This window comes from Physella acuta, unplaced genomic scaffold (genome assembly GCF_028476545.2).
Source record: "Physella acuta isolate Inbredline_101_S28 unplaced genomic scaffold, ASM2847654v3 ptg000260l, whole genome shotgun sequence".
Classification (NCBI taxonomy): domain Eukaryota; kingdom Metazoa; phylum Mollusca; class Gastropoda; family Physidae; genus Physella; species Physella acuta.
The window spans coordinates 300,960-373,048 of record NW_026731779.1 but is presented as its reverse complement, the minus strand read 5'-3'; the positions used below and the strand labels follow the sequence as shown (position 1 = coordinate 373,048).

Genomic DNA, 72,089 nt, shown 5'->3' with positions numbered 1-72,089 from the left:
TGAATAGAAAAAAGTTTGTTTGGAGCATTTTTACTTTAATTTATGTTATATTCAAGGTATATTTTTAACGAAAGGGATTACTTGTGACGAAGATCCGAATGGGGAGGGGGGTGGGTAGCAAATTGTGACTTTTCTTCTTACAACGGCAATTACTTTGAAACACTACGTTTCCTTTGTATGTTGTTGCTTTATCTGACTGCTGCTATTTGATGAATATGGGCTAGGTGGCCAAATTTTACCAAAATAGTGTGCGGTCACTAATAGACGACCCTTTATACAATATGAAAAATTACACTTTTCCTCCTTTATTTCTTTTTCATAGACAGAAAGACATCCTAAGTTTTCATTAACTTCAACCCCAGATTTCATTTTTACAGCCCCATTTTACATTAACTTACACCCCAAGGTCTCATAGGGTCAGCGTTAAGTTACACCCCAGATTACATTAACTTACACCCTCATGTTACATTAACTTACAGTACTTACACCTCCAGATTTCATTAAGTTACACCCATGTTACATTAACTTACACCCCCAGATTTCATTAACTTACACCCCCAGATTTCATTAACCTACATCCCCAGATTATATTAACTTACACTCCCAGATTATATTAACTTACACCCAAGATTCCATTAACTTACACCCCCAGGTCTCATTAAGTTACTCCCCCCAGATTTCATTAACTACACCCCCAGATTCCATTAACTTACACCCCCAGGTCTCATGGGGTCAGCATTCCTGGCCAGGAGGAGACGGACCGTATCGTCCCTCGAGAACTGTGCAGCGAAGTGGAGAGCCGTGCGTCCGTCCTAGGAATACAAAGGTTATTGTGTTAAGTCCCTGCACATCGTAGCCCACACATAAAACAACAACTCAAAGGCGATTGTGCTAGATCCATGATCATCATTCAGACAAAACAATAAACAGTTCCGTAACATTGTGTTAAATCTCTCCGCACAGTGTAAAGATAAAACAATAATCAAACACACGCTATTCTGTTGGGTCTATGTGAATGGTAGATAAAACAATAAACAAACACAAGCTTTTCTGCGGGGATCTATGCAAACATTACAGATAAAACAAACACGCACTGTTCTGTAGGGTCTATACACATCTAACAAATAAAACAATAAAAACACAAGATGCATTATATTAAGACTGCAATCCGTAAAGCCATTACAATGAACAAAAACTACATTCTGGACACGTTAATATTTAAAGGGTGTTTTGCTAAATGAGATTGGCTCACTGGGGTGGTTTCGTTGACGTCTGCGCCGTGTTCAATCAGGCTCTCACAGACGGTGACCCGGTTTTCTTGGACTGCCAGCATCAGAGGTGTTTGACCCGTCACCTGTAGGGGCAGTCACGTGACTGTGTTAAAACATTGTATCGTAATAAAAGCTTTTCTTGAATAAATTAATTTTAAAAAACTTAGCCAATATAAGCAGCCACACAGAGTCCAGTTGATTTTTTGAAAAAAGTTTAGATGAGGGTTTGGGGGTCGTGTTATTTTTTTTTAAACTCTACAACCAGTTTATGAAATAAGACTGTGCACCATGCCCAATCATTGCAAAGGGGGTCGTCCATAAACGATCTAACACTCCAAGGGGGTGGGAGGGGGGTCTGAATTTTGTGACGATGTGTAAGGAGGGGGACGGGAGTCACAAGGTATAACTGAAACACATGTATTTTGCAAAAGTAAAACTGAATTTTAGCCAATATTTCGCGTTTTTAAGAAGACTTTTTTTGTAAATTGTAATAGAAATTGATGAATAAACTTTATGTTGAACAAGCGTGGTGAATATTTTCGATAGAAATCAATGTTTTTAATACATAAAAACTGCAATTATGTTGGCTTTGAAATATTGGCTTTGAAATATTAGGTTTGAAATGTTGGCTTTGAAATATTGGGTTTTAAATGTTGGGTTTGAAATGTTGGGTTTGAAATGTTGGGTTTGAAATGTTGGGTTTGAAATGTTGGGTTTGAAGGATGGGTTTGAAATATAGGATTTGAAATATTGGATCAGGAATGTTAGGTATGCACGTTGGGTTTGGAATGTTGTGGATTTTATTTTTCGCCATATAAAGATTAGTGCATTATTTTTAAATTATTTACATAGTTTTTACCCGAAATTTAAAATTCACGGATGATTGTTTGCGTAGCAAAAACTACTACAGCCTTGGTCCCTTGAACCGTATTTTTCTAAACTGTTGACATTCTTATTTTTTCTCCAGTGGCGTATTGATTCCGGACTTCCCTCCCCTTTGAGGTTAAAATTTCTTCCACGCCAATCGATACGCCTCTATTAGTCTGCAAAGCTTTTCGCTTTTCTACTGCTGGGGGTTCGGGTTTTTTTTCCACCTGAGCTAACAAAATTACCATACCCGCCGTAATGGCCGGCCACTCTTACCGATACTAAATTAGGAGTGGTCGTTCTTGGTTGACTCGATCTTTGTACTGCGAGACAATAGGATTATCCTAACACGGCTTAAGTGGGTTTTAAGAGCGTATTCCGCAGTTTAATGGTATAATCGATGGTAAAAATCAATATAAGTGTTCTCACTAAAAAATGTTATTTCGATTATTGTATATCTTTTATGTTTTTAATTAACGCTAAGTCAACTTGCCCCTAATAATCTCCTCTACTTTATATTGAACAGTTGACAAACTTCATCGGGGTCATCTATTTAAGTCGTCCAGAAAAACGTTCAATGAAAGACCCCCCCCCCCCACCTTTCTTCCTCCACCCACCCCCACGTGTCCACTATGAATGATGAACGTGTTAATTGTTTGTTTTTTAAACAAACCCCCTCTTCATCAACCAAAAACTGCTGTAGGGTACAAAGCATGTATTTATTTTTTGAGGGAATAGAAGTTTTTACTGTATTTTCTGTAGTGGTTCACCGGACTAAAAAATAACATAAGTGGCAAGTCTATGGCGAGTTCATAGCCTTTGATACTGTTTTCATTTAGAAATTCATGCGAACAATGGACCTATTTACATAGTTACTTTCTAATTTGGGGTGGTCTAGTATGTGGGCTAAATTTCTTTGTGTTTGCTTTGAGATATGATTATTTTGTGGGTAAATGTAACGTGTGGACGTTCACATGGACTCGAATCCCACCCTCCCCCTTCCCGTCCATACATGTCAACTAAAGCTTTTTTAAAAAGTCTGACCCTTCCTCTTACCCTAAGTGTGGACGTCACAAATGGATAACACCACATCATATAGCTGTTTGTATTTTACTGTCTTGAGCACGAAAACAGAAAAACTCTACTTCACCTAAAACGTATATAGCTTGTTGACAAGATCAGCGTAATGTTCCACTAACCACGTTGTTCTCAAAAATGTGTTTACTGAGATATTTTCCACTAACCTCATCGTTCTCCATGATTTGTTTACTGAGAGATTTTCCGGACATAGTTTTTAACTTTTTCTCCACCGTAAGCCACTCCCCCTTTTTACACAGGCTGAGTAAGGAGATTTCCGACCCGTGATGGTTGGAGCCTTCTGAAGACGTGTCTGAAAATAAACTTTCATGAATGAGTTGTGGATGTACATGTAGGTGCTACGAGATATTTGATCACGTTTTTTTTTGTTTTTTTTTTAAGCCCGGCCAAAGAAAAAGTATTGGTTAATAAGGCTGTATCACACATCCTTCGTATGACTGCTAGCCCGAAGGATTCGAGTTCGGATCTCGGTTCGGACTCGTGACTTTAGGACGTCCCTGAGTCCACCCATCTCTGATGGGTACCTGGCTCACAGGCAGAGTTTCTTCCAGGCATCTCTTGGGGGGGGGGGGGGGGGGGGCGGAGCCCTCCCAAAGAAAGTCTACCGCTCCCCCCCCCCCCCCGAACGAGATGGAATTTATATAGTAAACATACTTTTACTAGTGTCCGCCCCCCCCCCGGAAAATGTTGACCGCCCCCCACCCCCCCCCCCCCCCCGAAAATATCAAGTCCCCCCCCCCCCCCCGGAGAAAAAAGTCTGGAAGAAACACTGCTCACAGGGTACACCCAGCTCTGATGGGTACATGACTCACATTAGGGAAACAAACAAGAAACATGTGAACTTTACTTCTTCTATCGCTGGGTCTAAAAAGGAATCTTTACTTTTTTTTTATACATGACAAAATGTGTACGATGTCTAAACTTTGGAACGGTGTGGTCGATTGGAAGAAAGTAGCTGTTTTTAACCCTAAATCAGATCCCAAATTCTAGCCAGTTCGCAAATTTCCGAAAGAAATTTTCTAAAGACATTATTACATGCACTATTTGGTAACATTTAATGAGAAGTGTTACAAAATATGTTTCAACATACGTATACATTTTCTTAATTCGGACTTAATTACAGAACAAAACCTGTATCTTACATTCGACTTTGGAACAAATATTAAACCTTTCATTAAACTTCGGAATATTTCCTGAACTCTAATTTTATTAGAACAATCCCTGAATGTTTTGTCAATTTTTCAACAACAATACAATCAACGTGTAGTAAATAGTACTTCGATGAACACCAGTTCAGAGACAATTTGGCCGGATAAAGGAAATACGACCGCATACCGAAAGGAAAGTCTTTAGTTCGGAAACAGGTGAACTCAAAATTTCACCTGTCCCATAGACCTTCAGGTTCGAAAAGTACATTTCTAAACACCAATGCTGCTTCTTCAAAAAAAAAGTGTTTATATAAAATACAAAATTAAAAAAAATTCACGTAAAACACATCCCATGTTAAACAGAAACTAAAAAAGACAATGAAGTTTATAAAGATCCCAATTAACTTTGGAACAACATACCTGATAGCGCAGAACTTTTGCTTCCGATGCCACTCGAAGACCCGCTTGTGATTCTTTGAATATCCGCCTTCCCGTTTCCGGTGGACTTTCCATCTTTCCGGACATGCACGTCCGAAACATCCGAATGGTTGTCCGATTGGTTCGTCTCCTCGATGGTGAACAGAGGCGTTTTAGTTCCGGACTCCGGAATACTTTCTTTCGTGGTCCGGACTTTGCCGCCATTGTCGGCTTTGTTTTCTGGTGCACTCATAGTGTCAGCGGCGAATTTTTGGCGAAATCAACATTTTTTTATCCGATAGCGACTTTTTCAACAAAAAGTTCCCTAAAGAATTAAGGTATGATTTTTTAAATATAATCCGATACGTATCCTGAAAGTTTTTAGATGTTAAGTCAGATTACGTGGATTAGGTTAGGTCAATCCAAAAACAGTTTAGCGCCAAGTTCCAGAGGCAGTAATCAGCCATTTTGTGAAACTCCATACCTAGGTTGGGGATAGATTTTGCTGGGTTTGGACGTTGGATGGGTAGTTTTCTGGATGATCTGTGGTAGAGAGAAGGAAAGACTTTAACGATAGGTTGATGGTGACTGTAGAGAGAATGTAAGACTTTAATGATAGGTTGATGGTGGCTGTAGAGAGAAGGTAAGACTTTAATGGTATCTTGATGGTAGCCATGAAGAGAAAGTAAGACTTTAATGATAAGTTGGCTGTAACTGTAGAGAGAAGGTAAGACTTTAATGATAGGTTGATGGTGGCTGTAGAGAGAAGGAAAGACTTTAACGATAGGTTGATGGTGACTGTAGAGAGAATGTAAGACTTTAATGGTATCTTGATGGTAGCCATGAAGAGAAAGTAAGACTTTAATGATAAGTTGGCTGTAACTGTAGAGAGAAGGTAAGACTTTAATGATAGTTTGATGTTGGCTATAGAGAGAAGGTAAGACTTTAATGATAGGTTGATGGTGGCTGTAGAGAGAAGGTAAGACTTTAATGATAGGTTGATGGTGGCTGTAGAGAGTAGGTAAGACTTTAATGATAGGTTGATGGTGGCTGTAGAGAGAAGGTAAGACTTTAATGGTATCTTGATGGTAGCCATGAAGAGAAAGTAAGACTTTAATGATAAGTTGGCTGTAACTGTAGAGAGAAGGTAAGACTTTAATGATAGGTTGATGGTGGCTGTAGAGAGAAGGTAAGACTTTAATGATAGGTTGATGGTGGCTGTAGAGAGAAGGTAAGACTTTAATGATAGGTTGATCTGTGGTAGAGAGAATGTAAGACTTTAATGATAAGTTGATGGTGGCTGTAAAGAGAATGTAATATTTTGGCATTTGTGATATAGATGCAGTTAGAGGTGAGACCAAAGAATTAGTCAAACAACGGGTTGAAAAGATGATTGGTGAAAAATAAATGTTTATTTACTAATGTATTACATTATTGGTGACTTTTGACAAAATGTGGAACGGCGTGGTCCGTTGGTAGAGCATGAGACTACTAACCCAATAGTATCGAGTTCGAATCGAATGTTAAATGCGGGGAAGGTCCTTGAGTCCACCCAGCTCTGATGGGTACCTGACACGTTAGGGAAAGTAAAGGCGGCTGGCCAGACCGCAATATCCCTCCATATGCCTTGATAACAGAAACAGGTGAACTCTATTTCACCTGCCCCATGGCCCGTAAGTTTCGAAAAGGTACTGTTTAGTGACTAGATCCATTCCTCAAAAAAGTTTTAAAAAGACTTCAATGTTAATCACAACAGTCTTGTTTATACGCACTAAAAAAGTTCAAAAAACTACATATGTCACGTGTTCAAACATGACACGTTTATCCACTGCCTAAAAATCTCATTTATTTCCAAATTCTAATTAGTGCTAAAAAAAACCTCTCATTCAAATCGATCGCTCTTGTTAACCAAGCGACAATCATCAAACAACTCGCCCAAGCGACCAATCCTTGATTGGGCTTTTCAGTTTCTCCTCACAATAAAGCGGCAATACTCTCGCACACAACGGCGTTGGTTACAGCTAACAGCTTGTACTCTCTACATCAAACAGCCTGTACTCTCTACATCATACAGCCTGTACGCTCTACAGCAAACAGCTCTTACGCCGTACAGTAAACAACTCTTATGCTGTACAGAAAACAGCATATACGTTATGCATCTATGCGCGTCAACCTCTTGTTGCTGTTAATGTGAAAACTTTTAAACTCCTCCCACAATAGAACAACGGCGGCTCTTGTTATGTAAATGATCCATTCACTTTAGCAGACGACAGGTTTTAACTTAGATAATCTCTACGCGACTGTAGCAGACGACATGTTTTAACTGAGATAATCTCTACATGGCTATAGCACACAACATATTTTAACTGAGATAATCTCTACACAGCTATAGCAGACGACATATTTTAACTGAGATTATCTCTACACAGCTATAGCAGACGACACATTTTAACTGCGATTATCTCTACACAGCTATAGCAGACGACACATTTTAATTGAGATTATCTCTACACAGCTATAGCAGACGACACATTTTAACTGAGATTATCTCTACACAGCTATAGCAGACGACACATTTTAACTGAGATTATCTCTACACAGCTATAGCAGACGACATATTTTAACTGAGATTATCTCAACACAGCTGTAGCAGACGACACATTTTAATTGAGATTATCTCTACACAGCTATAGCAGACGACACATTTTAACTGAGATTATCTCTACACAGCTATAGCAGACGACACATTTTAACTGAGATTATCTCTACACAGCTATAGCAGACGACATATTTTAACTGAGATTATCTCAACACAGCTGTAGCACACGACATATTTTAACTGAGATTATCTCTACACAGCTATAGCACACAACATATTTTAACCGAGATCATCTCTACAGAGCTATAGCAGACGACAGCTTATGGCTGAAATGCCCTCGTCACAGTTCTAAAGGCGACAAGTTCAAGCTGAGATACTCTCTACACTTGACTTAAATATTGTTGGCTTACGGTTATATACGGTGGACAACGAATGGTCACAGCCCTGAACGGACTACATAACAGCAGAAATAGGTAAAAGGTAGTAGCTTCAGTGAGGTTACAGTGGAAATAATAATAAAACGTGTAGTGTTAGTATCCTCGAAAAATGAAGAAAATTACAGGTACAGTGGGCGTTTCAACCAAAGGTTTCGTCAGCACACAACAGTGTGGTTAAAGACAAAACAAAAAGACAGAACGGAAACATAATTTTGGACTTTGATCGCGAGTAAAACAATGTCTTGTTTAACTGATTAAAGGCCTCGATATCTAAAGAGACACCTGTTTAGGGGTGTAGGTCAAAAGGCCGACATCCAAAAGGCCGACAAGACATAAGGCCGACATGGACAAAAGGCCGACAGCCAAAAGGCCGACAGGACATAAGGCCGACAAACCTTAAGGCTGAGAAACCATAAGACCGACAAGCAAAAAAGATACTAATATCGCAAAATATGTGTTACTGCATAGCTCATATCTTGACAACCATCGAAATAAGGCATGAAAAAAGTGAAACGTTCAAGAGAAGAGACGGTACTAGTTGCTATCCTTATAAGGTAAACCATAGGGTCAGGCGACTGGATATTACGGGTGTGTCTTAAATACAAAGGATAAACACCAAGATATTTCGAAATGCTGTCACTGCTGTCTTTCATAGCTCCTTCTATGTAATCAAGGTGAGATAATCATCAAAGAACCAAGTCAAAAGCCGCCGGCATCATCGCCCACGTGCAACAAGGTGGAGCGCCAAGAGACAATGCTAGTTGCGATCCTTATAAGGTGAACTATGGGGTCCATGCGACTGGAGTGTACAAAAAATAAACAGATAGGGCCTAGGTGGCGTTACCGCCATATTTCGCAAAGAAATCAAAGAAACCGAATGAAGTAGAACAATCGCGTGCCTTGACTAGACTACATGTTAAATACAGACAAATTTTGAATTATATTTTAGTTTCGTCCATTGCGAATTGCGTGAAAAAAAAGTTGTATACTATATTCGTTGGATTCATTAATAATGTTGTGATTGTGATACAAGTGTGCCGAAATTGGTACGTTTTTTTTTCGTTTTTTTTGTGATTTCCCTATATATGGACCAATATATCGGCAACAAATGATTGGTTACATCGTGTGTTTTATTTTATCCTATTGTATGTACCTAAGAATATTTATTAGAAACTTAAAAAGTCGTATATAATTACATATTTTAGATATTAAACATGCCTGTAATTGTAGTTTGTTATTTACAAAACTTGTCGGCCTTTTGCCTTGTCGGCCTTTTGGATGTCGGCCTTTTGTCTCGTCGACCTTTTGGATGTCGGCCTTTTGGATGTCGGCATTAAAATTTATTCCCTTTACAAAACCGATCAACGCTCCCATCAAAATCTTTTTCCCTTTACAAAATCAATCAACGCTCCTATGAAAAACTATTCCCTCTACAAAAGTTTCCAATGAAAATCCTGTACAAAACAAACTGACGCGCCCACAAAAAATCTACTCCCTCTTGAAAGACTTCTATTCACCAACACACGTCTGTTTCTTTTGTTTTTAATCCATTAATTAGTCACAGAGAGCCCTTAACAATTAATGACGTCACCAAGAATTGTCACTAGAACAAACTTTAGACAAAATACTTTATCAATTATTGGATACATTTGTTTAAAACCAAATCAATTCAGCAGCGAAGAATGGTCAGCTAGTTTTTGTAAACAGCATTTGAAATAAAAGCGATTGAAAACTAACAAAGTTAGAATCGGATCTCATTCTGTTTTGGTTACTACATTGATTTTATCCAGCCTGTATTTGTCTGAACAATATCAATATTGACTAACCTAAGAGTACGTTTTCTAATTCACGAGACTGTAGTTTGTGGCTTTCAATTGTTTTGTGGTAAAGGTTTTTTAAAAATGTTACATAGATCAAGATCTAGACTAAAACACTGAGATAATTTATTTTAATTATTGCATAAAAATCTCATTAGATTCTGGCATAATTTTAATAACAGAGCTCCTTGATCTAGATCTATGTTGTACAATTATTTTTTTAAAGGGTCATCCATAAATGACGTCATGCTTTTTTTTTTACCTCCCCCCCCTCCCCTCCGTCACACATAGTCACAAAAAGCAAGACCCCCTAAAATGACGTCACACCTCAGCATTGCAACCCCCCTTCAAAATTGCAGTTGAATTTTTCTTTATATTTTTCCAAAATCTTGTCTGAACTCTTTTAACAGAGAGTATTCTAATAAATTCCTGTTACAATTTATTAAAACAGTTTTCTAAAACGCGAAATAACGGCTAAAATTCGTTCTCTAGCATTGCTTTTTTATAATGAAAAAGTGTGACGTCACACCATCGGAATGCCCCAACCCCTCCCTCTCATCACACACCGTCACAAAATTACGGACCCCCTCCCCCCTACAAGTGTGACGTCATTTATGGACGACCCCTAAAATAAAGTTGCTGGAAATCACAAACGAATCTGAAATTGCACTATTTGGTGTTAAATAACGGTTTTATGGTTTTATCGGTAGCTAAACTACTGTCCCCGGATTTTTAAGGCAATGCAGCACATGTCCATACGCATAAATGGGGGGGGGGAGGGGCAAAGATGGTTCAATAATTTAAAATCGAGCACAGAAATAAGCGATATGCATAATATATATCAATGGGATGGTAATCGAAATTCTCAAGTGAGTCTTTCGGGTTAGCAGTCTAGCGCTCTTTTGCTAGGTCACGCCGTCCCCGATCAAAATGACGCCTATAAAATAATATTAAAACACTTGTGCTTCTAGTATAATAATCTCGTTTAAAGTTTTTAATTTGGCGATTTGAAAATAAAACATACGCATTGTCTTAAATGTTTAGAAATCAATTAAAGAATTGAGAAGGCAAGTGCATTATAAGAGGAGTTTCTTCCAGGCATCGCTTAGTCCCCCCCCCCCCCCCCCACCCATCCCCTCCCCCCGAAAAATGTCTACTCCACCCCCATCCCGGAACGTAATGGAATTTATCTAAAAAAAACATACTTTTACCAGCGCCCCCCCCCCCCCGAAAAATGATGTCGTCCCTTCCCCCCCCCCCCCCCACGAGAAAAAAATTCTGGAAGAAACACTTATTAAAAGTAAGAAGTGTCTATTTAACAACATTGTACCTTAATAGTCTTCAGTGGGGTGCCTGCATCAGTAAACATTTCGTTACTTCAACAAGATACAGAGAACATACTAGCTGCATAGCCCTACTTCGTCACAATAGAAATATTAAAAACGGTGGTTATTTTTTTAAGAATAAAAAGTATGGAACAAAAAATAGCTGATCACACAAAAAACAATGCAATGTGGCCTACAACAACACAAAACACAGCAGCACGCGACACGAAAATAGAAGAGAAAACTATTCTCTAAAATGAAGTTTTATTTCACTTAATTGTGATTTTAATATTTTAAGCTAGCAAATACTAGAAGGGGAGATAATAATGCAATTTAATATAATTAAATAAAATGCACATATTTTACTGTTGTTTATTCATTCAATTTCCATTATGTAAAAAATTGTTTTTATTTTAAAAGTAAATAATACAAGTGTTACAATAGTATTCTACATAATTTTCTTCTTACAAAATTAACTATATTATTTTGATATATGCTGGTTGTTCAACCATTAAGCAAATTAATAAAAAACTAAAATTTAATTTTTAACCGGATAAAGAGCTAACGATCAAAAAAAGAAGTATACTCCAATAATATTGAAAGTTACCAAAGATAACATTTTACTTTTACAAATACGAAGTATAGAGACCGTTTTATTATTTAACTATGTTGACAAAATTTCATGTATAGGTATTATATCAAATTTGTAGATGGTATCAACTTTTGAACGAGTGATACTTTATTCTATTTCGGTGTGAAGACTCTAAGTTGAGCACATTTCCAGGTAGTACAAGATCTTATACTTGAATTACTTTCAATTTTTTTAGTGACCTTCAACAAACGGAAGTTGTTTACTCTACTTTTGTGTTCTAAATACCGATAACTTGATTACCGTTTCAGTTATGTGGACGAAATTTTAAAAGCAGGTATAAGATCTTATTAGGTGTGCAATTTTTTAAATACGCAATTCTAGGCCCACTATCCTATTTTTTAGCGCAATTTCCATTCTGGAGAATTGCGTTTATTAACCCGTCATTTCTGGATGTATGAATGAATGGATGTGTGTCCGCAGCTTTAAGTCGTATCTCCTCCTCAACGAAGCAATATCGAGGACTAGTTCCAAAAGCAATTATGTTAAGCAAGTTACGAGGATGAACATAGGCCAAAATAATTCCGGGTTTCTTTCATGGATTCCCCGGAAAAGCCAAAAAACCTCGAAAAATGCAGTTTTTGGCCCATATCTCGGCAAACAGACCACTTAGCGACTTGAAACATGTACCAATCGATTCCTGCTATAATTTAGAACAATATTGCCGAAGAAAGTTTTCAAAAATATCCTTTCGTTTGGTCACTAAAAATTTTTTGAATTAATTAAAATTTGGACCGAATTAGAAGGCATTTTTATCCAACCACACCACACGCGTCATCACGTTCAATAGCTAGGCGCTCAATGGTTTTTAGTCATGTAACTCTATTGTAAATAAAACATGTATTTTAACCAATGGTTTTACTAACCCTGCTCTTGATTTACGCTACGACAGAGCTATTTTTAGATAACTTAAGAAAATTGCGCTAAAATTGTCACTAGACTTTTTAATTACCTTGTTTTTTAAATTCTAATGTGTGAGAAAGTTTAGGGGAGATCACTCCTGCTTTATTTAAATTTTCATTAGCTTTTAAAAAGATTTGCTTGTAGGGTCTATGCACTGGCAAACTGCTTTAAGGTTATTGTTTTACAAAATTTGAGTAAGACTTATGTTCTATATCTGTATCTACTCTATTTTTCAATACCGGTAACAAAATTTAAAATATCAAAAAGCGTTAGTTATTGTTACAAAGAATATAGTTGTGATTGCATTATTTGTTTCTTATTTACAATATGATTAATCACATTTCGAAAGCAGTTTTATTATGTTCCATTTTTCTATTGTTTTAACCTATGTTAGCAATGTATTTAAATACGAGCCGACCCGCGGCGTATCATACGCCGCTATTTAGTTGTTTTATTTTCTACTTTTCAGTAATTCATAATTTGTGAATTCGACAGTACCAATGCTGCCACTGAAAATATTTGCTTTAAAACACTATCAGTAGGTCGTTAAGGACGATACCCCCCCCCCTCCTTTCCCCAACCCCTACCCCCCCCCCCCCCCCCCGTGAAAGTAAACTCCTCTTAGTTACCTCCCCTAAGTTTAAAATCGTTTCAAACTAAATTATCTGCCCCCGAATAGACGTCACTAAACCCGGCTGTACGATTGTAAACATTTAGCGTGAACTACAGCTCACCAGACCATGTAGGGGTGGGGGTGGTAGGGAGCGCCCTTACAGCTTGGTGTTTTCTAACTTCTCCAAGAAGAGAATTATATATATAGATGTTTCCCAGTGTGCCATTATGCCCCACTTAATCCCCTTATTATGTGTCGTAGTGATGCAGGAAAATAGGAAAAACATCGGCACTTGCCTACCATCTTGACCCATATTGACGCTGCTGACACTGTAGGAGGATTATATTTTCTGAGCGTGTACTTGTATATTTTCTCCGTATACTTCCATAGGTTTCTAAAACAGTCCGCTTCAAATTATGCTTATAAATAAAACATGCATTTGAAAACTTAGAAGAGACCTGTCAATATCCTGCTAGTTGGGATATATATCACATAGAAAAATTGGGTTCTAGGAGCCAGATTATTTTATGTCACTAGACTGGCAGTGATCCTAAAATCTAAAGGTAGTAAAAAGAAAACTTCCCATAGAAAAGTCGAGACTTAAGACCGACACCTTAAGCAAAGGCTACACTTTGTCTAAGTAAACAGCAGATGTACAGATGCTACAGTAGGCTGATATTGTGACACACATACGCTTTGTTCTGCCTGACGCCCCATTAATCGCCGATAAGAATGACGAGATATAATCATGCGACGAGTCATTAACACATTAGATACTTACATAACACAAAAAACGATGATGGAAATATGATTGCTAATAGCTTCAAGTTCTTCCTTCTGTAAGGTGATAATATATTTTCACAGCTTGTTTTCAATAGTATTTATCACCGAAAAAGCGTCTGTATCTGGTTCATCCTGTCCCACCCCATTTATGTACGCTTCTGGATTAGCCAATACAAATAACAACTCGTGTATTTTGATAGAAGGGAGAACAAAGAGATTGCAACGCTTAATTTTCTGCAATTGAAACAAGCATATGTTTATTTCTAATACTTATGCCAAATTTGATGTCCGATGTTGTGTCTCAACTCACTAATTCCCACAAAAACACCCCTAAAAATATTAAAATACGTTGTTTTTAATCGTCATCCTGACAGACATGTGTCTTGCCATTTGTGTGCATGTTTTCGCGAAAATTTAAAGAAACCTTAAACGACTCATAAAATTGCATCAAAGAGCTACCTGATCCATCAGATATTTCATGAAGTTAAACATGTTTACCTGTGTTGTAAAGTATCCGCTGTTACAGGTTTTCTGTGCTATTATTTTGTTTACAAATATCTCCAAAGAGTACGCCTACACAACATTCAAGTATTTAGTAGCGGAGTCCGCAGAAGTTAAATCATCTAGGAAGCCACCTTTGAAACTTTAGGAAAATCCGCGCAATCGATTTTTCTTGTTTAATTATTCCTTAAAACAAAACTTTCCAATTTTCCAATACTATTTTCGTATGTTCCTATTTTTTAAATAGCCTCCGTTTGGAAGTGCGTGGTTTATTTTAAAACGGTCAACTCGTATGAGCATTCCACAGAAGTTTGCTAAGCCTCGACGCTGCCTCATATAGTAGCAATATCGATACCAACCACTTCTGCTAGACCGGAAGCGGGTGAAAGGGGCTGTTACTCGGGTAGCTTTTCAGACGCCGTAGCGCAGAGATTCTGCTCCATGGTTACACCAGCGCGCAATGAATAATAAAACAGAATTCATTTTTATTACCGAAACTCACCGAAATTAAGAAAACACATACACACATAAAGACAGTTACAAACCTGGTGAATAGTGTTCAAAATTTTTAGAACTAATACTTTGAAACTACACCGAAACTCTCTGGCTATTAGTTTATCAATTAGGAACAGGCAATAACGTTTAGCATGCCGCCGCAAAAAGCGTTAAGATAATTCTGGAAGCTATCGATTATTGATGGCACGCTATTGGAAAATAATTGATTTTGTTTAGCGATCTTATACATTGGGCTACAGTGCCCAAAAATAAGGGCTATTGCGTATATCCCATCGGTCGATTGCTCCCCGCCCTATCTAGTAAACATTACATTTCGCATGAATAGATACAGATACTCGTATGCGATTGGAGTTTTTGCATGTGACAAATTACATACGCCACGTTAATGAAGAAAAAAAAAACTAAACACATTTTAAAGAAATATTTTATCATAACCTAAGTAATACAAGTTTCGAACTTTTAATTTTAATTATCTTTCAACAGTAAAACTAGTCTTTTGTCTTTTTAAAAACTGTATTGATTTGTTGTTTTCTTTATTTTCTAAGATCAGCTGATTTGTTAGGCATTGTAAACACTTCAATATTTCAAAAAAGGCCTAAAAATTATTGTTATTACTAGATAAATGGCCCGTTGAGGAAGGGTACAACGGGCGCTAGGCTGATAGTGCTGTCTCTTTTCTCTAAACTAAAACCAACCCACCCCCCACACACCACCCCCATCCCCCCCCCGACCCCCAGACACCACCCCCACCCCCCACCACACACCACCCCCACCCCCACACACCATCCCCACCCCCCACCCCCACCCCCCACACACACCACCCCCTCCACACACCGCCCCCCCACCCCCACCCCCCCACCCCTCCAACCCCCCCCTCCACGCCCCCCCCCCCCCAAAAAAAAACCACGTCTACCGTCCCATTCAACGAAATATAATTATATACTTTTTCCAGTGTCCGCCCCCTCCCAGAAAATTCTACCCCCGCCCCCGAAAATTTCAAGTACCCCCCACCCCTCTCCGGGGAGGAAAAAGTCTGAAAGAAACACTGAAACCAACCCACCCCCCACCCCCACCCCCACACACCACCCCCACACACACCCCCCCCCACACCCCCCCCCCCCCCACACACACCACCCCCCCCCACCCCTCCACCCCCCCCCCCCCCCCCCCAAAAAAAAAACATGTCTACCGTCCCATTGCAAGAAAACCACTTTTTAGATTAGACACATTAATTTTATTATAGAGTATCGATGAGGAAATTTCTTTTGAGTTGGGGAGGGGGAGGGGCTCAGACGTTCTTACGCGGGGGGTGGGGCTTCGCCCCTACCCGAAGAATTGTATGCAAGAAACTCTTCACGCAAACCACTTAGATTAGACCAAATTGCCTTTGTTTACTCGATAATCAATGACGTCATATAACTGTGTGCACTCTCTGGGTTTGAGATTATTTTCTACTCTGTGCGCTAAATGTGTCGACGTCATACTTCGTTTTTCGAATTACTATGCATGTTTTTAAATTGCTTGTCTTTTCTCTAGAGCGTTCTTGTCAGACAGATAGATAGATAGATAGATAGATAGATAGATAGACAGACAGCGAAACTATTATTATAGATTATTAGGGCTCGTACTATTTCTATATTTTGTTATTATTGTTATTATTACTACCAGTGCTTTTTTTTTGTGACGGTACGCACCGGTGCGGCTTATCGGCACCTTTTTCAATGTGGGGAATAAATTATGATTTTTTTGTATTTTAACGTTTATTATTAATTTGTTATATTATTAATTTGTTAAAATTGATTTTTTTTATTGCGCGAAATAAGATTGCATCGAGTACCGGCACCTATTCATTTTTACAACACAAAAAAAAGCACTGATTATTACCAATGTTATTGTAGTAGCTTCTAAAACTTTTTTCTAACAAATAGGATGTTTGTTTTGTTGTTGTCTGTTTATTTATAGCGGTGGCTTTTCATATCCTGTAAACAGTTTCTTTCAGAGTGTTTTTTTTTCAGGTGGAGGCACTTAATACTGCCGGGAAGAAACCGCGAAAAATACAGCTATTTATTATGACAGATTTGAATTTTTTAAATATTCAAAAGGATATAATATCAAGACTAAAAAAGATAAATCGAGCATATTTCTCTTTACTTAACTATTCTGGTACACTAATCTGATTAAATTAGAACCATTTGTATTTTTTTCTTAATTGAAACACAACATTATTGGGTTTACAAAAGGAAAACAAAAGCATTGAAGTTGGCGCTTGTCTGATTATAAAAGCTGGCAATAACGATAACCCCCTACTGCCTAAACATCAGTTGTTTTTCTTTCGTTTCTTTTTTTTTTCGTTTTTATAAAACTTGAAGTAACACAAGTATTTTTGTGTGTGTTAAAAATGAATGGTTGTTTTTTTATTAAAAGTATTTAGACTTGTTTGGTTTTTCTTCAAGTTGAAGTAAAAACAAAGGGTAATATTTAAAAAACAGGACCTGTTAAGATTTCTTCGTTTTTCAACACATTTATTTTTCGCAAGATAAATTTAAATTTAAAACAAACTGATTTTAATGGGCGGCTTAGCGTCTCCGCGCCCCGTTCTGCCAAAAGTATTAACTTTACACGAATAATTCATTTGTATGCTAATGTCGCTTGTTGGAGATATCGATTTCCCGCGCTAACTAATTATCTCGGCAGTCTTAAGCAAGTTGCCTGTTTTTGCGGCTGTCGCGTTGGCTGTGTTTTGTTGGCGTCACGCCTCAAGGACACGCGAGATTGACATCGCATGGACAGGTGGGGGCGGCAGTGAGTACGTGGGGGTAACAACACACGTGTGGGCGCGACTAAGTACGACAGTGTAGGGGTGTTAATTCCATGTTGTGTTCCTATGCTAAACACGGGGGCCCCATGGGAATGGTGATGATGATGACAAATTACAATAACACGATCGTATTATAGCTACCCATCTCACTGACGCAAGGAGAAAACAAAAGATTATCTCACCACAGCAGTGATTGGATTTCAATTCTGGTGTGTGTGTTAAGGGGGGGGGGGGTCATTTTTTTTTCTTTTTAGAGTAGTTGGATTAATGTTAAATAATGAATACCTCTAGGTTACCCATTTATTTTTCCTTTCTAACTTGGTATTAAAAAATCCTTTTTAGACCTAGCGATCCATTGGGCAGGTAAAGTAGAGTTCATATGTTTCTTAACCTCGGCATATGGAGGGATAGTGTGTTCAGCACTATGACCCGTTCGCCTTTACTTTCCATAACGTGGGTTAGGTACTCATTACAGCTGGGTGGACTCAGGGACGTTCTGGCCCTGAACTCGGATTCAAACTGGAGACGTTCGGGTTAGCAAACTACCGTTCTCCTAGCTAGGCTACTCTGTCCCACTTGAACTTGATGTAAGGCTTCTCGATTGTTCTTAACTGAGACAAAAGTGTTTTTTACTTTATAGTGACGGGAACTAGATGATATATATATATATATATATATATATATATATATATATATATATATATATATATATATATATATATATATATATATATATATATATATATATATATATATATATATATATATATATATATCATCCACAGGACTTCCCTGTGCCAAGATGCGTAGCCTCGCATTAACTTACTACAGTAAACTGCCTTACAATACAACATACATTAGCCTACTCTGTGACTACCGTGATAAAACAGTACCTTTGTTTAAGCCGAATGCTTTGAGCATATTTTTACAGTACGGGAATATGATGTGGCGAGGGATGGGGTACTTGAAATGCCGTTTGTAATGGTAACAAATTGGGGTAAAACACAAGCGACATACTTTTAAAAACTTGCACTAATACAACATACGGCTGCACCAGTAGCGTACGCAGGGGGGGGGAGCAGGGGGAGCGGCCGCTCCCCCTCTGGCCATTTTCAGCAAAGTGGCGCCTTTTTGGAAACTTTTTAAACTCAAAGTATTAAACAATGATATTTGTTACAAAAATATTTTTGGTCGGCACATCTATGTAAATCACAAGATTTCTTTTCATGCAGCAATTAAGCATTATTGTACTAGTCTAGTAGTGTCTACGTTTACAACACGTATTAACAGCTGCATCAGTTTGCCATTCTAAAAACAACCATTACGATGCATTGGAATTTTTAAAAATCCTCTACCGGTAGTACCACTTGGCAAGAGGGGTGTTAAGTTTAAGGCAACTGTATAATGTATTTGCTTACGAATAATTGCATTAGAAAATATTATACAAAAAACTTCACACATAATTACTTTATATATACAGTTTGAATCGTGTGATTAATTTAAAAAAAAAATTACAATGCATAAACAAATACAACAGATGTGGCACCTCTATTTAAATTTTCTTATGGGCAAGCTGCGTAGCGGTGGGGAAATTTTGACACGGTCAACAACGTCATTACGATGAAGTAGTAGTATTCTTACAGTTTGGGCGATAGGGATACGATTAAAAATTATATGAAACAGTTACAACCCCCATCCCCCATGGACCCCTCTGTAAAAAAAAATTTGTCATAATACCACTGCTACTTATTTAAATCTATTTCTGATATACATGTGTAATATATATGTATGTTTAGAACAGTCATCTAAAAACTGACGCTATGATCATTCTGAGTTGGTTATCTCCCCCCCCCCCCCCCTCACACACACCTAACCACCAAAATTGTGTAGAGCGACATTAATGTCACACCTAGGTATACACTGGGTTGGATAATTGACCTAAAGTGACCGTACAGTAAAAAGGTGTGTGAGCAATACAGTGTTTCTAAACCATACCTATCACTATGTTAAAAATGATCTTTTTAGGAACACAAAGAAGCAGTGGTTAAAAAATATATGATCTGAACTAAAAGACCGAAATGTCGTTATACGTAGGCTATTATTCCGAATGTTTTTTATTACATCTAAAAGCGATGTTATTCCGAATGTTTTTTTATAATATCGAAAAGCGTGGTTTTATACCAACTCTGATTTTAAAAACTTTCATTATGCTGTAATACTTTAGCATTGACGATGACAATATATTTAATTCTGATTATAGACAAAAACATTTTGGATACATGAATAGTGTTAAACAAATTCATTTTATTCTAAAGTAATTATTTATTTGTTTTGACATTTATAATTACATGTGTAGATATATACATATTTATATTAAGAGAGTGATTATTTCCCCTATTTCACTTGTCTTAAATAATTTCCCAGGAATTATTATGTAAGAATTTTTTTTACAAGAATTACAAAACAGATTGTGTTACGTTCATTGTTTTTGGTTGTAGTGTGTGTATATTTTGTTTGTTTTTTTTTGTTTAGATTGATACAATTTTTGTTTTGTCGGCCTACATTGTGTGTTTTTTCTTATTTCTTCAGAGTGCTACTTTCAATTTATTTTACATCATAGCGAAGTAATGACATACAGCCAGTAATTATATATATATATATATATATATATATATATATATATATATATATATATATATATATATATATATATATATGTATATATATATATATATATATATATATATATATATATATATATATATATATATATATATATATATATATATATATATATATATATATATATATATATATATATATATATATAATACACGTATATAGAACGTGTTCAAAAATTGGGCGCCTTTTTTTGCTCTTTTCGCTCCCCCTACAACAAAAACCTGGATACGCCTCTGGGCTGCACCAATACAACTGCTCAGACCTCTTGTTTACGTTTTCTTTATATCTACTCGTCAGCAAGTACTCATACCTGTTTTTCAACTAGATTTTAAGTTAAGTCAAAGAAACTATGAACAGGTAGGGTAATAAAATAAAATTCAATGTTCAAAAGCGTAGTAGTTGTTTAAAAAGTCATACTTTGGTGTTATATAAATACAACATTCAAAACTTGCTGTGCTTAGAACTACAATTTCTTTCACATTGTTGATTCACAAAAGCACCTTTTAAACTACGGGTATGGAATGTAATCAAAACTGTCTCAAATATAAATTGTCAATTTTAGCTGAATGAAATTGTGACACCCACTTAACACAAGGCCTTATCAAGCAGAAATCTCCGACTATACAATCCGATCAACGGAATAATTGCATTGATCCTGGCACTTCCGGTTAGTTGTCTTTGCCAGTGACGAGCCGCTGCCAGTATTAACATTTCACGCCCTCTCAGATCTGTCTGTGTTGCTGTTGTGTTGCTAAGTAATTGTCTTCGTTGTTGCTCTGGTGTTGCTAAGGAATTGTCTTCGTTGTTGCTGTTGTGTTGTTAAGGAATTGTCTTCGTTGTTGCTGTTGTGTTGCTAAGGAATTGTCTTCGTTGTTGCTGTTGGGTTGCTAAGGAATTGTCTTCGTTATTGTTGTTGTGTTGCTAAGGAATTGTCTTCGTTGATGCTGTTGTGTTGCTAAGGAATTGTCTTCGTTGTTGCTGTTGGGTTGCTATGGAATTGGTTTTCGTTGGTGTCTGTGTTTCTAAGGAATGGACTTTGTTGCTTTTTGCGCTTCTGTGGAATTGTAGTTATTGTTGTTGTGTTGCTAAGGAGTTGTTGTTGCTGTTGTGTTGTTATGGAATTGTCTTTGTTATTGTTGTGTTTCTCTGAAATTATCTTTGTTGCTGTTGTGTGTTTCTATGGAAAAATCTTTGTTGTTGTTGCGTGTTTCTATGGAATCATCTTTATTGTTGTATTTTTATGCATTTGCCTTTGTGGCTGTTGTATTTCTTTGGATTGTCGTCGCTGTTGTATTTCTAAGGACTTGGATATATTGTTTTGTTTCCTGTTTGTAGATGTACTCGTATCACAGAACTGACCACACTATCCCTTTATATGCCAAAGATCACAGAAATAGCTGACCTCTACTTTATATGTCCAGTGGACCTCTAGGTTCGAACATGAGCTTTATTTGTAGCGGCTATTTTTTACAATTCAAAGTGTAAGACTTACACTAGAGGGTGGCTTACATTTTTCTTAGGGACGGGCTAGGCTTTTTTTTTACATACACTTGACGGCTTGTTATTATCCATTTAAATGGGGTAACGCATGTAAAAAGAATCGAACGCAGAAAATTGTACCTGATCCCATATCCAAGCCATCTTTTTCCGCACACCTCCAACTAAAAAAACTTGGAAAAAAAATTCTTGTTTTTTTTTTTCTAAAGCCTTTACGTTTATTAAAACGGCGTCATTAGGCTGCAATTAAATAAACATGTTTAGGATTAACCTTCTACGTGCCGCCTTATTTAAAATGCAACAATTATGTTATCGGCTACCTTTGTCGGCGCCTTGGCAGGTTTGGATTACTTCGTTACCCTTTAACACAGAAGAGCTACACAAGTCGACCAGCGGTTCGCAGCCTGGAGCAAGCCTAGGATCAAGCCCGTTCGGGGGTCGCATGCGGCCCGCTGATCCTAATAAATGCACCTTTTGTTTGATGTTATAATTCTGCGTTATAAGTACAGGCAGTTACCAATATAAACCTCATTGTAATGTGATTAGGTTTTTTAAATGACACCCATTACATCTGTTCTAAATATGTCATTAAACAATGTGTATGTGTCTACATTATAATAGTGATTATTCATTGTGCTATACTATATAGAGGCATAGCCTACATTTTGTTTACTTTTATATCCGATATATAAGCCTTATGAATAAATTGACTTATGTTATTAACTCCCGAAGACATGGTGGCGTAGCGTGCTGGGAAAGACTGACAGAATAGGAAAGGATTTGGGAACAGCTGAAAAGAGTGGCAGGAGACCGCAGAGAATGGAAAGCTGTGACATATGCCCTACACTCCGCAAGGAACGAAAAGGAGCAATGATGATGTGTATTATACCCCAACCCACAACACACTCTTATTTGCAAAAAAAAAAAATTTTAATGTGTCTTATTCATAGACTAACTTTTCACGTGTTGCTTGGATTTTGCCCCCCCCCCCCCCCCCAAAAAAAAAACCCCACAGTAACAATTATAATAATAATCTTACTATAATTTAGTAATCCTGTTGTGTATTGATTGGCCAGATAATTTTTTCCCACGAACAACACTGGTTTCTGCTGATGCTAGGCGGCTGCTTTACGTCGCCTCAACGGCCTCATAAAAGGCTCCTTGTTATCCTAGCTATTACCTAAACTAATCAATGAACAAAGTTGTAAAACGAACGAAGAGAGGGGGGTGCGTGTGAGAAGGGTGGGGGTGGACTGACCAAAAAATCCACTTATCGTTTTTTGGTTCGTGTTATCACGTGACACACCCCATAAATGTTCTCGCCTGGTTCTCTCGTGCGCATTCCAAAGCGTGACGGAAACAGTTATTGACTGTGGGTTGATGAAATCACGTGATCACGGGGTTTAACACTGCCTATGCTAACGTGCATTTTTTTTTACACGCTACATGAATTATGTATTTACTTGCCAGTAGAGCCTGAGTTGTCTTTGTTGTGTAGCAAAGTAATTAGGTATGTTCCACGATGGGGCAATACAACACACTAGATCAATAGATTAGTATATATTTACCAGCACCGATTCCGTGTAACACTGTGCCTCAGTGGGGACAGATTGTGATGATCACCCTCTGACGTTTAGTGTCGTTAGGGGCTGACCCTGAGAGACAACACTAACACACTATTCAAGTGGCGTCGCTAGGTCGGGTGTCACCCGGTGCGGCACTAACAACCATCATCACATTGGGTCTTGATCACACGACGCTTTATGTTGTACTTGCCGTGGTGCAAGTAAAAAAACTACCCTACCCAGATCTCACCAAAAAAAAAAAAAAAAGAAAAAAATGAAAAATCGTTCACAAGATTAAGAACGCAACAGAATATTTTAACAATTAGGCCTACGGATTCACTGGGCCCGGAAGCAAATCAGATTCTGATTACTGCCCCTTGGCTGGTAACACTATGGTATGCTTTACATAAGAATTATAGTTAAGGCTAGAGTTCTAAACATGGTTAGCGCCAGTGTTTCTTCCAGACTTTTTTCTCCGGGGGGCACTTGAAATTTTCGGTGGGGGGGGGGGGGCGGTAAACTTTCTTCGGGGGGGGGGGGGGGGGGCGGACACTGTTAAAAGTATATATTTTCTATATAAATTATATAAATTTCATTTCGTTCCCCCCCCCCCCCCCCGAAGAGATGCCTGGAAGAAACTCTGGTTAGAGCAAGGATACCAAGAACAATAAATTCGTTTTTATTGAGTCTACACGTTGTTGCTGACTGGGCTCAGAATTTTTCTGAGATAAGTAATTTGTATCACGTGGTGATCATATGAATCCACGATGGACTTAATGTTGAAATGCATCGGGGACATAGATCTTCAATACCAGTGGTTCTTAACCTTTATGCAGGTATCGATCGAACCCCATCAGTTTCATATGCGAATGTACCAGAGGCGTAGCGACCATTCCCGGCGCCCGGGGACAAACTTTAAATTTAGCCCCCCCCCCATATATTTTTTAGATTTATAATGCAAAACTGCAGCTAAAATGAGCTTTTAATTTTTTTCCAACCCATTTTGGCGCCCCCTATGGTCGGCGCCCGGGGACATATGTACCCTCCGCTCCCCCCCCCCCCCCTACGCCTCTGGCATGCACCGAACCCTTCTTTAATAGTCCGCACTGACAATTAAAGATCGCAAATCATATGAATCGGGTGTGTGTCCAGCGTTTTTTTTTTCAGGTATCTCTCCGGGGGAGGGGGTGGTGCCGCCCATCCCCCAAAAGAAAAAGTCTGAAAAAAACACTGTGTGTCTTGCCCTCCGCTAAACCCCCGAGACTCTCACCGAACCCTCTGTGGTTCGATCGAACCCAGGTTAAGAACCACTGTTCTAGACAGAGTTCATCTAGACAAAGATATTGGGGTCGTCCATAAATGACGTCACATCCGTAAGGGGGGGGGGTCCGTAAATTTGTGACGGTGTGTGATGAGGGGGAGGGGGGGTTCAGATGATGTGACTTTACGCTTTTGTATTATAAAAAAGCAATGTTAGAAAACGAGTTTTAGCCGTTATTTCGCGTTTTAGAAAACGGTTTTAATAAATTGTAATAGGAATTGATCAAAATATCCTATGTTGACAAGATTTGGAAAAAAATCCATGTTTTAAGAAAAATGCAACAGCAATTTTGAGGGGGTTGTAGGCTGAAGTGTGACGTCATTTAGGGGGGGGGGGGTCTGGCTTTTTGTGACGACGTGTGACGCTGATGCGCGGACCCCTTCAGGCGCGGGCGCTTTGGCGGCCGCCCCGTTTGCCACCCCCTAACGCCGGCTCTGGTGGGCAAATTGAACTATCCCACATACGCCACTGCATTTTGGATAGTTACTGGCTTAATGCCACTTCACAAGAAAGATGGGTTACCTCTGGGAACCGTTGGGGAAACTAGCACAAGAAAGATGGGATACCTCTGGGAACCGTTGGTGAAACTAGCACAAGAAAGGTGGGTTACCTCTGGGAACCGTTGGTGAAACTAGCACAAGAAAGGTGGGTTACCTCTGGGAACCGTTGGTGAAACTACCACAAGAAAGATGGGTTACCTCTGGGAACCGTTGGTGAAACTAGCACAAGAAAGGTGGGTTACCACTGGGAACCGTTGGTGAAACTAGCACAAGAAAGATGAGTTACCTCTGATACTGCAGGTGACTATTGGAGATACGTGAACAAAAAAGATGGGTTACCACGATAGACAGTTGGAGAAACTAACTCAAGGCCGTATGTATGTGATATATAGTAATGTAGGAGTGTTTCCTAGATATGTTAAATAATGTGACGATAGGGGGGGGGGGTAGCTAAACGTTACTAATTTTTGTGTTGGGCCATGCTTAAAAAAGTCTTTATGAAAGATATTCTCGCATACACTCAGACCTACATAAAAATAGTGATTTGTTTTTTGTCAAGGTAATAAAATAATATATTTTAAGAAGGAAAAAATATAGACCAACACATTAATATAGAATCGTGTTCAAATAGACTAAAGAGAAAAGGGTTCCTATTCTATATTCTTGATACAGACGCACTAACACTAAATTTGACAAAATCTACTTTATAATCTGCTTCTTTAAAAATATTATTATATGCCTATATTGAATGTGATCTGATAAATAATTATTAAAGTAGGTATTCTAAATGAAATTTTCATAATGAAATTAAATAAAATTTAACACTTCCACCTGATAGGGATTGCTTTCATCAGAACAGAAACACCAAATTTATTGATGTATGTCCATTTTTAAAAAAGTTATGAATTTTTTAAAACTCGAAAAATGTGTTCGCTTATCGAGCAGTAAAGGGTCTATTTGAGACCCCTACTAACTTCTAAAATAACTAAGTTAGAACTCACAAATTTCTTGCACACACAGCCAGTAATACAAATAGCAAACCCAATTTTTTTCAAGGTTGTCAGACAGATATAAATGGAAAATTTATTCACTTAAAAATGAGCCAAAGCACAATTTTACAAAAGTACGAAAAGGGAGACAAAAAGTCAATTTACAGTCATTTTTAAAAAATCATATAAAATAAACTAATTAAGCCACATTGATAATATTAATGTTCTAAGAAAGGAAATTCAAAGCATGTTAATATGAAATAAGCAGGTAAAGAATTAATAAAGAAAGTAATTAGCGAGACCAGATTCTGCAAGGTCAGTTTATAAAAAATAGAAATTTCACCCTTTTTCAAAAAATGATTAAAAAATATCAAAGTAAGGTATCTTAATAAATTTTACACCATCTTAAAGCACATGATGTTCTTAATATATAATAAACACAGAAACATAAAATAATCATTCTGCAAAACAATATAAAGCATCCTTCCTTAATGCCTAAAATCAAGAATTTTCATTACCTAACATCTTGCAAAAAGTGTCCTTACTTTTAAGAAAGTAATATAAATTGTGTAGGAAACATGTTAGCATTACTTTGTTATAAAAAATTAAATACCTATACTATTACTTTACTTATATACTTACTAAGAAGAAATTTCATGCCTTTTAAACACTGATGAAGTAAGATAACTAATTAAACTAAAATTCTTTATAAATGATCCTAACTGTTAGCTTTGTGATGTTCATCTAGTTTTGTTACTCTGCTCCCTAATCATGACATGCTTAGCCTAAATTTACTTGTTATCAGTAAATTTATTTCTTCTAGTTAGTTATTAATCAATGTCAACTTCTGGAAATGTCTAGGTCCTAACTTATACAATTATCAGAAATCTTAGAGCAGGTTCAAAAAGACAGGTCAATATCCTGATTGGGAAAGTTCTCTATGAGGTTGGGTAGCATTGTAATTAATAGTCAATATCTTGGTTGAGTTAGTCTTCTTCTTCAAGGTTTGGAGTAGCATTGTAATAAATTATTGTGAACTGGCAGCACACATCAAATTATGGAAACTAGTAAGGGATCTTTCCATTGGTCCAGAGTATAGAAAATGTCTGTGAATAAAAACAATTAATTAGCATTTCCAATATACTGACTTATATAGTAGGTCTGTATATCTTTATACCTACTTAGATATCAATCATGTAACATTACATCATTATAACTAATAAGCAAAGTGAAGAAAATACTAACATCTGACATATGGTTTCCTTCAAAAGTATTCAGTAGTCCTGTTGGTGCTTACACATTTTTGCCAGGCCTTTCAGTTTCCCCTTTCTTTTGCTAATATCTTGCTCTGTAAATAGAATAATATTAAAAGTAAGGCTGCTCAATGCTTTTTTAGATATTAAATGTAAACACTTTAGATAGTTCTACTACTAAATAAATATTAACATGAAAGCAATAGTGAATCTAACTAATCTAAGTAGATCTAGAAACAATTTTGGGTTAAACTATTATATGGAAGGGGGGTACATTTTATTTTAATGTCGTCAGTTCAATAAACCTAGAGATAAGAAACATTAACGATCGTAGTATTCTAAAATTTAATGTAATTACTGCAATTATATAGAATAGTTAACTATTAAACTAGGAAAAACAAAATAAACAATGCTACAATAAATTGAAAGTATGCTGTTAACCCTGCGTAATATAATAGTTGAATCCAACATTACGAGAAGGCAAAAAAAAAAAAATGGCCGACAAGCGGCTTAAAATATCGACAATATGTTGATAGTTTAATCGGTCGATGTTAGTAATTAATAAAATTCACGAATACAAATTAAATTCTATCACTCTTTTAAACATCTTTTTGATTTAATTGTGCATTCCTTTTTTATTTTGGTAATCGTAAATTAAATACAAAGAACTTTTAAAAAGGTCTAGATAATTTTTTGGTAAATGTTTTTTTAAGCGTGTAGCAATTACCGATAAGTGGACACTAAAATGCAAATAGTTTAAAGCAGCAGTTTATTATAAATAAAATGAATATAGCTAATAATTTATAAAGCACTTAACTTACCTAGACCTTGTTTAAAATCCATGGTAATCCGCGAATAAACACAAAATCCTGCTTTGAACTTGAGCCGGGTGTTCCGTGACATTACGCAAAACTAGATTTAAGCCGGCAAAAGTTAGCGCGGGTCTTCACGATACGTATGCGTTCGTTTTTATTTCTGCGATCCGATACCATACATTAAGTGTTAATTAAATTATAACATTTTTATAGTAAATTGGACGCCCGATCTGAATATATAATTTTGCCGGCTGTAAAATACTTTTTTCGTGTTAAAAAATCATTTGAAACTTTTAAATCTATTATTTTTAGCATTAAATTATATTTTACAGCGGGCAAAGTCATATCATCTTAAAGGGCGTCCATTCTACTTTCTATATTAGTTTTTAGTGTAATCGTATGTATTATGGTATCGGATCTCCGAGCGTTGGCGCAACCCGACCAAATTTTTTTGCGCGCAGTACGTTTTTTTCGGCTCATTTAGAATACCTAATTAAAGTTAAAATATTAGTTGGTGTATTTAAAAATGCCATTAACCTACACACAAAAAGTAACACCTTTAAATAGTTTGATTTGTATAAAATATGAAATATCAACAGGCACTACAAATATGATTTCTTGTTTTTAACTTTCGAACTTCCGAAAACAATCCAAGCGCTAGATTTGGTGTGCCGTAACAATACCTTTTTATTTTACCTGTATCTTTTTGAAGTAAGTTACACATGAAGCTAATAATCATTTCGTAATAATTCATATTAAAGTAGTCTAACAAGATCTATTATTGAGTAGCTAGATCTAGTTAAACTCTGAATTATCTTGATTATTTTTAAATCTATCCAACAATGTCGGATTTCGACAATGAGTCTTGTCCCCTGCCTCAGCTGTCTTAGTGTCTACACTACAGACTCGTCAGTCAGTACACTACACAAGTGGTTTGTTCCCTTAGCCTCAGTAGTCAGTCCAACTAGTGCTAGATCCAGTCTAGACTAAGTCAAGTCACTAATAATACTAATATACAGTGTAGATCTATTCTAGATCTAGGTCTCTATCAGGCTCAGCTGCTGAGATTGAGGCAGCTAAAAAATGAACAAAATACCTGTAGTACTGTAAGCCAGAGAAAGTGGTTTTCTGTGTGTCATAGTGAGTAGTAGTCTATTCTGAGAAATTTTCAATATTAAAAAAAAGGAAGGAATAGTTTCTTTTTACTTTCTCGTATATATATGAAGTATAGAGAAAGTCTTGTAATCGTGAAAAAAAAATCGAGATTTTTGCAAATCTCGACGTTTTAGGGCCTCCTTGAGTCGGAAAAACATTGTTTTGCAATCTTGTCCGTGTGTGTGTGTGTAAACATGATAACTTGAGTACCGTTACAGCTAGTTTGATGAAATTTCATATATACCTAAGTATTATTATTATAACAAAATCGTAGATTTAGTAGAACCGTATCAATTTTTGAGCAATCTCCGATAACCGGAAGTGGAACTTTTTCTACTTTAAATTTTTCAAAAGCCTATAACTTGAGTAATATTTCAGATAGATAAATGAAATTTCACATGTAAGTAAACGTTCTAATTCTCTGCCTTCTATCAAATTTTGAGTAATATCCGTCGACCGGAAGTAGTAATTTTTTACGCTATTTCCGATTTCTAAAAAAAAACTCATATGGATTTATAAAGTACTAATAATATCCCGCATATTTTATTTGGCGTTCACTTGGTGTGCAATTCTTTTTTTTGACGAGATTCTATTCTATTATAAAAAGTTTAAGTAATTAAAAATGGATTAAAAATATTGTCTATGTCCCGAGTTGCCATCCCCCGTAGTGTTATATTAGAATATTCGAGAAAGTTTAGGGGAGATCACTCCCGGTTTATTAGTATTTGTTATTGGAAAAATGATATAACTGTACATTAAATAGGCAAATAGGCCTAATTATAATAATATGAAGAAAAATGAAAAAACTTGGCTAAACCCAATTGGAAAAGAAATGCCAACGCGCAAATCATGAGGATGGTTTGGACTCACCTTTTAAAAATAACTAACATCACCAGACAGGCATTAGATTTGGAATCATCAAAGAATGAAGAAAGTAGGTGAGCCAAATCAAACTTGGAAAAGATTAGCTGTCAGTGAAGCAGATGCACCTGGAATGTCATGGACCCAAATTGGAAAAATGGGCCAAAATTGAGTAGAATGAATAGGTGTGATGGTGTCCCTATGCACTACAAAGGGGTCCTTAGGGATGATGGTTGTGGTGGTGGAGAAAAATCCAATTTTAACCCAAAAAAGGTTGAACAATTATTTGTCATGTGTTAAAAAGCAACTAAATAATCCAAAATTGTTGTACTACATTACTTAAAATAAAAAATGTAAGCAATTTTTTTATTTTTTATATTGCTATAAACTAAAAGCACACATCTGCTCATATCTATGTGTAACTATAATAACGCTTTTTTAAATAACTTTAGGACTAGTATTATTTTTGGTTTAGCAAAATAGCATCATGCTTCTGTTTGTTTTTATTTCTTCAAATTTCTCCTTTTTACTGTTTACATAATTGTTTGGCAGGGGTATGCATGCCTGCAATCATCACCGAGTGAAAAGGTTTAAAATTTTATTTACGGCACAGATGTGTCATGACTTAAAATAATTAAAAAATTTAATAAAGTTATGAAACCTGTTATTCAATCTGTGTTCAGCACTCCTGACAACATCATCAACAACAGTTTTACAGAAATTCTTACTTAACTAAATCTTTCTTTAAGTTCATCAGAAAAAAACCAATCAACTTCTATCTTTCATTTTAGGTATCTGTATTCACTGGATGACTACAACTTTGTTTTTCTTACATGGAGATAAATTCAATTCTGAAAGGTTGGACTATATTAAATTTTGTGAATAAGCTGTTAGGCCTAAATTTCATTGTTATTGTTATTTTTCATTTCTTATTTAGTAAGGTATGCATAGGACAAAAAAAATCACTATTTTCATTGTCACCTATTTTTATTTGTGCTCTAATTTCACAGATGTTGTGGCCTATGTCGAAGTCCGCAGTAATAATGACAACAGAAGCGCAGCTGTTAGTCAAAAGCTACTACAGCTTGGGGCAACAGTGCAGCCAACATTTAGCGATGATGTGACACATGTTGTTTTCAAGGAGGGTTTAAAGCGGACATGGATCAAGGCTCAGAAACGGAACATTCCTGTTGTTTCTGTTTCCTGGTTAAACAGGTTGGCTGACCAATTTTTGTGTCAATGGTTGTCTAAATGGCTATCCTGTAGATGCTATGTGTGTCTGTGCAAAATGTTGATCAATGTGTATTGATTTAATTTATTCATAAATTGATAAAATATGGGAATATGGTAAACCTATAAGCTTATTTTATAGCTGTAGCATTTAATGTTATCAGAAGATTTGAATGCGATAGAGTTACACGCTTATTTGTTAACTGGAGCATCTAATGATCTAATGTGTGAATGTGTTAGACTAATAAGCTCCATATACAATATGTGTCAAATGTACTTCAGCTGTCTGGAGAACAGGATGCGCATGTCTGAAAAGGAGTTCCCTGCCTTGTTACCAGAGATTAAAGACAGTCCACTTCCTTGTTTTAAGCCTGCTCCTAGATGGAAGGTAAATGCCTATTGTAAAGCATTACTATTCATATTGTACATTTTAACTTATTACAATGTAAGTGTTAGTCATTTGTTTTTTGCACTAATTTATGACAATATACATGTTTTATTTGCTGCACTAACTTATGACAATATACATGTTTTATTTTCTGTGACCAGAAAATGAAATCCATGCAGCCATGTGATTTTGATGAAGAACTAGCACGCAGTGCAGAGAGAGGAGAGAAACGTCGCAAGCGTGAATTGATGGCCAATAGGTTTAAATTAGCTGAAGATTCCACCCCAACCTTGTCCCTTAATCCTCCAATCCTAGCTTTGGAAACCCAGGCCAGGTCTCCACATGTAAGTCTCTATAGAGAAATGTTTGTTATTAAAGAAATTGTGTTGTAAGCGCAATGGTCATCTCTCTTTACTAATGTACCAACTGTAGCTGCATAGTCTAAAGTTTTTTTTGATTCATCTTCTCTGGAGAACCCTCAATATTTTTTGTTGAATGTATTTTTGATGCCATCTATTATTATACTGTTAATTTTTTTTCTATTTAAAGTTTTTTATTTCAAAGTGAAATATATATTGATGTTTTATATGTATTTTAATAATAAGTGTTACTTAAATTGTACAACTGATGCAATTTATAAACTGTGTGTCTGCATTACTATAGGTGTCGTCCCTCTTAAACATAACTTCACCAATACCTGATACACCTCCAAGCCTAAAAGACCGCTATGAAAAAATGGTGAGAGAGCAGAAGCTAGGTAAGAGCAAATAGTTATTACTTCATTGGTTAAAAGCATGCAATCAGTAATCCTGCTTTTATATAACTTTGGATTCTTGGTTATTGACATTTATATTTAGTAATAAAACAATTATTAATTATTTTTTTATTAAATGTTCGTCAGTACTCAGTTCAGATGATGTGGAGTCTCCACTTATTACTCCTAAAACATTCAAAGAAAAACCTTTACAAAGACGACTGTTTGGTAAGATAACACTATATAAGTTAGTTTTAAATATTTTATTCTATTTTACATAGCTTAAGTTAACGATTTTAATTGATTACCATATTGAGAATTTAAAATTAATCTTAAATGATTTTCTACCCTACTTGTTATCTAATTTTTACAGAGAAATTTGCTAGTATGAGCAGTAGTTCAATGGAAAGTAGCGATGATGACATGTCCGGGATTGTTTCTGGGCTTCTCAAAAGACTGGATTCTAGAAATAACAGCCCATCTTGTGTGGACCAAAATATCTCATCTCCCAAATTAACCCCCAATTTAACACACGGAGCTAGGGCTAACATTTCATCTACCAATACAAACTCTAATTTAATACAAGGGACTAAGCCTCATCATTCATCTCCCAAATTAAACCCTAATTTAATTCAGGGGGTTTCTGCAGAGGATGATGACACTGCTGACAGTATCTGGCAGTGTAAATTTTGTACCAGCCCTGAAGGTTTTGTTTTGTCGCCTTCTCGTAAAGGGGAGGAGCAACGTTCCCACAGTCCAGTAGCTGGTTGTAAAGCTGACGAGAGATGGGGCACTGAAAGCCCTAGACCTGTGCTGTCACCCCAGGGCTTCAACATTGAAACCCCTGAGATCAACAAATCTTTGAAAGGTTTGAATCTTTCTCTCAAGAAGAAAAACAGCCTGTCTGTGGCTAAGCATCATGATGGTGCATCAACTAACCACAATGAAAATGATGAAAATTTAAAAGAGTCTGTTAGGGATGAAACAGTTCCTAAAGATGCAAGTGTATCAAAAATTAAACCACAAGAAATAGTTCGAGAAAGGAGACAGTCGAGGCGTGTGTCTGTTGTTAGGAAGCTGGACAACTCTGATTCAAAAGCTACGTCCAGTCTCCCACTAAAGTCAAATGAAATCAACTGTCCCACCGCCTCACCACCCCCACAACCAGATTTTAAACCTAAGGTAACAAAGAAAAGAAACTTGCTGTCAGCTAAACAGCTTGCTGATGCTCTTTTAGCTCCAAAAGAAACTGATAATGATAAAGCTCAAAAAACAACAGAAATCGATGCTAGTAAAAATACAAGTGGTAAACCTCAAGGCAATGTTAAAAAACACAGAAAAAGTGCCAAAGCTGATGCAGATTTTCTGTTTGGGTTAACTGAGACTAAAAGTGCAGCAACCAAAGTTCAGGAAAGACGGAGAAGTCAGAGGTTAAGCTCAGTGCAGCCTGCCACACCTACCAAACACTGTGATGGTCCTACTGAACTCCCAGCTACTACTGCAGCAGAGAAAGCTAACTCTAAAACCAGGAAGTTGTCCCATCCCCATACCACTAGTGTGTCATGTGATCAGTCTGCCACACCTACCAAACACTCTGATCCTGCAGAAACCAGTACCTCTACCACAGCAGAGAAAAACAACGCTAAAACCCGCAAGTTTTCCCGTCCACATACCACAAGTGTATCATGTGATCAGTCTGCTACATTAAACGATTTATCAAAAAATGATACATTAGGCACGTCCATGTCGGTCATGTACGATAATGAAACTTCAGTGCGAGGTAAAAGAAAATCAGTTTCTTCAAGGCGAAGCATTGATGACTTTTCTCTGAGTAAAACTGATAAGTTTAAACACCAGCACAAGCCTGTGTTAAAGGGAATAACAGAACAAGATTTAGTGACAGAAAATACTTCCACTACTTCCAAGACAAAACCAACACACAGTAAAGCTTACCTAAAAAGAAACAGATCTACAAGTTCATCTGATGCATGCCGTGAGTCAAAGCCTTCTTTCAAGAAGTCAAAAGGTAAACAGTCCACCTCCAGCGAAGATGGCAACAACAGTCAGTTGTCTGATAGCCACATGTCTGATGAGGCTCCGGCTAGTCTGCGACATGCACGCTCACTGGTGATGGAGCAGTCCATGATAACTGGCCTCAAGAGTCAATACTCACTTGTGTTGACCAGTCTTCATAGAGGGTAATATTACCTGTCTTGTCTAGTTGGTTGTGTCATTGGTTTGTGTTTTCTTCATAGAGGGTAATATTGCCTGACTTGTCTAGTTGGTTGTTTCATTGTGTTGTCTTCATAGAGGGTAATATTGCCTGACTTGTCTAGTTGGTTGTTTCATTGTGTTGTCTTCATAGAGGGTAATATTGCCTGACTTGTCTAGTTGGTTGTTTCATTGTGTTGTCTTCATAGAGGGTAATATTGCCTGTCTTGTCTAGTTGGTTGTGTCATTGGTTTGTGTTGTCTTCATTGAGGGTAATACTTTCTCACTTATCTAGTTTGTTCTTTCGCTTTCATTATTTGGTATGTTTTATTTTATTTTTGTAATTAGTTTTGAATAAAGATTTTAGAACAAAATCCATTTAATAATTTTTAAAAAGCCAATAGAGCAATGAAAGCCTGTGATGTAAATATAAGTTAAAGGCGGGACAAAACAGAAATTAAGTTCAATACATGTAATCTTTTTTATACATTAATACTAACAATAAGAATATATTTATGTCCTTTTTAGGGAACAAGAATTGGTATATTCCGTAGTGAAAAAGTTGGGTGCCTTTCAAATGACAAACAATGTTGATGCTACAACCACCCATGTTGTGTGTGGGGATGCTAGGAGGACTTTGAATGTCATACACTGTGTGGCCAGAGGCTGCTGGCTACTGAGGAAAGAATGGGTTGGTGCTGGTTCTTGCTTACATTTTAGTTAAAAGCACAATTTTTTTGGCACTGATTTTTTTTATAATTAGCAAAAAGAACTAAATCTAGTAATACTAGTACTCTTAATACTTCAAATGTAAATTAAGTCTTTTATTTTTCACCTAACAGTTTTAGTGTTTTGAGTGGGTGAAGTAATGTTTTATATATAATTTTTATAGTTTTTTATATAATTTAGTCCCATTTACTTATTTTGTTTAAGGTTCTTGAATCTCTAGAGGCTAGAGAGTGGCTGCTAGAAGAAAATTATGAAATGGAACAAGAGTTTCCTGCAGCTAAGGTTGTTGTTTTTTTTCATGTTTTTTTTTAATATACATTTTTAATATGCTTATCAAATCCTTAAGGAAAATAAAACTTTTGTTAAGATTCAGCTATGAATGTATTGGTCTGCGACTGGTTAAAATAATGTTGGTTAAAAGTGAATGTTTTTTTTTAGATATCTCGGTGTGAACGTCAAGCAATAGGTGCAGGCTACAAGCTGGGGATATTTACGAAAACAGGGCCTGTGTATGTTTCAAAGGACTCAACACCAGCCAGACAGGAACTGGTCCAGCTAATTAGACTTTGTGGTGGTCAGGTGAGTACATTGTAGCAAGATCCTTTTGTCATTGCTTATCTACATCATTTTGTCAACTGTGATGTTCAGGCGAGTAAGTTTTTTTTTTTATTTCATTACCTACATTGCGGCATCTAAGTCCATGTTTAATACATCTGTAAAAATTGTATTTTGTTTATTTCTAGGTAACTGGGTCAAAGTCACGAGCATTTGTTTTTGTTGGGGACAAGCACAGTCCTGACAGAGTGGTCATCAGGCCTACCTGGATTTTAGGTAAGGATTGATTGTGGTACAACTTATATTTATGATTAAAATACAAGCGTCATTAAACAATTAATTAGTACAGTAACAGTGTGAGACTGCTTTAACTGCGATTAAAAAAAATAGATAAAACATTGAGTTCTTGTCTAAAGAAAATTTCCTAATATTTTTTTCCTTGTCTGGTTACATCCCTGATTTATCACTTACAAACTGTGATTTCAATTTGGTGCTTACCATAAATAGGATTTTCTTTGTATGTGTTGCTTGTACTGAAACTGATAAGCAGTAATGTTTTTTAATAAGTACATTCAGAGCAGTACCATTTTATTAATAAATTAACTTCAATGATGCAATAATCACCAGCTTTTTAATGCGACATCCTTGGTATTATTTGTTTTTTGTTTCCTTAATGTTCTGATGAATGTATCCTATTACATACATCTATTGTTAAGCCTTTTAAAACACTTCTCTCTGGTTATCAGATAGCATAATGAAGCTGAAGCTGTTAGACATGACAGACTACATTGTGACACCACCACCATCTTCACTGAGAGAAACAAGTCCAGAGTTCTAAACTATTGAGTGGTACTGGTGGACAATTGTTTACTGAATTATGACTGTGTTACAGGGAAATGCCTTCACAATTTGTTTTAAAGATAATTTAAATGATGAATATGTTATAAAAATGGAACAATCTAGTATGTCTACAGATGTAGCTACATTTATTTTACTATTTTATAATTATCCATTTGTAAAAAAAATGGTTTTATACATTTTTTAATCATTTAGCTGAATGTGAACACATTCTTCCAAGAACAAATAATAATTCTGGTATTATGCTTGTTATACACATCTACTTAAGATTTACATTACACATTATAGTCATGATACACTATCTTTTACGTCCAAAGGTGCTAAGTTGAAGTCTGTAGTGCTGAGACCTACACCATCTCATAAAGATTCTTATGTCTGTGTAGTGCTATGACCTAAACCACCTCATGTGTTCACAATGTTATGTCTATGATGCAATGATCCACACCACCTCAAGATTTATATCGTTGTATCACAATGTTCAGTATACAAAAATATGTTCTATAAACCAGTGTGTTCAATATACAAAAAGATACTGTTCTATAAACCACCGGAAGTTCATACCTTGTCTTTCTAACATCCTAAATATATTTTTGTGATGTCAGTGTCACCTTCCTTATTCTTGAAATGTCATGCTTTAGATTTTACGATTAAATTATTTATTTTGCATTTACTGGTTTGTATGTTTTGGAAAGTGCCTTGGTAAGTTGATATTAAAATACACAGAAGTATTAAAAATACATGAAACAGTAAACGACTACATGTTATGATGTTATAGCTAGAACAAAGAAAAACAAATCTGTTATTTATGGAAATAGTTTACATTTTACTTGTTTCTAAGATTTCATTTGAATATAATGGTTAACCAATGTTCATGATTGCTTGTTATTAATGCTTATATTAGTGACATCTCATCTAGTGTTTTATTTTATATTTTAATGACGCTGTCAATTTTCTAAAAGTTTGAAATAAGCAGAGATTGTTGGTGAAATCTGATTAGTCCTCTCTTTGCCATTCAATTACTTGCTTTGTTTCACCTAGTCAACAACTATTTGAAATATGCAAATTTATTTTCACTGTCTTAGGTAAACTTGAAAGTCTTAAAGTCTTAACTCAAACAATGATTTGACTGTGAATTTGATGATTTTTTAATACCTTTGTATGATCTGAATTTTAATAATTAATTTTTTTTTTTTTTTGTGAAAACATTTTTGTGCTGGATCTGATAAATGACATGTTGAAAGTAAAGATCTGTTTATTTATCAGGTGATATGCTATACTGACACTTTTTGTACACAATCTCATAAGGTTTTGTTGCTATTTGTGCCTGATATGATCAATCTTTTTACTAAATGAACAAAATTTACTTTGTGTGCCTTTTCAAACAGTTGAAATTATAAATAATGTCAGCTCAGTGCTTGTTTTTACTGGATTCTATGTAGCCTTTTTTAAACTTTTGAAGACTGAATCTTTTCACTGTACTTTATTATTATTCATTGTTTTTATAGAGCATTATAACATTGAGTTCTACTGGCAAAATTAAAATTGATTTTTGAAGTGAAAAACCAATTAGAATGAAATTCATTGTTGACATTAAACCACAATAGTGTTCAGTTTTGTGCAGTAAATACTTAAAAGTTTACTTATCACAATTTGTTACATAAGGTTTTGTTTACTTTGATACTTAACCCTTTATTTAACCTAAAATCTGTTACTTAAATTTCAATCTTATTTTAATATAATTTGACATATATGATGTCAGATATGTTAATGTGTTGATCATAGTGAGCATTTTTTTTTTTTTACTTTTTTATCAAATTGTACACACTTTTTTTATACATCTCTCAAACTTAACTAATGATTTTCAACCACTCTAATTGATCCTCTACCTGCAAAATTAAACAACAGACACAAAATTGTATGCTCAGCAAAAAGCTTGCCCTATAAGTCAGCATGGGCCTTGTACATTTTCATGTTGTTTTTACTGTGCCTTATCAAATATTATGCACTTTTTCCAGTACATTAGCTGGGGTCTTTTATTATAATTATTATATTTTAAATATACACGTATAATTTAAACTGGCAATAGTTATAACATTTTAATATATGTAAAACCAAGTCTATGATGTCAGTTAAGTAAAGCAGTTTAGTTTTATGTTAAAAATTTAATGTTATGTTTAGGAATGTGTTTTGAACATGTCTTAAATTAATTGTTAATGAAATTTTTTAAGCCACTGTTCTTTAAACAATCAAAATATGTCATAATATCCACATTGTACATAAGCTACCTAATATTAGGTAAAGCATTTAGAGTTTTGGTGAAGTTGTGTTTTTAACAACATGGACAAAGGGAAGTGGTGGGTTATGTAAATTCTGTATTGCATATTTTTGATCAATCAAAAAAAGTCTTAATAAATAAAAAAGACAAGTTTTATTTTTGTTTGTTTTATTTTATTAAATCATAGGTGAACAGGTGTTAAAAAATAAATTCAGGAAAACTTTTCAACAGGAGTAGATATTTTAAAAAAAACTTAAGCAATATTGAAATAAAGGTTTTAAATTGATGAAACAAGCTGACATAATTTTAGTTTACCTGCTATAAGTTAAAACAAAGTCAACGTTTTTGTTGAATTTTTAAATATCAGAAAGTGCTGAACTTTACATTAATTAACAGGAAAAGATTATCAAATTTGTTTGAGTTAAGAAAAAATATTAATTTAAATTTACTTTCAAATGACTGCGAAATAGAATAGATGACAGGTTCGGGGGAGGTAGGGGGTGAAATAATGAGCATTTGACTGGGAGTGAAGGTAGAAAATTAAACATTGAACAATATTAATCAAGTTACAACAACTAATGTAAGTGTAAAGATGCTAGATCTCACTGAGAACGGTGGAAAGGAATGATATGACGATTATAACGAGGATCGCACACAATATTATAGTTAATAAAATAGCATGCCTTTATTTGCCATTTGCAGACAACTTCAGTGGAGTTAAAAACATGTGACGCCGCACTTTTGCATTTTTAAAACATGATGTTAGTAGTTACTTTAAATTTTATGCATAGGTTTTTATTGTTAAACTTGATTAACGAATCTAATGTTTTAACCCGAATTAGTTAACAATTTTCAATTATTTCTCAGCAGTTATTATGCAAAGAGCTAGCAAACACTACAGAGAGGTAACTATGCAAAGGTTAACAACTCAATTAATATTTCGGCAAAATTAATTTTGCTCGATTATATCCCTTTAACAAATAAACCAAAACAACACAAATGATTGAACCGGAAGTAAAATTGTAGGCCCAACAAATCGAGGTTGCTGAACTCTAAAAAAATGTTTTGAGTAGTCGGACTTGACCCCGAATTTTAGATTCCAGTTCTAGTGAAGTCACAATAAAAGTTTTACTGTGAGTGAGCATAGAGAAATTATGATAAGGCCCTAGATCTATGAGTCTATGAGGATAATTTTTTAGAAAATTTAGAATCGACCCTACCACATTTATTCATTTATTAAATTATTTTTAGCCTAATAATTTAAATCCCTGGCTTAACCAGTCGCCGGCGGGCTAGTTCTAATCTATTAGCTAGCAGAGGCGTAGCGACCCTTCCCGGCGCCCGGGGACAAACTTTTCGATTTGCACCCCCCTCAAGATTTTGCTTTACACCCCCCCCCCCCTTTCAAACTTTCGATTTGCAGCCCCCCCCCTCAAGATTTTGATTTGCACCCCCCTCGACCTTTCAATTTATTTTTCCAACCCATTTTGGCGCCCCCTAAGGTCGGCGCCCGGGGACATATGTCCCCCCCCTCGCTACGCTACTGCTAGCTAGATATAGATCTAGTAGCTAGAGATGATCTAGATTTCTAGATCTACTTCAAACTTCATCAAAATGATCATTGTTCATAGTTGGCCCAACTATTAGTTGGGTGTCGGCTTGTTTGAGTTGGTAAAGCTCATCGTTGCTAAACCGAAAAGTCGAGTTCGAACCCTCTGGCAGATGAGGCTCAATAGCTGGGGACAGCAACTCCTGAGAGACAACTTCAAAATTAAACAACTGCTGCCTTGTAGTTTGTTCTTGGTTGGACAAAGGCTATGGAAGCAAATCCAAAAAGAAAAGCAGGCTGAAATGGGAGAACGGCCTATATTATATGGTGCATAACATGTTGGCACGTACCGTATCCATATATTGTGTTGGAGGGAATCTCTTTCAACACTAAAAATTAAGAACGCAGAAGATAACCATAGTTCATAGTTGTATTTATTTTAAAATTTGAACAAAACATAAACTCAAAACAATAATAATTTATGAAATTTTAGGATGATATTTAGAATTGACCATCTGAATCCCGGACAGATTGTGCCTCTCTCCCTCCCTCCCCCCCCCCCCCCCCCCGGTGTGGCCTCAACCAAACAGCGGGGTTGTTTCTTTAAGTCAAATATAAACTCAAAACAATGATATTTGAATAAATACAGAATTTGGGTTATTGCCAAATAGCAAATGCAGAGATATGCACAAAGTTTTTTTTACTGTCACAGGTTCAACTCCCAACCCTCAGCCTGGGATCAATTAGTTTTTCAAATTACACCCAGCAATTTTATCTTCTCCAACTGTCACACTTTGACACCTACGCTGAGCAAGCTGATTGCACAATAGCTGTGTAGGCCCTTATGTATATTGTTTCATATCCACCTGCCCTTTCAATCTAAAGGCTGTAAACAAAGCGTAACATAAACCAGGAAACAAGCCTATTTCCAATAAGTGGTTTTATTACATGAAAAAAAAAGTTCAGCTCATCAAAATAACCCTTCACCATACATAATAAAAAATAGGAAGAAAATGCACATACAGTTGAGTAAGTATAACCACATAATTCCCTAATATCTTGACTAACAATGAATAACCAGATTCCACATTTCCCTGTCTCAATACATTGGCCTCTAGTCCATCTATAACACATGCATCCTCTGCTCAGTATCAACCTGACTACTGTTTGGGGCGGTGACCTAACTTGATCCTGTCATTAGGTATCTCATTACAAGGTTTTTCAAATTTAAGTAAAAGGTCACTGTTCAGATCAGGGCTCTCTCCCATTCACCCCTATCTGGTCACCCCAGGTCAAATACCAGGCAACTATAATAAGACAGTTGACACATGCACACACATAAAGTTAGTCCATGAAATCAGGAATTGGGTGCATAATAGAAAACTGTAAAGTTCTTGTCATTCAATTTTAATCATTTAATGCCTGTACAAGTATTGACTATTGAGCAGATAACTTATTTATTTCACCATACAACATGGTAGTCAATAGCAGAGTTTCTTCCAGGCATCTCTTCGGGGGGCCCCCCGAAAATTTTTTACCGCCCCCCCCCCCCCCGAACGAAATGAAATTTATATATTTATATAGAAAATATATACTTTTAACAGTGTCTGCCCCCCCCCCCCCCCCCCAAAGAAAGTCTACCGCCCCCCCCAAAAATTTCAAGTGCCCCCCCGGAGAAAAAAGTCTGGAAGAAACACTGGTCAATAGCTTACTCTCCCTCTGTATTTAGTGTAGAGTGTAGGGGTAATTTCTGTTAGAATTAGCATCAGATTTTATTGTGAATGTAACTTCACTGGAAAATTTCATTTTGTTAAAGGTTCTGAAGACCATGTCAATGTTATTAAAGTTACCTTCACAAAAGATTCTTTTTTTTGAACAGATTTTAATGTGACACTTTTGGAAAGTTTCATTTTGTTAAAGGTTCTGAAGACCATGTCAACATTATTGAAGTTACCTTCACAAAAGATGCTAGCCAAGTACCTCAAGCACTGTAGTGAACAGCGTGAAGACAAATCTAGCTTACTCTCAATAGCTTACTCTCCCTCTGTATTTAGTGTAGAGTGTAGGGGTAATTTCTGTTAGAATTAGCATCAGATTTTATTGTGAATGTAACTTCACTGGAAAATTTCATTTTGTTAAAGGTTCTGAAGACCATGTCAATGTTATTAAAGTTACCTTCACAAAAGATTCTATTTTTTGAACAGATTTTATTGTGACACTTAACTGGAAAGTTTCATTTTGTTAAAGGTTCTGAAGACCATGTCAACATTATTGAAGTTACCTTCACAAAAGATGCTAGCCAAGTACCTCAAGCACTGTAGTGAACAGCGTGAAGACAAATCTAGCGCCACCTGGCAATGCCAGCTCCCAAACCTAAGTTTTCCTGTGTCTGCTTCCATCTGGATCCAGGGGGTAGTTGTTGATGTAAGTAGTTTCAAACTTGCTTTATGGCTAGTGGAGATTGATATTGATTAGAGCATTGCTAAGAGAAATAAAATATCTGAGCTGTTGCAGTCAATTGACAACTTAAGCAGCCCATTAGTTGTTTAGCTTTTACAATCTATTTTAGTACACAAGCAGTTTTAAGTACTAATTTAAGCACAATCTTATATTTTATGCTGCATATCACAACATATTGTTTCATGCTGCTTATTACAATATTATTTTATGCTGCCTATTGCACATAATAAAGATTAAAAAGCTTACCTAAGTAAGTATTTTTTAATGTGCTGAGATAACCATGTGCTGTTAAAATTATTGGTACCAAAACAAATATACTAAGTTTTTGATCTTTCTACTTCTGTAATTTATCTTTTGTAAGATTATAACTAAGGTTGTATTTCACTATATATCTCTGTTGTAAGATTATAACTAAGGTTATATTTCACTATATATCAGATAAAGAACTCTGGTAGTACAGTGGTTGTGGATGATGGAACTGGAACTGTAACGCTGGTACAGTGTGATAGTGCAGCTTCTAAAGTAATGACTAAAAAAGGTACAGACCTACAGTTTTGTTTGTAGTACATATGAACTTCACTTTTTCTGCCCAATGGATCCCCTAGGTCTAAAGAGGAATCTTTACTTCTGGTCAAATTAAACCATCAAAGTTTTGGTTGACTGTGATACTCAGTGATATCCAGAAATACAAATATCAAACTATCACTGTAATTTTGTCTCAACAGACTTTTCAGTATTCTTTATTGATTTTTTAAGAGCATTAAACCTGCTTTGCTCAAAAATTGGTATTTATACTTAGTAGTTTTTTTAACTACTCAGTCAACATTATATTGCTTTACTTGTTTCAGTTATTTCTCTTTGATTATGAATACCTTGATTCAAATGTGTTCAGATGAAGTAAGTTCTGTACTAGATTCTATACCTTACAAAGTGCCTGTTTGTTTCAGGGATGTACATCATGGCTGTGTGAAATAAGTTCTGTCCTACATTCTCTACCTTACAAAGTGGCTGTTTGTTTCAGGGATGTATATCATGGCTGTGGGGTCACTAGAGACTGGTGGTGAGCAGCCAACTGTCAAACCTATCAAACTTCAGGACTTGAGTGAGTTGGATGATGTTGATGCCTTGTGGCCTTTAGAGGTTCTGCACCAGATCAACTTTCTCAATGGATAAAGTTTACTGGCCAGCATAGCTGGGACATGAAGTAAGTCAACCCTTTGTTTGGTCTTTTGTTGTTTTAGCTACTGAAATAAGTCTTATAATGTCTTCAAAATGGGATACGGTAGGGGATTCAATAAGAACAATGAGGAGATTAATTTTGAAAGATAACTTCATTGAGGTAAAATTGAAGAGACAGAAGTGAAGAGTTGGAGACATTTGTTAGCTCTATAAAATAATAAGGCATGAAAGTCACTAATCATAGGTTAGAATTAGTTTTTGTAGCAATGGCTAATAATAATTGTTTGGTTGGGTTAGGGGATGTCCAGCCATAGTGTTACCCTTCCCTTTTTTGTTAATAGTGACTAAAGTGTTTCTAACATGGTTTATATGGGACGGCGAGGCTTAGTGGTAGAGCACTAGAATGCTAGCTTGAAAGTCTTTGGGTTCAAATCAGTAGAACGTTCATGAGTCCACCCAGCTCTGATAGGTATCTAACTCCTGTTCGGGAAACAAAGGCGGCTGGGCATAATGCTGAACACATAATCCCTTTGCTTGCAGAGATTATTAAAACAGGTGAACTCTACTTTATCTGCCCCATGTGTCTTGGGCATAAACGGAATAAGATGATGAACAAGATTTATGAAAGAGACAGGCTGTATCAAGAAAAAATATATATCATCTCTACTGCTCTTGTTTAATTATTTTAGGAAAATTTACAGAATGATGTTAATTTTTTAAAAAGAAAAATATGATAAAGGAAAGTTTTAATTATCTTTAATTGAGGAAACAATTAAGAAAGAATTCATTTGCACTGATTCAACTGCTGGTTGTATGTAGTCCCAGCAGGACAGTAGTAGACCTGACCACTGGGGCAGGTGTAGTAGACGTCTGGTCTCTCCGCCGTCAGGTAGAACCCTTGCAGCTTCCCCTCGCAGGATGGCGCCAGGCCATACCCTGTGGTTCTGGGCACCTCAAAGATGGACACGCATGACTTGGTCAGCGGGGAGAAGAAACCTGTGCCGGCTGTTGGGCTGTGCTTTGGGCAGCTGCCAGTGCCGACCAGCCTCTCGTCTTCACACCTGATGAAGTAGGGCGTCCATAAACGATCAGGATTCACCTGAGATGTTTTGATTGGTGGCATTAGACCAGAAGGCTACAGATAATTAACCACTACATATCAACATGGGCATATCACAATCTCCTTAGTTCAATGTCAGGCTTTGAGAGAACTATAAAAAAACACATTTATTTTTAACTAACTGAACTAATGTCACAAAATAAAAACGTATTTTGTAATTGTTGAGGATTTAGGCGGTTGTGCTATAAAATATTTTTTTGACATTTGAACAACTAACACAAAAACCACCAAATAAAAGGCAGATTTTGAAATGACCATGTGTTATACATGTTTAGGTCTGTCTTCTACATAAAGATTCTGATTGTACGAGTCTACAATAGAACACTACAGCTTATGTATACACAACCTTCCACTCCAAGGGACCTCACTCTGCTGACAAACTGGTGATAAATAAAAAGAAGTTTGGCTTACGTTAAGGCCATCTGGCAAGCCAACACAAGATGGCATCCTAGAGCTGCAGGGTTGGCAGTGGGCGCTGAGACATCTGTTGACGACGTAGTCACCTGGTTCATGGTTCAAAGAAAACAATTTTACTTTGTGTGTGATGTTATGTATAGGTAAAATAAATTACAACCTATTTGGACTCTGTTTTTATGGAAAGGAAAAAAATTATTTAGGGAAAAATAAATTAATTTTTAAAATCTATGTAATTTTTATTTATTTGAGCACTTCCTTGCAGAAAAATAAGTAGACTTAGAGGCATTTTATCAGTATTGTTAGCTCTATAAAATAATAATTAAATAATTTTATGTTGAATGATTTATGAAAAAGTGATTTTGGTAAAAATTATGAAAAACAATGTTTTGGTTTCTACTATAAGAAACAAACTTTTCTTTTTAATAAACAATGATTAAGTTTCTTTTCCTTTAATTGTCTTATTAAATACCTTTGTTAAAATTAATTGTTCATTCCACAATAAAAGCATAATTTACTGATTTAAGTTGTCATGGTTTTGTATGTATATTCATGTATAATTTCTGCTCTTGTAAATAAATGAACAAGAAATGGAAAAGACTGTAAAACTGATTATTTTACTGTACCCAAAAATTGAACTATTTTAACCAATTTTATTGTTGCAATATGTTACTAGACCAAACTTACTGTACCCAAAAATTGAACTATTTTAACCAATTTTATTGTTGCAATATGTTACTAGACCAAACTTACATGGATCTTTGGCAGCGATTCTGTTAGGCCCACACTCCGCCACCTTGTAGTCCTTACATGCCAGTTCTCTGATGTCAAAGAGCTTGGGGTAGGCACATTCCACCTCATACGGTCCCAGGTAACTCCTCCATCCCCGTGGGGTGGTGTCTGAACAGTTGTAGTACCTCTGGCAGGCCTGGGGGTGACCTACCAACTGGGCGCCATTAGCGCACACCTCAAGGCCATAGTTTTCTGGCGGAAGTTTTTGTCATATGGATTAAATAATAAAACATGTTTAAAACTAGACAACATGGGATATTAACTTTTTGTGAGTGAATGTGTTGAGTAATAGGAGGTCGAGTTGGTTAAGCTCATGGTTGCTTAGCTGTAAAGTCTTGAGTTTGAAGCTGCGGGCAGATGAGGCTCGATATATCAGGAGCGACAACTCCAAAATCAAATAACTTGGTCTATGGAAGCAAATCCTAAAAGAAAAGTAGACTGAAATCTGAGCGTCACGTAATACTTGATTCCAACACTAGAATTAAGAACTAATGGTGTAGCTACCCAGGCACGTAGAGCCGTTTCCAATTTCTCCAGAATAAATATGTTACAAAAAAAGCAGCTGAATTTCGTTTGAAAAAAATGGGAAGGGGATGGTTGAAATTGAAAAGCCCTTATAGGTGGCTGGATACTTAAGACAATGGAGGGGGGCGCAACTAAAAATCGGGCTATTTATAGTTACATTTAAAACATCTATGTTGAAGGGTATGCTATATTTTCTAAATTGTACCTCTTTCAGCACTTAAAAAAACTATTTATTTATAGGCTACATTTTCCCTGTCTCAACGAGTTAATGTGTGGGGCTGAGGATCACGCAGCGTTTATTGTCCACTAAAATAACCAGTCCGGCACTACAATGAAACCTATAGAAAAGTGTAAAAAGTCCGTTCAAAAAACATATTGCCACGAGAATTTGAAGTCAGACTTGTAGGCCCTATATTTCGCAAGAAACGAAAAGGAAAAATCATAACGTTGATGATGAAAATACGTGGGACCAAAGGGAGTCGATGGCAGCGGCGCTGATAGCCCTAAGAGCTGTAGTTGACGGCTCGTACCCCAGCAGAACGCTGAACATAATTTACAGTACCTGTCTCAAATAACGGTGTGTATCGGCGAATGTCTGGTTATAGGCCCAATCGTTGGAAGTCGAATGGACTTGTTTTAATGTTACTGTCAGTTCTTTATAAAGGGTGAGAAAGGGAACTTTACTTGTATAACGCCATACACACTTTTGTATGTTTTACTATTTATCTAGACCCATCTTGCAATCTATGTTCATGCACCGTTTTGATTATTACTGGTCTTCAGTTTTTTTCTGGCTTATCTTTTTTACACATTTTCGCGGCTGACTGAAGCCGTTTTGGAAGTAATAAAAATAAAAGATGGCGCTGGATGGAATAACAAAGAAGATGGCGCTGGATGGAGTAAAAAGAAGATGGCGATAGATGGAATAAAAAAGAAGATGGCAATGGATAGACTGAAGAAGATGGCGCTGGATGGGCCATGCATCAAGGATGAGACCAGAATATATCACATGAATGGTCCTGAACTGGGCGCCTCAAGGAAAAAGAAAACAGACAATGCCAAGGGAGACGTGAAGGCGTACAGAGGACAAAGGCACGACTATGTTGGGGAGCTGCAAAGAAAGTTGGCAGAGATAGGAAAAAATGGAAAGAGCTTTCTATGGCAGCCTCGTGAACCCTGGACACTGAAGGGAAAAGATGGCGGTGATGATGATTTGCAAGCTCGCATGGGTAATATTTAAAGAACCTACTGTGAAGCCAAGTAGGGAAGTGTTATGCAAATTTTGATCTAATTCTTCAATAACCATAGAGCTCCGGGATCTTGTCCAGATAAGCCCCGCCAAAATAGTAAACCCCCGCCACCCGAAAAACAGATTATTACTTTTAGATTTTGTCGAAATTTGGACATGTCAGGAATAAGTTGCATGAAAAGATCTGTAACCCCAATCCTAACCCCAACCCTTACCCCAGAGTAAGATAAGAAGTTGTTTTTCACGGTGTGCGTTTAAATATTCAAATGTCCAGATATTAGAAAAAGGTCGGGGATTAACTTTTCACCAATGATCTTCCTGCATAAGTAGCGGGGCTTATCTGGACAAGATCCGTCTTTTTTCTACCCGTTCTGTCGCCCAATAAAATCATCTCCCCCAGCGGCCTCACGCCACTATCTTCCAACCACACCGCTTATCCCAGGCCTTTAACATCAACTTTTTACTTTCTCGTATATACGAAGTATAGAGAAAGTATTGTAATCGTGCACAAAAATCACTTGAAATTTTAACAATTTTCACCGTATTACACCTCAGTCCTTCATCACTTCCGAAGTATAGAGGACTTATTTTAATCGGGCAAAAATTATCAATCCAGATTTATCAAAATTAAGAGGTTTTATTCGTAATCCAGTCTGAAAAACTGGGCTTTGCAATTCTGTCCGTATGTCTGTGTGTGTGTCTGTCTGTCCGTGTGTAAACACGATAACTTGAGTACCGTTACAGCTAGGTTGATGAAATTTCATATGTAAGTATTTTATCAAAATCGTAGATCCGTATTAACTTTGAGCGATTTCCGATAACCGGAAATGGTACTTTATTTACTTTGAATTTTTCAAAATCCTATAACTTGAGTACTATTTCAGATAGATAAATGAAATTTCACATGTAAGTAAAAGATCTAATTCTCTACCTTCTGTTAAATTTTGAGTAATTTTCGTAGACCGGAAGTAGTAATTTACGCTACTTCCCATTTTTCAAAAAACTAATGTAAATTTTTAAAGTACTAATAATATTGCGCACTATTATGCACTTTTTTATTTGGCGTTCACTGGGTGTGCAATTCTTTTGTCTACGTGATTTTATTCTATTTTTAAAATTTTAAGTATTTAAAATGGATTAAAAATCATGTCTATAGCCCGAGTTCTCATCCCCTGTTGTTTTATATAAGAATATTCGAGAAAGTTTAGGGGAGATCACTCCCGGTTTATTTATTTTTAATGTCATCGAATGAGTTAAACTCTTGAAGGTCTCTTTAAATATTTTTTTTAATCGAGCGCAGTGTTTTATTATAATTCAAACTTGAATGGGTGATTTTTAAAAAAGAAAAACCATTTTGAAATAACGCCATGTATTCGTTGTCTTTATGTAACCGTGAAAAGTAAAAAAAAATATTTGAATAAATTCTTTCAAAAGCCACAAACAAAAAGTTACCGAAAAATGATAGACCCTAGCTAATCAAAGTATTATAGACAAAAAAAATGGCTAGGGTGATGCTGTATGTTAACTCATAGGCAGAGTTTCTTCCAGACTTTTTTCTCCAGGGCTGGTAAAAGTAAATGTTTTGTATATAAATTCCATTTCGTTGGGGGGGGGGGGGGGGGGGGGGCGCTAGGCTATGCTGAAATATGGCCTTAATGTAAAAATATTGTTTAAAGTGCTCTGCATTTGCTAAGTTTTTTATATTCTTTCTCAAAAAAATAAATTTTGATAAAGTGTATAGCTTTACTTTTAATATATTTAGAAAAATGTAGAGCTACTAAAACGATGAAATGAACAACAAATAAAAAAAAATGTGTCCGTGTCAACGATAATGTACAGTGTTTCTTCCAAGAATCTCTCTTGACGAAATAGAAATGAAAATATTAAGTTGAAATTAAAAAAAATATAGGCCTACTTGAACCTTTATTGTGATTACTCCCCCCCCCCCGTCCCTCAAAAGGTTCAACCCCCCCCCCCCCCCCTTTCTCCTGATAACGACCAGGTCATTGATACGACTATCTCGGCTCATGTTGAAGATAAACTAAAGATAATTCTCTAAATATTCAACTTACTTGGTACTGAAGTGCTATCCTGTGACGTCACCACACTGGCCAACGACAAACAAATCAACACGAGAAACATTTTTCTTTTTGGCTATCACAAAATTTAAAATAAAAAGCTTATCCGAAATTGTAGATCTGTCTTGCATAAAGTTTGGACTAAAGCTGTAACGTAGCAGACCAAAGACAACAGTCTCAACAGTTTAAAATCGCTGTTGCTTCTGGTAGACCTAATGAACTCCGTCTGTTGACAATACGACGCGCACGGCAAATATTGGTACAGTCCGCACGCACTTTGTGACGTAGTACACCTACCGCTGTCATGCCACAAGGGGAGGTAAAAGTAAAGCTGTTGTTTTTAATCTAAAAAAAAAAAAAAAGAAACAAAACTAACATGGGAGGAAATCTAAAGTTTTAATATCCCTTTAATAAATGGGAGATAATGTTCTTGTTTTTATTCCCCTGTAATATCAGCCAATGGAGAGCTGACGATTAATTACAAATGTTGCGCTGAGTAATGAAGAGGAGGGGGAGGGGAATGGTAATTCCGGTTCACCGCAATAAAATGTTAATGAGCTTACATAAATTATGTCGGTAAAAAAATGGCGTGCGTGTTTACATACTAGGAGCGGATACGTTTGATCAGAGCGTGTACGCTTTGATTTTGTAATTTAAAATCAAAATTAAAGTACACGCAGTGTAAAGGCAGTGTTTCTTCCAGGCATCTTTTCGGGGGTGGGGTGGGTGGGGTGGAGCCCGAGCCCCCCTCGGAGAAAGTCTACCCCCTTCCCCCAGAACGAAATGGAATTTATATAGAAAATATATTCTTTTAATCGTGTCCTTCCCCCCCCCCCCCCGGAAATTTTAAGCCCCCTCGAAAATTTCATGTGCCCCCCCCCCCCCCGGAGAAAAAAGTCTAGAAGAAACATTGAAAGAGGATAGGCTAATTCACCTAGTATAGGCCCCCGTTACTAACCACAGTAATTTACAATACAAAACACAGTTTCTGTGCGTTGGATTTACATAACAATGAAATGGCTGAGAGATCTCATGACTCCGGGAGGTCGTGTTGCTGCAGGTCTACTGCCTCGTCAATCTTGACTTTTGCCCGCCCCACTCCTAGACATCACAATGGGAAATTTACGACTTGAAGTTTTTAAATTGTATTTTTAATTTGTTTTCAAGCTTCACATATTCGGCTGGTGTCAATTTTTTTCAATATGCAAAACTCTCTCTACCACCCTCCCCCCTCTCCCCACCCTCCGCCACTGTCGGAATAAAATCTACAAGGGCTTTGGTTGGTTAACCTGCGCGGCTGTTGCACTGCGCAGAACGTGATCCAACATGACTGGCGTCTATTAAACCAACACAATCATACAAGCTTGCAGATCAAAATCTCAAAACATTGTTTGACAGTGTTTCTTCTAGAGTTTCTTCCAGGCATCTCTTCGGTGAGAGGGGGTGGGGGTGGATTACAATTTCCGGAGAGGGGGAGGCACGGAAATTGGTAAAAGTATGTATTTGCTAAATAAAATAAATTCTACTTCATTTGAGGGGGGGGGGAGGGTTGTAGACCTACTTAGGGCCCCCCTACCCCCCCCCCCCCCCATAAATGATGCCTAAAAGAAGCTGCGTTAACACAAAATGATCAGCCAACAATAACAAACCACGTCGCAAATCGATCATTAAGCAAACGGCCACAGGCGAGTTTACCTCAGAACTACCTTGACGTCACAGAAAAAAGTTCAAGGTCATGTCAATATTAAGCACACAACCTTACGATAGGTTTGTGACTACTTCTTTTAAAACCTCGTTCTCATATTTCTTATATTATTATATTTTAGCCTGCTGTTTTTAGCATTCGATGTTTCTTCTTCATAAGTCTAAGTCAAGTGATTAAATCTTACTGCCCTCCTTTTTGTTTTATTTGACATTGTTGGATCAATTAAATATAATGTTCGTTATTTATACGGAGAATCTGTTTTACTTATAATTAATTTTTAATAGAAGATTACCGTTCTTGAAAACTGTTATACATTTTTTTTCTAATACAAATAATTAATTTACTTCTTTTAGTTTTGTCTGTAATGACTTACTCTAAACCAGGGTTTCTTTCGGACATCTTTCCCTGATGTGGGGAGGGGGGGGGTGTGGGGGAGACTAGAAACGTCCGAAAGAAGGGGGTGGGGTGTATTTTTATTTTCTATATAGATAATAATGGGACGGCGTGGTATAAGCGGTAGTTATGCTGCTAACCCGAAAGTCTGGAACTTTCCTGAGTCCACCCAGCTCTGACCACACACTCCCTTCATATTCCGAGGTGTAGAAACATAGGAACTGCGTGTACTTTAATTTTGATTTTAAATTACAAAATCAAAGAGTACACGCTCTGGTTTAACGTATTCGCTCCTAGTATGTAAACACGCACGCCATTTTTTTTAGCTGAACACATATCATAGAACACAAATCTTTAACACTTGTTTAACCGAAGATATTAATACTGTTCAGTCTATGGACAAGTTTATAGCTAAAGTGTGAGTTGACTTAAGGTGTTCTTCAGTCTATTTAGCTCGGATAAAGATTCGTTGTTGCAGGGTGTCTTTCCTGTCAGTTTTCTGCAGTCCAGTTCTTCTATACGAAGGCCGTCCAATGAGCGAACCTTACTCAGTGCCACATAAGCTTGCCCTGCTTCAAACAGCTTCGGCCCCAAATACACGACAGCGTGATCTACTGTACATCCTTGCATTTTGTGTACAGTTGATGCCCATGACAGTATTAAGGGTAACATTCTTCTCTCAGCAGTTCCGTAGTTGTACTTGGCAGAAAATTGCACTGATTTTGGCTTAACTTCATGTACACCATCTTTGCCGAAATCAATTCTTACTGAAGGTATGTCTGTGTCATAAATTTGGGTACGGCGAAAATGTGGCCATATAATATCTGTAATATACCCAATAGCGCCATTTACTAATCCCTTCGACACGTCAATGTTCGATCGAAGCATGACCTTTGCCCCAACAAAAATCTCAATTGTTCTTGGTAGGCCACCCGTTTTATTTATGTCTGTGGGAAATAGTGTATGTATGTCAACATTATCTGTGTTTCTTGTGGCATCAATCAACTGGTCCTGGGCTTTTATCCTAATTATATCGGTGTTAATAGATCTAAAATACTGCAGCACAATTTCATTATGCGTATTGACTTGCTCATTTGATGGGTATATGCGCAAAGCTTAATCAATGCCGAAGTCTCCTGTTGGTTTGTTTTCTATAAGCTTATCAGTCAGGGTTGCAAAATGTTCAGCGTTCATCTCACCAACCCTCAACGCATTCAACATGTTTCTAAAGGTATCATCTCCTTGCTGCCTCATGTTTTGCGATAGTTCACAGAGGGAAAATAGTCGCCATAAATGGGTGGGATTGTTGAAGATAGTCGGGCTGTTTGTAAACAGGTGTATTAACACCCTTTCTGATTGGTGGCAGCTGCATTAGGTCACCAAACAGCAGTACATTAATGCCTCCGAAAAACTCATCGTAATTATTCTTCAGCTGACGGATGCGCATGTCGATCATACAAAGCATCTGATAGGGTACCACCAATATCTCATCTATTATGATACACTCGACATTTTTCCACTGTGTTCGCATGACTCTGAGGTAATTTTCTGTCAAAGGACACATGTTGGCGCTCCGACCGTCTCTTTGAACCGGGAGTTTCAGTGTGCTATGGAGAGTTGAGCCACCAATTAATCGGGCTGCGACCCCAGTTAGAGCCGAGACGATGACGGCATTTTTTGCAAAGCATCGATTGATCTGAACTCTGAGCAGGCTCAGGATAAATTTTTGCCAACACCAGCTCCACCAGTAATAAAGAGTTTCAGCCTTTCACTGCCTCCATCTAGTTGTTTAAGGACACTTTCGGTTACCTTTCGAAACAAATGTCGCTGGTCTACGTTCATTGCTTTTTGTGCCGAACTAAACTTTTCCTCATCAACTGGTATATCGTGGGCCTCTTCTACATAGTCATCTTCCAGATGAGCTGGTGTTGCTTCTTCAAGAATTTGAAGCGCGTGATGTGACCTACTTAGGTCTTGTTTTTTTTGTTTGACTTTTATTGCTCAACCATGAGTGACCTGTGGTGCAACCACCGGTACTTTTCCATAGTTCTAAGAAAGACATATACCCAGTAATTTTCCATCACCAGTGGTGGTGCAATACCTTTATTGCATTCTCCAATTGCTTGTCACGTTCGCGATACAACTCCATATGTACATTTGTTATTTTTAGATTTTCTTCGTTAGCCAAAAATGCTTCTCTCGCAGTGGCGAAATCACTGAGTAGCTCTTCTTCTCTGCGGTAGGGAGTGTACTGGAGTAGAAGGCTATAAAAGTAATTTTCACCATCTGTCGAGGCTACAAAGTAAGGTACTCTTACAACAGCTGGCAATTTTTTTATGGTCATTTTGCTACCGTCTATAAGAGTAATTAACCTCCTTTTAGTGCGTTGTTCGTTTTCATATGCATCCTCGTCAATATTTAATGTCATAACATCTTGTTGCTTTGCATAGTAGGGCTCAAATAGCATTGCGAACTCAATCAAGCACATTTGGTTGAAATTGTAGTCTGCGTGTTCCAGGGGTCTTTTTTCATAACGATCAAAAATATTGGCACAATAGCCAGTTGATTGGCCATTCTCGTGAAATTTAAGTACTCTGTACCTTTGTTGTGGCTGTCGAGTATTCAAGAAAATACATTTGCGTGAGCTGTCTCTGACATTGAGGTGACATAATCTGTACACACATTCACAGGCAGAAACTTGTCGTTCGTTCATTATTGTCATGCAAATCTTGAACAGTTTTCGAGACACATCCGAATCTTCCCCCTGGATTTCTTGAATTGCTTGTTTGATGGTAAGGGCTAGTTACGTAGGCTCTAATTTGGACGAGTTTTATCCAAGGGGTACAATAAATAACTCATCACACAGTCCCAGGGGTGGGGTGGATTAAGATAACCAAGGAGACTTCACACACACACGAAGAGATGCCTGGAAGAAACTCTGGTCTACTGTATCGAAATAGTCAAGAAATCAACAGCGTGGGACAATTTTGTGTGTCTTGTCCAGCCTACTAGAAGAAGTGAATATTTTGAGTACATAAAACATACTGGATAACCTTTCAAATGTGTAAACTATCACTACCTTTGATTGTCTTCGATAGTTGGACTTGTATTATGGGTGGTTGGGTTCATTCTATGGGTGGTTGGGTTTAATTAATGAAGTCATGTTTTGATGACATCGACAAATGTGGCTGCGATTGAGGCGTCACGCTCTAAATAAAAGTAGCTGTAAAACCTGTTTCGGGTACAAAGGTAAGGCGAACTCGAGAAAAAAAAAAGAATTAGATAATAAACTATGCTTGAAAATAAAGGACTGCTAAAGTGTTGAAACTTAAATTTAGGTGGACTAAGAACTATAAACACAATATAATAGCGTTATCTCCCTTTTTGTGTTATATTCTAATCAATAAAATATGGGATAGTGGTTGACCTGTGTTAAATCATTAGCGCGTATCGGGCCGTGGAATTGTGGAAGACGGGGGGTGGGGAAGGGTCACAAACACCGTATTAACTACGTCTACGTCTGCAGTGAACCGTGCCAAATGAGATCTCATGTCCCTATATGGCGCGTTTTTTCAAACCGCTTGTCCTGTAGGCTATAAAAGTAAGCGTCCTATCCGGACACCGCCATTCGCGACACAGATCTCCCTGTTATCACACGGTCATACTTGTTCATTTCGTGGACTTAACCCAGCTCAACAGAACATCATGTCTGACGAAGACGTAGCCGCTCTTGTAGTTGACAATGGCTCTGGTATGTGCAAAGCCGGTTTCGCTGGAGACGATGCTCCAAGAGCTGTATTCCCTTCCATCGTTGGGAGACCCCGTCATCAGGTAAAAATTGATTTCAACATCTCGTTTTTTTTTAAAAGTTTCTTTAGTCCGCATTACAAAAACACAAGTAGTAGTCATTTCTTAAGTTAAGTAGCCTACCAGTATTTTAAAAAATCAAAACGAAACGTTTGCTTAGAATTACTAGCATGACTTAAGTTATGTAAGTATTGTAGGCCATACAAAAATGAACATTTTAGTTAAATGAAAGTGTACGAGCTTATACGTCAATATTTATGTTAAGAAATCTGTGTTTCTTTTCAGCTGTAGAAAGGTTAGATTGTGTTAATACTAATTAGACCCTCATAACGACGACGTCATTAGGGGTAGTCCATGAAAGATAATCACTCATAGCAGAGGGGTGGGGGGGCAGATTTGTGTGTGTGACGAAAGTACGGAGGATTGTGAAAGTGTATAGACAGTGTTTGAGATTGATCAATTCCCAGTGAAACCGTAGCAAGTATGCCAAGACAAGCTCAGTTAGGTTTTTAGTATCAAGTTATGACATAATTTTTTTAGACGGGAGAGGCTATACGTCTGAAGACAACTGACTAGCTAATTTCTTGCTTCTTCAATAGCAATAATTCTCGGCGGCTTTTATCACATGAAAAAGCGCGTGTTTTATTAAAATAGTTCTTGAGACGTTTGAGGTAAAAATTATTTCAAGCTAAACTTTAAAATCGATGTCTACTCGTCTGCAGGGTGTGATGGTTGGTATGGGACAGAAAGACAGCTATGTTGGAGATGAGGCCCAGTCCAAGAGAGGTATCCTGACACTGAAATATCCCATTGAGCATGGTATTGTCACCAACTGGGATGACATGGAGAAGATCTGGCACCACACCTTCTACAATGAGCTGAGAGTTGCCCCTGAGGAACACCCTGTTCTTCTCACTGAGGCTCCACTCAACCCCAAAGCCAACAGAGAAAAGATGACACAGATCATGTTCGAAACCTTCAACACACCAGCTATGTACGTAGCCATTCAGGCTGTGCTCTCTCTGTATGCCTCTGGTCGTACCACTGGTATTGTCTTGGACTCTGGTGATGGTGTTACCCACACTGTCCCAATCTATGAAGGTTACGCCTTGCCCCATGCCATTATGAGATTGGATTTGGCTGGCCGTGATCTCACTGATTACTTGATGAAGATCCTCACAGAGAGAGGTTACAGCTTCACCACTACAGCAGAAAGAGAAATTGTCCGTGACATTAAAGAAAAGCTATGCTATGTTGCTCTTGACTTTGAGCAAGAAATGCAGACAGCTTCAACATCATCATCCCTTGAAAAGAGCTACCAGCTTCCTGATGGTCAAGTAATTACCATTGGTAATGAGAGATTCAGGTGCCCAGAAGCTGAATTCCAGCCATCCTTCCTTGGTATGGAGTCTGCAGGTATCCATGAAACCACCTACAACTCCATCATGAAGTGCGACGTCGATATCCGTAAAGACTTGTATGCCAACACTGTATTGTCTGGTGGTTCCACAATGTTCCCAGGTATTGCCGACCGTATGCAGAAAGAGATCACTGCTCTTGCTCCACCAACAATGAAGATCAAGATCATTGCTCCACCAGAGCGCAAATACTCTGTATGGATCGGAGGCTCCATCTTGGCCTCTCTAACCAACTACCAACAGATGTGGATCTCCAAACAAGAGTATGATGAATTTGGTCCCTCTATCGTCCACAGAAAGTGCTTCTAAACACGTTTGACTGATTAGTTAATGTTTTGTTAAGACTCAAAGTATCACTTCCATTAGCTGGTTATTGTGATACAATGAAATGTATATCACCAAACATGATCAGAACATTTCACACCAGTCCCAGTTCGTCCATCACGTGACGCGAATCAAGCACCAACCAATTCCGGTCAACAGAAATTACTCAAAATTTGACAGAAGGTAGAGAATTAGATATTTTACTTACATGTGAAATTTCATTTATCTATCTGAAATAGTACTCAAGTTATAGGCTTTTTAAAAATTCAAAGTAGAAAAAGTACCACTTCCGGTTATCGGAAATCGCTCAAAAGTTGATACGGATCTACGATTTTGATAAAATACTTATATATGAAATTTTATCAACCTAGCTGTAACGGTACTTACGTTATCGTGTTTACACACAGACAGACAGACAGAAAAAACAGACACACAGACATACGGACAAAATTATGTTTTTCCGTATCAGTGAGATGTAAAACGTCGAGATTTGTAAAAATCTCGATTTTTTTTTTTGCACGATCACAATACTTTCTCTATACTTCGTATATACGAGAAAGTAAAAACGACATTTTTAATAACAGTATACACTCAACAGATAAGCTCCAAATATAATGGAAAGATTGGAACTATTTAAAATAAACCGGGAGTGATCTCCCCTAAACTTTCTCGAATATTCTTATACAAAGCAACAGGGGATGGGAACTCGGGCTATAGACATGATTTTTAATCCATTTTGAATAAAGTTTTAAAAATAGAATAAAATCTAGTAGACAAAAGAATTGCACACCAAGTGAACGCCAAATAAAAAAGTGCACAATAGTGCGCAATATTATTAGTACTTTAAAAATTTACATTAGTTTTTTGAGAAATCGGAAGTAGCGTAAATTACTACTACCGGTCAACGGAAATTACTCAAAATTTGACAGAAGGTAGAGAATTAGATATTTTACTTACATGTGAAATTTCATTTATCTATCTGAAATAGTACTCAAGTTATAGGCTTTTGAAAAATTCAAAGTAGAAAAAATACCACTTCCGGTTATCAGAAATCGCTCAAAAGTTGATATGGATCTACGATTTTGATAAAATACTTATATATGAAATTTCATCAACCTAGCTGTAACGGTACTCAAGTTATCGTGTTTACACACGGACAGACAGACAGACAGACACACAGACATACGGACAGAATTGCAAAGCCCAGTTTTTACTTTCTCGTATATACGTAGTATAAAGAAAGTATTGTAATCGTGCAAAAAAAAAAATCGAGATTTTTACAAATCTCGACGTTTTACACCTCACTGATACGGAAAAACATAATTTTGCAATCTTGTCCATATGTCTGTGTGTGTGTGTCTGTGTGTCTGTGTTTTGAACTCGAGACTTTTGTTCGAATTTATCAACCATGAACTTTTTGCCGACTCGACCACGCCTCCAACACAATTAAGCGTTACGTGTCAACTGGTTATGCGCCATTGAGGCCATTGACTCCGATTTCAGCCTGCTTTTTCTTTTTTGGATTTGCTTCTATAGCCTCTGTCCAACCAAGAACAAACTACAAGGCAGCAGTTGTTTAATGTTGGAATTGTCTCTCCTAGAAGAGTGGCTGTCCCCAGCTAACGAACCTCATCTGCTCGAGGGTTCGAACTCGAGACTTTTCGGTTTAGCAACCATGAGCTTAACCGACTCGACCACGCCGACCCCTTCTGACTGACTGACTGACTGACTGACTGACTGACTGACTGACTGACTGACTGACTGACTGACTGACTGACTGACTGACTCACTCACTCACTCACTCACTCACTCACTCACTCACTCACTCACTCACTCACTCACTCACTCACTCACTCACTCACTCACTCACTCACTCGATCACTCACTCGATCACTCACTCGATCACTCACTCGATCACTCACTCGATCACTCACTCGATCACTCACTCGATCACTCACTCGATCACTCACTCGATCACTCACTCGATCACTCACTCGATCACTCACTCGATCGATCACTCGATCGATCACTCACTCGATCACTCACTCGATCACTCACTCGATCACTCACTCGATCACTCACTCGATCACTCACTCGATCACTCACTCGATCACTCACTCGATCACTCACTCGATCACTCACTCGATCACTCACTCACTCACTCACTCACTCACTCACTCACTCACTCACTCACTCACTCACTCACTCACTCACTCACTCACTCACTCACTCACTCACTCACTCACTCACTCACTCACTCACTCACTCACTCACTCACTCACTCACTCACTCACTCACTCACTCACTCACTCACTCACTCACTCACTCACTCACTCACTCACTCACTCACTCACTCACTCACTCACTCACTCACTCACTCACTCACTCACTCACTCACTCACTCACTCACTCACTCTCTCTCTCTCTCTCTCTCTCTCTCTCTCTCTCTTTCTCATGTAATCTCGTTTTATAACATAATGTGTATTTTATCTGTTATGTTTTGTGACATTCTTCATACAGTTACGGTTATGCATGTGGTATATAAATATGAATGAAATAAGACAAGCCATATCAAAAATACATAATTAGCTTCACCAAATAGGGTACAACATCACAAGACTAATGTCTGATTGGCATGATACACTACCCTCCGTGTGCCTGCTGATGAACTTGTTTTCACATTTACACCGGCAGCTTGAAGCTTTCTTTACAAGCTTATTTGCTGTGTCAATCAGTTGATGAAGTCGCGCTAACCTCTGTAGATCATATCCAAGTTTTTGCTTTGCTTTTTTCAATAATATTCCCATTTTATAGTCATTTTATCACAGAGGAAGATTACTTTGTTCAAGTTTATTATCGATTTTTCCTAGCGATATTTCATCAGTTTTATGTTACGTATATTTCGATGCGTAAGTAGCTTTAAATTAGCTTAATTTGAGTTAACTGAGATTAGAAAAATTAATGTGATCCTGTTAACAAATCTCTAAGATACAGATAAGTCGTTTGTCGACTAAATCGTGACATAAATATAGGATTTATATTTTATAACATTCTACTGCCGTATGTTCTTATATAACTAGGTTAAGCCATCTCCTTAATTGTGATTTCTGAAATGGAAAAGAAAATACACTTAGGAAAATATATATGCCAATATGTAAGCTCATAATATCAAATTAACTTTTGTTTCATCTGGAAAAATTATAATCCATTAAATTATAATCTTTTACCTTTCAAGCACAAGACACAGGGTAGATGAAGTAGAGTTCATCTACTTCCAATAAGCTCGGCATACAAGGATATAGCGTCGTCACCTTTGTTTCCTCCAGACCCAAATCAGGGATCCAAAACTCGAACTTTCGGCAGTCTAGTGCTCTACTGCTAGGCCACGTCGTCCCTAATACAATAAATACAAACACAGTAAAAAAATTTACTAAACTCCGGTAACATTGGCGTAGCCAGGATCGTCTCAAGGGGGGGGGGGGGGGTTCCAATTTTTACCCGGGGACAAACTTTCGATTTGCACCCCCCCTCAAACTTTCGATTTGCACCCCCCTCAAACTTTCGATTTGCACCCCCCCCTCAAACTTTCGATTTGCACCCACCCCCCTCATACTTTATATATATATACCGAGGGTCTATGGGGGTTATGACCCCGCCTAACCTCCCCCCCCCTGTCTACGCCACTGTCCGGTAAATATTTTAGCATTTATTTGGGAACCGAACAAACATAGGAACTTTGTTTCAAGTGTTAAGTAAAACTATATCGTTAGAGAACTATTTATTAAAGTAAAGATATCTTTCGGGTCCGTCAAACACAGGTCAGATTGATTACTGCTGACTCGTTCCTGTAACCATGACATATCAAAGCTTAGTGTGTGTCAGTGTTGGGTGCAAAAGTTTTTCCTGGCTTTACGCGAGTCAGTATACGTCCTTTAGACTAGAGCCCGGGATCCGAACTCGAGACTATCGTGCATCTACCTTCCAACTTCAACGTCTCTTAACCAGTGCAAACGATCTTATAATAAACTGATTTTTAAAAAGTGGAAGTGTGTTTAGGTTTGCTATCATTTTTTTTACAAAAGAATATACTTAAGAAGCTATAACTGACCTACATTATGTTCCAAGGAACTCTACTATCACGTTTATCTTGACACTAATTCACCGGAAAAGTCTCCACAGCAGCTTTAGAGAGCTCGTTTTATTTTTATTTCCAACGTAGTGGAAAATACATTTTTTTATAAAATTGGAAATTCTTTAAGTTTTTTTAAAACCATTATCTATATGAGGTGTATCGGGTAGTGCCGCTTACGTATTCTTTACCAAATAATGAAGTTCTGCTTACGATATCGATATTCAAAGAAACACACGCAAGCATTAGTAATAACCAAGAAAAGGGGATACGCTATATTTTAAGCAACTACAAGAACAAAATGCGTACTATGATGTTATTATTAATAAATTTCAATGTAGTATATACGCTTACTTTTAGTTAAATACGAAATGTTGATGGCGCAATACATTTGTGATTTTAACGACGAAAAATACGCTCAAAATATTCAAGCAACTCTTGCATTTTAAGTAAAATACATTTTCATCAAGGTTTTGAAATAAAAAATAACGCAGTGCAAAATTAATTAATTAAAGGGAGAAGTGGAAAGAGCTTTTGTTCGGTAATTTTTTACCAATACTTTAGGTACTCGCATAAAACATAAATCCACAAGCCTGCGTGTGTCACAGGTGCGGCACCTAATGGTGTCACCCCGTAAGAAAATATATATATATATATATATATATATATATATATATATATATATATATATATATATATATATATATATATATATATATATACATATATATATATACATATATATATATATATATATATATATATATATATATATATATATATATATATATATCAAAATATTTTAGGCTGTGGAACTCGAAGGTGCAAATGGATTTTCTGAAGCTCTTAAAGGCGGTAAAGTGTCTTGTGATTTTACCAAACACTCTATAGCGATCGGTAGGTTGGGATGTTATTTTAACAGTCATATACAAACTTCTAACATCTTTAGATTATAATACACTGTCAGGTTAAATAAATACATAATATGTTCAAATACAAAGTGTTTTGACAATTACGACAGCACTTTGTGTTACCTACTTGTTAAATTGTCTCATGATACCCAAGCCTTAGTTTATTATTATCGATGAATTGTCTAGACGTTATTGATGAGCTGTCTAGACTCTAGACATTACCGATGAACTGTCTAGACATTATTGATGAACTGTCTAGACATTATCGACGAACTGTCTAGACATTATTGATGAACTGTCTAGACTGTAGACATATTGATTAACTGTCTAGCCATTATTGATTAACTGTCTAGACATTACCGATGAACTGTCTAGACATTATCGATGAACTGTCTAGACATTACCGATGAACTGTCTAGACATTACCGATGAATTGTCTAGTCTAGACATTACTGATTAACTGTCTAGACATTACTGATGAACTGTCTAGACATTATCGATGAACTGTCTAGACATTATCGATGAACTGTGTAGACATTTTTTGTGCAGGTCTTTCATAAGCCCAGCCAGCTAATAACGCTCTAGAAATTGGGAGAAAAGTTATTGACAAAATAGTAAGAGTCAGGTAGGTATACATGCATTAAGTAATCACTTCAAAGATGATCTGGTAACTTCTATACCATAACATATGTAACTGAGTGACATATTCAAATTTTTGATTGTTTATTTGAAATCATACAGTGAAGAGAGTGTCTCTAAGGCGATACTGAAGATGTTGGTGGAGGAAAAGACTGTTGTGGAGGGGGCAGGAGCAGTGGGTGTCGCGGCCGTAATTGAGGGACTCTTGCCTGAGCTAGAAAACAAAAAGTATGTTACCTTTTTTTTGTACAGGGGAAATAATCCAATAAATATGGACTAAAATTTATTTCCCTTTGAAATTTGTATTGGTTTAATATCATTTTTAACATTTTGAAGCCAATACACACTTTAGTGAAAATAATTAAATACAAACTATAAATGTATCATCATGGCGTTGTAAAATAACTAGTGTCTTATCTTTAGGGTTGTCGTTCTACTGACAGGAGGCAACATAGAGTTATCTAACTTGTCAAGGATCATAGAAAGTGGCTAAACCAAGCTGAGTCTTAAATGTTACCGGTGGAGGCTAGTCTCCCATGGACGTCCGCACACGATTGGAAAATTGTAGTTTAGTGTTTGTTACAGAATTAAAAACGTGCTTTTTTCTTTCATTACAACTTGCTCAAATATCTATAACGAGCCGACCCGCGGCATATCATACGCCGCTATTTAGTTGTTTTATTTTCTACTTTTCAGTAATTCATAATTTGTGAATTCGACAGTACCAATGCTGCCACTGAAAATATTTGCTTTAAAACACTATCAGTAGGTCGTTAAGGACGATACTACCCCCACCCTCCTTTCCCCCAACCCCAACCCCTACCCTGCAACCCCCCCCCCCCCGTGAAAGCCTCCCATAAGTTTAAAATCGTTTCAAACTAAATTATCTGCCCCTAATAGCCGTCACTAAACCCGGCTCTACGATTGTAAACATTTAGCGTGAACCACAGCTCACCAGACCATGTAGGCGTGTGGGTAGTAGGGATCGCGCTTACAGCTTGTTTTCTAATGTCTCCAAGAAGAGAATTATATATATATAGATTCACACATTTTTAAATAAGAAATACAATGTTGAATGTGATATACACAACTCTTGCATATAATTGACATAGATTTTTATAAGAAAGACAATGTTCAATGTGATATACACAACACTTGCATATAAATTGAATCTCTTACAAATATAATTATAATGTATGTATTTTACTAGCATGTTTAATTTGTTAAGTTAACTTCACTTACATTTCGATCTGAACTTTAAAAAAAAAAAAATTAAGGGGGGTAGGCACCAGGAAAAAAACACTTCTTAATTAAAACGTTTTATTGATTTATATGTGTATATCTAAATTAGGGCACTTAAAGGAAAATATTTCAGTGCATCAAGGACTTTTGAAAATATGGTTGCCATGGCAACGTCGGCCATCTTGAAAAAAACAACCTTTTCTGGAGTTCTAAAATTTCATAAACTAACATATATATCGGCTATATAACCATTGACCCTTCTTGTACTAACACTAATAGAGTCAGCTGGCTAGTTTGTGTAACAGAAATCACTCTAGAAATATATTTTTTTTAATTTTCAAAATTTGGTGTGGCGAAATTCCATTGAAATTAATGCTAAATTAATGTAAGCAATTATTTTTACTTAACATTCAACGAATCACAAATTGTTAATTTCTACAATGTGCGAATGCTTCTGTAAATGATTGATTTTGAGGGAAATCAGCTTTATAATATTATTTGTAAAATTAAAACTAAAAACTTTATTTTAATGTATACCTTTTACAACAAAAAATAGCATACTACTTATACTTTCTTTTTATGGTTGCTAAACCGAAAAGTCTCGAGTTCGAACCCTCGACAGGCTCGTTAGCTGGGGACAGCCACTCTTCTAGGAGACAACTCCAAAATTAAACAACTGTTGCCTTGTAGTTTGTTCTTGGTTGGACAAAGGCTATGGAAGCAAATCCAAAAAGAAAAGCAGGCTAAAATCAGAGTCAATGGCCTCAATAGCGCATAACCAGTTGACACGTAATCCTTAATTGTGATGGAAGCATGGTCGAGTCGGCAAAGCTCATGGTTGATAAATTCGAAAAAAGTTTCGAGTTCAAACCCTCTGGCAGATAAGTCTCGATTCTCCCAACACTAAAAAGTAAGAACGAAGACGAAGAAGAAGAAGAAGAATATTTATTTAATTTTTTTATTTAATTTTTAATTTTTTTATTTTTTACTAATAAACAGTTTGAAACCAAATGTATGTTAAGGATAAATCAGATTGCCGGTCAGGTTTTTTTTGTTGTTGTAGCAAATAAGAAACTCTGAATATATTAAACTAGCAATCGCAATCTCTGATTAGATCTTGTAAAAAAAGATGAAGATTGCGTGATTCTCAAAGTGACGAAAATCTACAGGATTTTCTCTTTAGCACGTTAAACAAAATTATTGGACGGTTTATAAATGCCATATTGACTGAAGCAACGTGTTAGTTGTTTTTAGAAGAGCGTTATTTATTTATTTTTTAGATTTGAGTAGCCCTGCAAAATTACATTTTTTTTCCTAATTATTTTTCGAGCTGTAGTCTTTGTTTTTGTTTTTGTTACTGATTTTTTTTTAGACGAAGGGAAACAACCAAGTTAATATTTTTGGGAAATGTAATCTAAGCCTAGTTAATTCCTCTGAATATTCAAAATTCAATAATGTTCCTTATTTTTATTCTGGGGAATTTTTTTAGCCATTGGGGAACGAGATTTAATATTTTTTCCCCGCACAAACCTTTCTATGAGCATTTTCAACAAAGCCCAAAGTTTAACGGCGTAGAGAGGAAAGGTATAGTAATGCACAAAGGACATAGCCACCCACACCTACACACTTTCACACACACACTCATCTCTCTCTCTCTCTCTCTCTCTCTCTCTCTCTCGGTATCTCTCACACACACATTTCAATTTTTTAAAAACTTTTAAAAAGAATAGTCATTGTTTTATTAGTTTATTTTTTAAATAAACATATATCCAATGTGAAATGTGCTACTTAAATGTTTTTAAGGATAGGTTTAATTTCAAATGCTTTTATGTAAATTATGATGTCATTGAAGCCTTGGTCTCACCATATTTTTTATTATCCCTACGCATGAATGAGCATTTCAAACCTTATAACCAATCATATACCATAAAGGAGGTGTGAGGGTATCAGAATCTCAAAGAATGCACAACCAACACGATTGAGGCTAGGTATCATAGTATCGTTTATTTCTCTATCTCCCACGCCTCAAGTCCAAAAATCAACCTCTTTGCTTTCACCCCAACCTTCCACTCTCCTCCGCATTCATCCCTGCACACCTCCTTTCCCTCGCTCACAACACAGCCACTGTCACCCGACCAGTCGCTTCCTTTGTACCCTCGTTCACTCCGTACAACAACATACACGTCAACACACCCGGCCTCGCGTCTCACTACATGATACATACACACTCGCAGTGACCCGTTCCACGTATTCACCTTTCATACACATTACATCACCACAGGAGGGATGGCGGGACCTGAAAAACCCACGAAAGTAGCTATGATGGGTACCTGCCTCAAGTTCGAGAAAGAATATAGGTAATTACTGGAGTTCACCCATTTCTAATGGGTACCTGCCTCACGCTAGCGAAAGTTTGCAGGTTATTACAAAGCAACTGGAGTTTGCTCAGCTTCACAATTTACAATTAACTCTCCTTCATCTGGCCAATGGATTGCTAGGTCTAAAGAGGATTCTTTACTTTATATGAATAATAATACCCCCCCCCCCCCCCCTGCCGAAGAGATGCTTGAAAGAAACACTGCTGTAAATCACTAAAAATGTGGATGTTTAACAAAGTGTGATTGTATCCTCCCACAGCTCTTCTACCGTTGCTGCCCTGTTGTTGCTCGCATGCATCACGTTAAGTTTATTTCAATGTGACCTTGACCCTGAGGAGTTGTAGAGCAGACGATCAACAGATACACCGTCACACATGAGCTGTCTTACTATGAAAATGACTATTAGCTATCACATATAACTTTTACATCAACATATAAATGATATAACGACCGATTGTGTAAACTCTGGACTTGAAATGTCAGAGATGAAATCAGTTATAAAATTGCAAGTGGCAACTTAGATGCAATAACTGCACAGAGACTAGAACGATCACCTGACGGGCAACTTCAATTAAATACAGAACGAAGACCATCAATTTACAGGAGGTTTTATAACAAGGCTGCGCATTTTGATCTGGATAAAAACAACTATTTATACTTAGCAATTACAATACAATACTTTTTTATTTTTATACAAAATGTGTATAAAATACAGCAAGCCTTTTACTTTTTGAAAATTATAGTAATAGGTTAATAGTTATAAATATATATTTTATATTTTAGCATATCTTTGATTTATTAATTTTTATAAGTGTAAACTTCATATGTATTTATGAGTAAATATAATGGATCCTTAACTTTGAATTTTGTTTAGTTTGTTCAAGCATTTAGGGAATTTTATGTTATGTTATTTCCCTTGGTCAAGTAAATATTTTTAAAATAATGGGAAGTAATTATATTAATACAGTGAATGAGAGCTCGTTAGTCGTCAGGGTATAATATACCTGGATATCACAGGTCAAGGTAAAAAAATAATCTTTCCACTACGGGCGACACCCAAGCTTAGTTTACCCATATAAGCTAGTGACATACGGAGAAAGAAAACTCTTCATGTGTTCAATGATCGTTGTATCAGCGAAAACGTTCAAGTTATTTTTTTTTTTTAATTCCACGCTCAACACTTTTCCTTAGCTAAGTGGGAAAATAAAATACATAAAAACCAGAGACTAAGGCCGACTTCATAACTAAACTGTTTAGTTTAAACTGTTTAATAAACTAGACAGTTATAGCAAGCTGCTCGTTGCTACCAAACGGATTGGTAAGGGGAGCATTACGTATGTCCCAGAGGCGTAGCGACCCTTCCCGGCGCCCGGGGACAAACTTTTCGATTTGCACCCCCCCTCGAGATTTCGATTTGCATCCACCCCCCCCCCCCCCCCTCAAACTTTCGATTTGCACTCCCTCCTCGAGATTTCGATTTGCACCGCCCCCCTCAAACTTTCGATTTGCACCCCCCTCAACCTTTCAACTTATTTTTCCAACCCATTTTGGCGCCCCCTAAGGTCGGCGCCCGGGGACATATGTGTCCCCCCCCCCTCGCTACGCTACTGGTATGTCCGAAAGACCTTTGCTTGAAAGCCGTTTTCCCGAATTGTCGTTAGCCCGAAATAAAAATATACATTAGATACATTAACAGATATATTTTCCAACCTTAGATGGGCGCCCTCAGGCTTTTTTACTTTTATATATTATTTTACCCATGTAATAAAATAAACAACACTTACACACACACATGCACATGCACATACACACAGAAATTCTTTACAAAAAATATAGTCTGTGATTTAATACGCAATCTGGTAATGTTTCAATGCGCTTGCTGTGTCTTCTTTAGTACTCATTCGAGCAATGTTTAATGTTGTTTCTGTGTTTTAAATTTTCCCTCCTAAACTTTCGGTTTTTTATTTTGTTGCATGTTATTACTAGTTAATGGTTGAATAAAGCTGAGCTGTTTACCCAAAACATAATATTTCTTTAGGGCTAGTGTGACAAAAGTAAATTTCCCTCTGGAACTTGACGGTCCATTGGGGCAAGTGAAATAGAGTTCACCTAATTCTGTGACATTGGCATATGAGAGGATAGTGTGGTCACTATGCCCATCCGCCTTTACTTTCCGGAAGTGGAGTTTACTTTACCGATGTGAGATCAGTACCAATCATGGCTGGGTGGACCCACGGGACGTTCCGCTGACCTGAACCCGGATTCGAACTCGATCCGGGTTAAGTTTAGCAGTCTAGCTCTGTACAGCTAGACCATATCGCCCCTGCTAGTGTGATACATTTGTATATTTGTCCCGCAAAAATATTTCTAATTCATAATTTATCAAAGTAAAATCATGAACTAATAGGACTATTTCTAGCTGAATATTGTTTTTTTTTTAAATTAATTTATTAAAAAAAAATACAATAATAACTAAAACGGGTTTACAAAAGTAGGTTGTTTATTTCCTTTTTTTTTTAAAAAAAAAATATTTTTAGTTCAAAATAAATAACAAACATTTAATTAGATTGTTGAGCTGGAAAAAAAAACGAATGGGAAGAAAACAATAAGAAAATTAATGTAAAAGAGAAGGATTTCTTATGAACTTGGCAAAATGTGTTTTCTTGAAAAGCGAGGAAATTCCACCAATCAGGTCATTTAGCTGAAGTTTTCTAGGATGTTCTCCAGCGAAATGAAACTGTTAAACTGGAGTTCTAACCTGGAAAGAGATATTAATCATATTTGTATCGATCTAATAGCATTAAAATGTTGTTTAAAAAAACTTGATGTTGTTAATTGATTCAGTTAACAAGTTTCACATTTTAATAAATAAAAGAAGGACGTAAAGACACTAGGAGCAAAGCTGCTTAAATAAAAACGTGAACAAAACATGACAAAGCAGAGAAATAAATCAAAGGCGAAATAAAGAGCTAAATAAGCATGGCTAAAAATAAATTGGGCAACTGACAATTTGTTTGAAATGCGTAAAATCTGTATTGAAAATTTATTAAATGTATTAACATTTAAAAGGTCTGTAAGTTTTCTTTTTTTTTGCCTATTAGGTTGGAAATGATGTAGAAATTGATAAATTTGATTCACTATCGTATTTAAAATTGTGATAAAGTACACTTAGTCTTTGGTGAGTTAAATCATACTATGACTTTCATTGTAATAACTTTAGGTTTTAACTGTCAAAATTGAATTGAAACATTTTTACCCAGGAAGCTGAAGCTACTCCCTCTCTCTCCCCCCCCCCCCCCCCCATCTGAAATTATGAAAGTAATAGCACACCTGGGTAGAAAGATACCAAGGTAAAAAACGAAGACTTTAACCAGAACCAATAGTTTTATTGCAATTGATTTCAGCAGTTAATAAGTGTGATGGATGTGATGGATCTGATGGATGTGATGGATAAGATGGATGTGATGGATCTGATGGATGTGATGGATGTGATGGATATGATGGATCTGATGGATGTGATGGATGTGATGGATGTGATGGATGTGATGGATGTAATGGATGTGATGGATCTGATGGATATGATGGATGTGATGGATGTGATGGATGTAATGGAGATGGATCTGATGGATGTGATGGATGTAATGGATGTAATGGATGTGATGGATCTGATGGATCTGATGGATGTGATGGATGTGATGGATGTGATGGATGTGATGGATGTGATGGATGTGATGGATGTGAAGGATGTGAAGGATGTGATGGATGTGATGGATGTGATGGATGTGAAGGATGTGATGGATGTGATGGTTGTGATGGATGTGAAGGATGTGATGGATGTGATGGATGTGATGGATCTGATGGATCTGATGGATCTGATGGATGTGATGGATCTGATGGATGTGATGGATCTGATGGATCTGATGGATGTGATGGATGTGATGGATCTGATGGATCTGATGGATGTGATGGATGTGATGGATCTGATGGATCTGATGGATGTGATGGATCTGAAAGGATCCGATGGATCTGATGGATGTGATGGATCTGATGGATCTGATGGATGTGATGGATGTGATGGATCTGATGGATCTGATGGATGTGATGGATGTGATGGATCTGATGGATCTGATGGATGTGATGGATCTGAAAGGATCCGATGGATCTGATGGATGTGATGGATCTGATGGATGTGATGGATGTGATGGATGTGATGGATCTGATGGATCTGATGGATGTGATGGATCTGAAAGGATCCGATGGATCTGATGGATGTGATGGATGTGATGGATGTGATGGATCTGATGGATCTGATGGATGTGATGGATCTGAAAGGATCCGATGGATCTGATGGATGTGATGGATCTGATGGATCTGATG

The 72,089-nt window shown here is 36.8% G+C and overlaps 5 protein-coding genes and 1 long non-coding RNA gene across 6 annotated transcripts in view; 4 read left to right on the top strand and 2 right to left on the bottom strand.

Annotated features, from left to right (window-relative positions):
• LOC131938962 (ankyrin-2) overlaps positions 1-3,427 on the bottom strand; it is a 23,318-nt gene extending 19,891 nt beyond the window's left edge. Inside the window, exons 1-3 of the mRNA XM_059297212.1 lie at positions 3,383-3,427; positions 1,253-1,354; positions 714-812 (exon numbers count right to left, since the gene is read on the bottom strand). Coding sequence (XP_059153195.1) covers positions 714-812; positions 1,253-1,354; positions 3,383-3,427 — 246 coding nt within the window. The remainder of the gene's footprint in view (positions 1-713; positions 813-1,252; positions 1,355-3,382) is intronic.
• A 25,605-nt stretch (positions 3,428-29,032) lies between these two features.
• Positions 29,033-38,338, top strand: LOC131938961 (microcephalin). Its single transcript, XM_059297211.1, has 13 exons — positions 29,033-29,095; positions 31,192-31,258; positions 31,411-31,615; positions 31,913-32,018; positions 32,180-32,362; positions 32,682-32,775; positions 32,920-33,000; positions 33,146-34,970; positions 35,512-35,674; positions 35,917-35,994; positions 36,151-36,291; positions 36,456-36,543; positions 37,014-38,338. Exons 2-13 carry the CDS (start codon positions 31,234-31,236, stop codon positions 37,103-37,105), a joined length of 3,081 nt encoding a protein of 1,026 aa, XP_059153194.1. The 5' UTR covers positions 29,033-29,095; positions 31,192-31,233; the 3' UTR covers positions 37,106-38,338.
• Positions 38,339-43,186: 4,848 nt separating this feature from the next.
• Positions 43,187-44,582, top strand: LOC131938960 (recQ-mediated genome instability protein 2-like). The gene is made up of 4 exons (XM_059297210.1): positions 43,187-43,373; positions 43,848-43,947; positions 44,357-44,373; positions 44,415-44,582. Exons 1-4 carry the CDS (start codon positions 43,209-43,211, stop codon positions 44,580-44,582), a joined length of 450 nt encoding a protein of 149 aa, XP_059153193.1. The 5' UTR covers positions 43,187-43,208.
• A 747-nt stretch (positions 44,583-45,329) lies between these two features.
• On the bottom strand, positions 45,330-51,091 carry LOC131938928 (uncharacterized). The gene is made up of 4 exons (XM_059297163.1): positions 50,761-51,091; positions 46,876-47,106; positions 46,120-46,211; positions 45,330-45,687 (listed from the first exon to the last, which is right to left on the bottom strand). Exons 1-4 carry the CDS (start codon positions 50,828-50,830, stop codon positions 45,373-45,375), a joined length of 708 nt encoding a protein of 235 aa, XP_059153146.1. The 5' UTR covers positions 50,831-51,091; the 3' UTR covers positions 45,330-45,372.
• Positions 51,092-56,470: 5,379 nt separating this feature from the next.
• Positions 56,471-58,580, top strand: LOC131938929 (actin, cytoplasmic). The gene is made up of 2 exons (XM_059297164.1): positions 56,471-56,695; positions 57,394-58,580. Exons 1-2 carry the CDS (start codon positions 56,570-56,572, stop codon positions 58,396-58,398), a joined length of 1,131 nt encoding a protein of 376 aa, XP_059153147.1. The 5' UTR covers positions 56,471-56,569; the 3' UTR covers positions 58,399-58,580.
• A 4,771-nt stretch (positions 58,581-63,351) lies between these two features.
• LOC131938930 (uncharacterized) lies at positions 63,352-64,752 on the top strand. Its single transcript, XR_009386374.1, has 4 exons — positions 63,352-63,439; positions 64,003-64,078; positions 64,195-64,320; positions 64,516-64,752. It is a non-coding gene; the product is annotated as an uncharacterized LOC131938930 (long non-coding RNA).
• The last annotated feature ends 7,337 nt before the right edge of the window (positions 64,753-72,089 follow it).

Bases quoted from the DNA above. Each gene is read 5' to 3' on its own strand.
- LOC131938928 (XM_059297163.1), bottom strand. From the start codon at position 50,830: ATGTTTCTCGTGTTGATTTGTTTGTCGTTGGCCAGTGTGGTGACGTCA. The intron at 47,107-50,760 runs GTAAGTTGAATA...AACTTCCGCCAG, and splicing joins GGATAGCACTTCAGTACCAA to AAAACTATGGCCTTGAGGTG. The intron at 45,688-46,119 runs GTAAGCCAAACT...AAAACATCTCAG, and splicing joins GCTTGCCAGATGGCCTTAAC to GTGAATCCTGATCGTTTATG.
- LOC131938929 (XM_059297164.1), top strand. From the start codon at position 56,570: ATGTCTGACGAAGACGTAGCCGCTCTTGTAGTTGACAATGGCTCTGGT. The intron at 56,696-57,393 runs GTAAAAATTGAT...ACTCGTCTGCAG, and splicing joins TTGGGAGACCCCGTCATCAG to GGTGTGATGGTTGGTATGGG.
- LOC131938960 (XM_059297210.1), top strand. From the start codon at position 43,209: ATGTCAACATTATTGAAGTTACCTTCACAAAAGATGCTAGCCAAGTAC. The intron at 43,374-43,847 runs GTAAGTAGTTTC...ACTATATATCAG, and splicing joins TCCAGGGGGTAGTTGTTGAT to ATAAAGAACTCTGGTAGTAC.
- LOC131938961 (XM_059297211.1), top strand. From the start codon at position 31,234: ATGGAGATAAATTCAATTCTGAAAG. The intron at 32,776-32,919 runs GTAAGAGCAAAT...AATGTTCGTCAG, and splicing joins GGTGAGAGAGCAGAAGCTAG to TACTCAGTTCAGATGATGTG. The intron at 33,001-33,145 runs GTAAGATAACAC...TAATTTTTACAG, and splicing joins TTTACAAAGACGACTGTTTG to AGAAATTTGCTAGTATGAGC.